Here is a 72,089-nt window from a genome sequence, read left to right on the forward strand (position 1 = left end):
AGTGCTCTCGTACACATTACCCGTGCACTACAGATGCTTATGTTTTTCATAAACAATGCCTAGTCATTGTGATCAGAATTGTTTTGAGTGTCTTCTTTATGTATCTGCACCTTTCTTGGAGGTACGTATTCCAAAAATGGCATGTGTCAATCCAGTATGTGTTCCATTTATTTTATTTTTTGTAATTAATTAAGTTGCAGCACACTAGCTTAGTTGCCCCAAGACATGTGGAATCTTCCCAGACCAGGGATGGAACCCACGCCCCCTTACAGCAACATGGGTTCTTTACAACTGGGCCACCAGTGAAGTCCTCCAGTGCATGTCTTATGTTTTTAAACACATGTATTAGTCAACAGGAGAAGGCAATGGCGACCCACTCCAGTACTCTCGCCTGGAATATCCCATGGATGGAGGAGCCTGGTAGGCTGCAGTCCATGGGGTCGCTAAGAGTCGGACAGGACTGAGCGAGTTCACTTTCACTTTTCACTTTCATGCACTGGAGAAGGAAATGGCAACCCACTCCAGTGTTCTTGCCTGGAGAATCCCAGGGACGGGGGAGCCTGGTGGGCTGCCGTCTATGGATTCGCACAGAGTCGGACACAACTGAAGCGACTTAGCAGCAGCAGCAGCATTAATCAACATTATATGAACTGCACATTATTTGATTTTAAAGTTTATATAATTTGTATTTTAAAGAGCTCTACATTCTGTGGGGTTTTTTTCTTCCTTCTCAAAATCTGTCTCCCAGATTTTGCATGTTGTTGTATTTAGATGTAGTTCATTCATTTTGAATGCTTTGCAGTATTTCTTTTTGTACTAGACTATGATATATTTTTTCACTTGTGTTTTGGACATTTTTCCTGGTTCTTCATTGTATGCAATATTACAATAACAATTCTTGTACCTTTTTGAGAGTTCTAGATTGAAGGGGAATTGCTGAGTTATATACTATGCTAATCTTCAATTTAACTACATAATAATGTAGTCAGTTTAACTGCTGGTAGTTTATAATCCCACCAGCAGTATATGAAAATTCCATTTTTCCACATGCTTCTCAAAATATTTACTGCTAGATTTTATTATTTTTGCCAATGTAGAACTAGAAATTCTTCTCTGCTTCAGTTTGCATTTTTCAGTTATGTTTACAAGAAAGATTGTGTGTTTATCTACATATTTATTAACCATTCAGATTAGCTCTTTACATTTGTTTTTTCCTTTGCCTGTTATATTTAGGTTAACTTTTTTATTCCTATGACTCTTAAAAGGTATTCAAGATGTGCATCTGTTTTAATGATGTGTTATTAATATTTTTGCCCAGTCTGTGCTTTTTTAAACTTGATTTATCCTGTTTTACATTATAGAGACTTTAATTTATTATTATTACTTTTGTTATGTGGGTTGTGATTTTCTGACTTATTTAATCACTTTTATCTGAAAATCATAAGGAAATTTTCTTTAATTTTTCTTAGAAATTCTGAAGTTGCCTTGTTCATCTAGTGTCATTAATAAATCTCAATTTTGCACATAGTATAAAGAAAGAAACTAATAGATGGAGTTATTAAAGATGGTACAGAATCAAGGGTCTAGAAATACTATAGAAACTTTTGAACCTAAACAGTTTTAGCTTCATTAGTTACTGCCAAGAAAGTCTATCTTATCCATAACAAGTATAGATATTATCTTACAATCTTTTAAAATATCACTACAACACTTAGAAATTTTCTCTCTTTTACAATTTCAAAGTTGGTAATTTGGCAATTTTTCTTGCTTTTCTTCTTGATCAAATTTGTAAGCTACTATTATGTGAGCCTTTCTAAAAAATCAGTTTGCTTTAGAGGTTTTTTTAAAAAATATTTTTGCTTTTTCTCATTTTGTGAATTTCACTTTTTACAAATTATTTCTTTCCATCTATTTCTAGGCTTGTTCTATTCTTTACCTAGCTTTTTAATTTGAATGCCAACTCAGATTTGATCTTTCTATCTTTCTGATATATTTATATACACATATATATGTTTAATGCTGCAACTTTCCCTATAATTACAGATCTATTTGCATCCTAAATATTCTAATAAACTGTTTTCCCTGTTATTCAGTTATAAAATAGTAGATAGTTGCTATTACATAGTGTAGCGTGTTTGTCACTTAGTTGTGTTCCACTAGGTTCCTCTGTCCGAAGAATTCTTCAGGCAAGAATACTGGAGTAGTTTGCTATCAATAAACCTTTTCACATTTTTCAACATGTACTTCTTTCTTTTCTTCCCTTCCTTTCTCTTCTTTTCTTTTTATTTTTGAGAAAGGCTGGTTTTATAATGGCAATTACTTATTTTATAGTTCTGTGGTCAAAAAACATAACATGGTCTATATGATATATTTAAACAAAAAAAATGGTAGATTTAGAAACAATTTCTTTAAAAATAGAAGAAATGTATTTCTAATATTAAAAATCATGGCTAGAGTAGGAAAATTATAGTATCTTACTACATTTTTCCACAGTTCCATATACTTGGTTGAAAAGGAAAGTGAAAGTCACTCAGTCATGTCTGACCCTTGGACTATACAGTCCCTGGAATTCTCCAGGCCATAACAGTGGAGTGGATAGCTGTTCCCTTCTCCAGGGGATCTTCCCAACCCAGAAATGGAACCCAGGTCTCCTGCATTGCTGGTCGATTCTTCACCAGCTGAAGCACAAGGGAAGCCCATATATTTGGATAGTATTGATAACTGAGCATGACTTTATAATGAAAACCACAGAGTGCTCAATCTCTTTCTACCTTACCCAGTCTTATTTCAAGGATGGCTCTGTCCTTGCTTTACCTTTTGTTGGTCTCCCCAGAGAACTAACTCATAGAACAAACAAAACATTTGGTATTATATTGAAATGATGCAGGTACTGCTTAAATCATTCTTGTATCATTGTTCAGTTGCTAAGCTGTGTCCGACTCTCTGCAACCCAATGGGCTGCAACACGCCAGGTTTCCCTGTCCTTCACTATCTCCCAGAGCTTCCTCAATCTCATATCCATTGAGTCAGTGATGCCATCCAACCATCTCATCCTCTGTCACCCCCTTCTTACCTTTATGTTATTTAAAATATAATACTAAAAATAGTTTCCCTTAAGAGTTTGAGACTGCCATTCAAATTCTTTCTAAATCTGGCAATTTTTCTCACTGAGAAAACTGAACCTGAGTAGACACAAATAGATGGCTGACGTCGATGGAAGCATGATGCCTATGAAGTTCCATTTTTCAGTTTTGGCCAGTGGGGAGGTCATTTAATTCATTTGGTCACTACACTTTTAAAAGGAAGTTCAGTCCCTCACTGGTCAAAAACTATATACTTCAGCTACAGAGTCAAGGGAGTAATAGCAAATTCTTCATTTTTCAAGAATGAGTTTTTCAGGGGAAAAAAAAAAGGAAATAATAAGGGACCAGTATACCTAGTTTACTAACTCAGACATCTGGTCTTCCCTGTGTTTAACTGCACTGCATGGGAGTCACATAACATCAGGATCTGTAGAGAATTCTTAACATATACAAAAGTATTACGGTAACAAGCAGCAGGTATTTCTGTTTGTTTGTTTTTGTTTTTTGTGAGGAGTTCATACAGACCAGAAAACTGACAACTCTGCAGCTTGATAAGAAAGAAAAATAAAATTTTTTTAAAAACTGGAATACACAAAAAACATGTTATCCCTTTCTCTTTCTTCACAACTTAAAGTTTATACCTATGCCATATGCTAAAATGGAAGAAAAGCTATGACAAACCTAAACAGTGCATTAAATAGCAGAGACATCACTTTGCTGAAAAAGGTCTGTATAGTCAAAGCTATGGTTTTTCCAATAGTTGTGGATAAATGTGAGAGTTGGATTACAAAGAAGGCTGAGTGCTGAAGACCTAATGCTTTTGAATTGTGGTGCCAGAGAAGACTCTTGAGAGTTCCTTGGGCAGCAAGAAGATCAAAGTAGTCAATCCTAAAGGAAATCAATCTTGAATATTCATGGGAAGGGCTGATGCTGAAGTTGAAGCTCCAATACTTTGGCCATGTGATGTGAGGAGCTGACTCATTGGAAAAGACCCTGATGCTGGCAAAGACTGAAGGCAGGACGAGAAGGGACAGCAGACAATGAGATGGTTGGATGCCATCACTGACTCAATGGACATGATTTTGAGCAAACCCAGAGACAGTGAAGGACAGGGAAGCCTGCCGTGTGCAGTCCATGAGGTCACAAAGAATCAGACACAACTTCGTGACCGAAAAACAAATTGTCCTGAGTTTTTTCTTCATTAACTGACTTATCCTGATTTCCTTCAAATCAATCAGGAAATGAATAGAGTTTTAAAAGGATTTCAGAAATAGATTTTTTGGTACAAAAAACAGTCAATAATGTTTCAATTAGGTGGGGGGATATTTTTTCAGTTTGTTCACATCTTTGGCAAGTAACAAAATAGGCTAATACCTCTCACATTATAACTTGTCTTGAACACTTTGAAGGAACAACAAAAACTGCTAAGAGTTTAGTTGAATCTGACTCACAATAAAGCAAATGGCTAGAAGAAGCAGGCCCCAAAATTTCTGTTTTACTTTTTAAATACCATCAAAAACCATCATATTGATCACTTATCAGTAAGAGTTTGTTGCTTGTATATACTATTGTGTACAGAGTTAAAACTTCCGGTTACACTTAGTAACACTTAGTAACTATTTCGTTGGTCCCTGGAAGGTCTTCAGAGGGAAGAAGATGTCTGATTTCTGAGTCAGCCTCCGAAAACCCCTGCTGCATCCAGTGCATTATTTTGAAGCCTGTAGCCCATGGACGGAGGAGCCTGGTAGGCTACAGTCCATGGGGTCGCTAAGAGTCGGACACGACTGAGCGACTTCCCTTTCACTTTTCACTTTCATGCACTGGAGAAGGAAATGGCAACCCACTCCAGTGTTCTTGCCTGGAGAATCCCAGGGACGGGGGAGCCTGGTGGGCTGCCGTCTATGGGGTCGCACAGAGTCGGACACGACTGAAGAGACTTAGCAGCAGCAGCAGCAGCAGCAGCACATAGGAACATTCTGCAAACATTAAAATAGGCAACTATATTTTAAGAGGTTCTTGTTTAGTGATTATGAACTGATGCTTTATTTCCATCGTTTTGATTCAGTCAGGCACCCACAAGCATATACTTCCTGTTTCCATCTTCCCAGCAATTATGTTACCATTCAAAGTCAAGTTCTTATTGCCTTCTAAAACTGTTCATCAACTGTTTTAATACACTGCATTTTTTAGTCTCTTCTTTCCTTCAGAATGTCCATAATTAAAAACAAAACAAAGATGCATTCATTTATTGAATAAATATTTAATAAGAATATACTATGTGCCAGCTACCATGATAAAGGCTAATTTTATTATGCTGATTAGAACAGACATGGACCCTGACCCCAGGAAGTTCACACAAATAAATATCCAATTATAAATTCCAACCATTCATGTAAAGGAAAAAGCACAGTGCACAGCAGATCGGCTTATTAAAACAGGAAAAATAAGGAAAGACGCTCATGAACAGTTAATATTTTAACTGAGATCTCAAGGCTGAGCTGTCATAGAGGCAGAGATGGGAGTCAGGCAAGGAATTCAGGGACAAAAAGAACTGAAATAGAAAAGAATTTGACTGATTGAAGGAATTGAAAGAAAGTAGTAAGATTGAAGGACGTTGGACAAAAAGGAGGGGCATACACAAAGAGTATGGAGATGATAAGGGTCAGACCACGGGAAAGTTTAGGTGTTCTCCTGTGCACCAGGGGAAGCCTTTCAGTCCTTTTAATAAAATAATGATACAATCCACTTTGGGTTTGAAACAGGCCCCTCGGATGGCTGTGATGAGGTCGGATAAGACGGTAAGAGGAGGAGGTCTGTGTTGTTCAGTCGCTAAGTTGAGTCCGACTCTTTGCAGTCCCGTGGGCTGCAGCACGCCAGGCTTCCCTGTCCTTCACATTTAGGCACGAGCCCAGTGTAAAAGAAGACTTTGATCTGCATTCAAATAGCTTACAGTATAACAGAGAAGACCATCATGTAAAAAGCTAAGAGTGGGGTACTTGTGTCTTTTTGAATCATACTTTTCTCAGGGTATATGCCCAGTAGTGGGACTGCTGGGTCATACGGTAGTTTTATTCCTAGTTTTTTAACCTCCAGGCTGTCGTCAATAGTGGCTAGATCCATTTACATCCCCAGCAACAGGGCAAGAGGATTCTGTCTACTCCATATCCTCTTCAGCATTTTTTGTTTGTAGATTGCTTTTTGATGATGGCCATTATAACCAGTGTGAAGCGATACCTCACTGTAGTTTTGATTTGCATTTCTCTCATAATGAGAGACTTTGAGCATCTTTTCATGTGATATCTAGCGGGAAGTTCTTGTGCAGCACAGGGAGCTCAGCTCAGAGCTCTGTGTGGACCCAAAAGGGTGGGATGAGGGTGAGGGGGGAGGGAAGCACAAGAGGGAAGGAACGTATGTATACTTATAGCTGATTTGTGTTGTTGTACAGCAGAAACCAAAATTAAAAGCAATTATCCTCCATTTAAAAGTAAATTAAAAAATAAACTCTTAATTTCAGCATAATGTGGGGAAAGATCTGGTAAAAGTTGGGAAATCAGAAGGTCCCACGAAGTGGAAACAGACTTTGCAAATTCTACCAGAAAGCAAGGAACTCGCAAGGGCATTGGAGATGCTGAGACAGCCTCTGGCGCTTTCTCGTTACCAACACACTTGTTTTCTGGGTCGTTCATGCTCATGGATGCTTACTCTGTGCTCATTTGTGCCTGACTGTCTGTCACACCATGGACCGTAGCCCACCAGGCTCCTCTGTTCATGGGATTTTCCAGGCAAGAGTACTGGAGTGGGTTGCCATTTCCTGCTCCAGGGGATCTTCCTGACCCAGGGGTCAAACTTGTGTCTCCCACATTGGCAGCTGGATTCTTTACCACTGAGACACCTGGGAAGCCCCAAAACACATGGACAAGGTTAAGAAATCTCATCGCACAGTTAAAGCCATCCTGGGTGGGCTTGACCCAACAACCCCTCGGGTAACAGCTGATTGCTAATTCATGGATAAGCTTTATAGAGTGCCTCGTGTATGCTAAATATGTGTCAAGTACTAGAGTCAATATTTTTATCCCACAGAAGTAATTTTCACCCAAATAGAACTCTGAATTTCTCCTTTACAAGTATCCTAAAGAGGACATCATTCCTTCATTTGAACTGGCTCTTTATACCTTATATCTGATTCTTTCAATGTTCACTGACTTATATGCACCATGTCTCTCCATGGGATCAGTGTCCTTGTAAAACGGTCACTGTGAATACAAAAGGAGGAACCTTTTAAACTGGGATCCCACTTTTATAGGTAGAACAACAACAATACCCTCATCTTATATTTGAAATCTTACTATTATAGATAATCGCAACTTTCCTTCCCACAGACAGAAGGAATAATCTACATTTATTTAAACTCATAATCACCTTTTCAAATAATGAATATTAGATATTTGGGACCTCCAAAAAAATGATGAAGGAAAACATCTTCAAGATCATATATTGTGGTGGTCTGCAGGTAATTTATGGATTACTAAATCCTTTCTCTTAGATTGTGACCCAAGGACACCTTAATTCCTAAGAGATCAATAACCTTGAGTGACTGTGGTTTAGTATAAAGCAACTCACACTAAACAATTGTATCATATTAATTCTACTCATCTATAATTCTGAATGAATTATTACAGTAAATACACATGGTAGGTACAATTTAGTTCTTTAAGTCATTTGGCAATTTTTTGTATTGCAGCATTTTGTTGGTAAAATTTAGGGTTTGTAGATTACCATAACTGTGAATTCAGGTATGAAGACCAACAGAATTTTTTTTTAAGTTGTTAGAAAGAATGACAGCCTCAAAAATCTATTGCTTTAGTTACAAAATTAAAAAAAAAGAAAAAATCATATTTGATTATCTATGCTTAGAGTCATTTTGTTGGTAAAATTTAGGGTTTGTAGATTACCATAACTGTGAATTCAGGTATGAAGACCAACAGAATTTTTTTTTAAGTTGTTAGAAAGAATGACAGCCTCAAAAATCTATTGCTTTAGTTACAAAATTAAAAAAAAAGAAAAAATCATATTTGATTATCTATGCTTAGAGTCCTTTTCATTTTTATCTCTATGGCTTAATTCTAATATTTTCCATTTGTAATTATACCAAGATAAATGTATGCACATTCTGTGGCTCAGTCATGTTTGACTGCGGCCCCATGGACTGTAGCCCACCAGGCTCTTCTGTCCATGGAATTCTCCAGGCAAGGACACTGAAGTGGGATGTCATTTCCTCCTCCAGGAGATCTTCCCAACCAAGGTATCAAACCCATGTCTCCTGTGTCTCCTACATTGGCAGGTGAATTCTTTACCTCTGAGCCACCTGGGAAGCCTTAGTGAGTGAAAATCGCTGTCATGTCTGACTCTTTGTGATCCCATGGACTAAACAGTCCATGCGGTTCTCCAGGCCAGAATACTGGAGTGGGTAACTGTTCCCTTCTCCAAGGGATCGTCTCAACTCAGGGATCGAACCCAGGTCTCCAGCACTGCATGTGGATTCTTTGCCAGCTGAGCCACAAGGGAAGCCCAAGAAAACTGGAGTGGGAAGCCTTAAACAAATTTAATTAATTAGCTTGGGTTCTGAGAAAAGGCTCTTCCTTGTCATTATCTAAAAGCTCTTTTATTCTGCTCCCACTAGTGCTTCAAAGTTATTCTGAAAAGAATTTTGAATAATTTCAGTTGTTTGTGAAAAGATCTGACTTTAAAAAAAAAGAAATCCTGAAAAAGTGAATTAAAAAAAAAATTGAATGTTCACAAATGCTTAATAAAGTAAACTCTTCCACATAGTATACCAACTTAGTTTCTTTAATTTTGCTTTATTTTAAATTGGAGGATAATCACCTTGCAATATAGTGTTAGTCTCTGCCACACATCAACGTGAATCAGCCATAGGTATACACATGTCCCCTCCCTCTTGAACCTCCCTCCCACCTCCCCCTCCATCCCACCCCCTAGGCTGTCACATGGCACTGGCTCTATATTCCGTGTCATACAACAAACTTCTATTGGCTATCTATTTTACTTATGGTAACGGGTACATTTCAATGCTACTCTCTCAATTTGTCCCACCCTCTCCTTCCTTCAACTGTGTCCAAATTTAAATTTCATTTTAAACTAAACAAAGAATGATGGTTTTATCATTAATGTTACTGCTATTGACTAATATGCTCCCCTGGTAGCTCAGACGGTAAAGCATCTGCCTACCATGCAGGAGACCTGGGTTTGATCCCTGGGTCGGGAAGATTCCCTAGAGAAGGAAATGGCAACCCACTCCAGTATTCTTGCCTGGAAAATCCCATGAATTGAGGATCCTGGTAGGCCACAGTCCATGGGGTCGCAAAAGGTTGAACACGACTGAGCAACTTCATTGATTAATATAATCACCAAAGGAAGATCTTGTTTAAGAATATTTAAAATTTATACCAATTCAATATCAGCAAAAAGTGAAGTACTTTTATTTATTTTACTAGTACACATAAGGGCCACTAAACAGAATAGTTTTTGAAGAAAATTAAGCAAGACAGCTTTAAGCTTCAGTTGTATTTATTTATTTAACTTTGCCTCCCATATTTTCTTGATATATCATGCCATTTAGATTTACAAAACACAAGTAAAAAATGTAGCCTTATGAATGTGAGGAGCATTATTAAGACATTTAATAAGCTGTTTTTCATAACAAAAGATAGATTTGAAGGCCTAAAATCTAATGCCTTAAGTTGGTCATCTTTCATATGTGTACTGTTCCCTATAGACATGTGAGCATCATTAGGAAGAGACCTCCCTCCTAAGAACATGTGAATTTCGCCAGAGACAAAAGTAGGAAAATGGAGGAAAGAAGGTGGAGAAACGGAGAATCTAGCAAAGTCCCCCCATCACGTTCATTAGTTAATTGTAGACACTTCTTCCTTAGAATCAACAAAACTTTAATCATCGCTTCTCAAACTCACATGGGATGTGTGTATGTGTGCTCAGTTATGTCTGGCTCTTTTGCAACCCTGTGGACACCCCCCAGGCTCCTCTGTCCATGGGATTTTCCAGGTAAGAAGACTGGAGTGGGTTGCCATTTCCTTCTCCAGGGATCTTCCCGACCCAGGGATCAAACCTGTGTCTCGTGTGTCTCTTGCACTAGCAGGCAGACTCTTTACCACTATCGCCACCTGGGAAGCATGTGAAGATACCTAAACTTGTATGTACTTAGAAACAAATGCATTTAGTCAAAGCTATGGTTTTTCCAGTGGTCTTTTATGGATATGAGAGTTGTACTATAAAGAAAGCTGAACACTGAAGAATTGATGCTTTTGAACTGTGGTGTTACAGAAGACTCTTTAGAGTCCCTTGGACTGCAAGGGGATCACACCAGTCAATCCTAAAGGAAATCAGTCCTGAATATACATTGGAAGGTCTGATGCTAAAGCAGAAGCTCCAATTCTTTTGCCACCTCATGTGAAGAACTGACTTACTGGAAAAGACCCTGATGCTGGGACAGATTGAAGACAGGAGGAGGAGGGGATGACAGAGACTGAGATGGTTGGATGGCATCACCGATTCAATGGACATGAGTTTGAGCAAGCTCTGGGAGTTGGACAGGGAAGCCTGGCGTCCTGCAGTCCATGGGGTCGCAAAATGTTAGACACGGCCAAGAAACTGAACTGAACTGAACTGAGAGGCAAATGAATGAATGAATGAATTGCTCTTCCATGAGGATGGCATGTAACTCTTCTTTTGCAGGGTACTTCTTAGACGATTGCAAACTTTTTCGTCTTCAATTCTTTGCTAAAATGCATGTTTCAGCATGGATTAACTCCATCTTTGCTAAATTTTTCACAATAAAATTTGGTCATCTTAACCAAGCCAAGAAAAGAAAGCCCTAACTAGTCACCCTGCCCAACTACCTGTTACCTGAATGCACCTTCCAACTGTCCTGTTTTTTCTTCACATGGCTCATCTGCTCAACCACAAATGTTTCCTTAATCCATCATAGGGTGGACGAATGATTACTAAAAGGAGAGTATTTTGAGGAGCATTTTGCAATTTTGTTTTCTTTTTTGCCTTTCCCTCATTCAAGAAGATATACAGTACATTTGAAAAAGAAAATGCTTATAAATTATTTTCTTGGACTTTGAAATGTCCTGAATGAAGATATAGATCTGAGAAAGTTGTGACAGTTTTCACAATATTATCTGATAAGCTGTCTCTGCTTTTGGTAAAGAGGCTATACATATTTACACAGATAGATAAGTGGATAAATAAAATATCACAGTGTGATTTTGTTGTGGTTCAGTCGCTAAGTCATGTTCGACTCTTTGCAACCCCATGGCCTGCAGCAAGCCAGGCTTCCGTATCCTTCACTATCCCCTAGAGTTTGCTCAAACTCATGTCCATTGAGTCAGTTATGCTACTTCAGGTATTTCACGTCTTTTTCCAAATTAACCTCAGTCCCTGACATCTAAAGTACAGCGCTCAGAACTAAGTAGCTGCTCAATACATATTTTCTGATTAATGATAAACATATGCTTCAAAAAGTAACAAGTAATATGTATATGTAAGGTTTTTTGGTTTGATTTTTTTGTCATGCCTCGTGGCAAGCAGGATCTTAATTCCCCAAACAGGGATTGAACTCACATTTTCTGCAGTGGAAGTGCAGATTCTTAACCATTGGACTGCCAGAGAAGTCCCTAAGTTGGTTTTAATGTACATTTTTATCATGACAATAGGTATGATTACAATCACAGATTTTATCAACTAGACGGGAAAACCATAATATTGCCATCTTACTAGTATAGAAGACAATCGGTATTGGTATAAATGAAATACTCATCTGTAAGCATGTTCCACTGTTTTGCTTTATCTTAAAATTAGGCATGATTAAAATAATGAGTGGTTTAATAGAAACCCTGATTCTGAAGAAAAAAATCCAGTACAAGCACAAAAAACAACATATAATTCTTCTGTAACAGCATTGGATCTCAGCAAGAGGAGGTGTTCTTACATGTTTGGACAGAAAACAGCACTTCATTTATAATGTTTTTATTTAAATAATCTTGAATTCAAATGAAACCTTTGGCCCTGCTAGTAATTAAACAGCAGTGATTTACACTAGTCTTATTCTAAACATGCAGACAGAGAAAAACACTTCACAAATAAAAGTATACACAAGCTGCAGTGTTGGAGTCCATTAGAGAGAACACCTGCAAAGTTTTTACTTCCCCACTTATGCTTTTCTTAGTGGGCTGAAGTGTGATCGTATTCCTGTCCCCATATGGGAGCGAGAGATTAGTCCCAACTAAAACACCCAGGACACTCAGCTACGTGGGACCAGTGGGACCAGTGGAGGAAGTTAGCTTAGCTGCTGGAGAGCTGGCAGGAGAGACGTTCAGCAACTTGGCCACTTGGGGCACCAAGACAGAAGGGCCCTCATGAGGCCAAAAACGCCCTGTGCTTTGGTCTCCCACAGGGTGGAAGAAAGTTCACTGCTCAGGGGCGGTCCTATTCAATCTCATGCAGCTGGTGGAACACTCTGAGTCTCTAGCTTGCAGTAAGGAGTGTTGAAGCCTTCTTAGCCTGGAGGTACAGGGCTTCCTCCAAGGCTCAGTAGTGAAGAATCTGCCTGCAATGCAGGAGACTGCAGGTGATGTGGGTTTGATCCCTGGATTGGGAAGATCCCCTGAGAAGGATATGGCAACCCACACTATATTCTTACTGGTAAAATCCCATGGACAGAGGAGCCTGGTGGTTTATTGCCCACGGGGTTGCAAAGAGTTGGACACGACTGACCACATAGGCATGTGTGTGCACACACACACACACACACACACACACACACACACACATCTATATATCTTGAGGTATAGGACATAGAGGTATGCACACTTTTGCTTTTCTCCTTGTGAGATGGGGTTTATATTTTGCACTTTCATCCTCAGAAACTTATTCTTGTCAAGGTTCAAAAGAAATGAGAGAAACAGCTGTTTGACTCTCCCCCCAATAGCGTGGATGAGCATTCTACTAATAAACGGATTGCCTAGAGCAAAAAGGCTGCTTAAAATCACATGATAACAGTGTCCTTTGACCTGGAAGTTCTTGCTTAGTGTTGACGTCATCACACCTTACATGTGATGAATACAAGGTGGAGACAGAGCCTCAGAATTTAGGTTTCTGAAGCTGGGAAACTGAAATAAGGATGTTTGTAGTGTAAAACCTTTAAGATTGTATCATTCTTAATTTTAGATGTATTTTGTGAACTAAATTCCTTTTGTCACAAAGATACTAGAATTTAGATTTAAAGCAAGCCAGGTAGCTAAACTCAGAAACATTTCCTTGCAAGTACAACCCTGGCGTCTCTCACCGGCTTTTCTCTTTATCCCCTGCAACAGTAAGTCTCCAAGTCATATTCACAGAGGACTACAGTCAGCTTCTGTCTAAGCCCAATAATTTATTCTACTTGCAGTTAGCAGAGTACTTTTCTCACTTAATCAGATTCCCCATTTCCTGTTTAAAATTTTCCAGTGGATTTTCATTTATATCATTATATAAATTGGAAAAAATATCTTTTCTCACTCTGTCCCTGTTTACGTCTATCACCTTACTTTTTGGTACTTTATCTTAATCTCCTGGTCTTTAATTAATCTTTATAGCCGTCCATGTGGAAGTGTACTGTGTGAAATTCATTTACTCAAGTTTCTTTAACATTTCTGTGTTTTTGCACATACTGAGTCCTTTAACGTATGGGCTATTTTAAATCCTGGCTGTGGAATAGAATTTTTTTTTTTTTTTAAAGGATTTACACCAGGATTTCTAATTAATTTCTTCAGGGACGAGCATAAGCACTGGAGCTTTTTTATCCTCCTGGATTCTCAGCTGCACTTACAACTGAGACTTCTTCCTTTAAATATTTACATCTCCAAGTTCACCAGGGAATCCCTGATGGCTCAGTGGTAAAGAATCTGCCTGTGATGCAGGAGACTCCAGTTCAATCCCTGAGTCAGGAAGATTCCCTGGAGGAGGAAATGGCAACCCATTTCAGTTTTCTTGTCTGGGAAATCCCGCAGACAGAGGAGCCTGGTGGGCTACAGTCCCTGGGGTCACAAAAGAGTCAGACAAAACTTAGCGAAAAACCACTGCCACCAGAAGCAGCAGGAATCACTTCTTGAAGGAAGAGGAATTTGGACTATGTTCTTTATGTGATGAGGCATCCCTGCAGGTTTTTGATCAGAAGAGACTGAGCTGGTGTTGTTCATTTGAGCTAAACTGAATGGATGAGACTCTCAAGACAGGCAAACGTGTTAAAAGGTTATTGCAATAGATCAAGCAGTAAGAATATCAATGTATCAAGGTGCACAGCAAAACAAACAGGAAAACAAAAGCATAAGAGCAAAGCCGGAATTTAATTTTATTTAGTTAAAAAATGAGTACGGAAATAAAATTGATTTTTAAAAGCCCTTCCCCATGTATTTTATTAATTTGATAATATCTGGGCTCAATAAAAGTAATTTTATTAGCTTTATTGTTTGCAAGCCCAGAATCAACTGACATTTTGCACACAGCCTGGTTCATTTGATTGATTTCAGTCTCAGTATAGATGAGCAAACATCAAGTCCTAATGACCACATGTGATTATTTCCCATTTATTCACTTTGATGGTATTTGTCAAATGCCAGAAGGGTACTTCTATTTTTTGTTACTAAGAAAATATATATGTAGGACCACATGCATAAAATTTTCCTCTTCATCCTAGGTTTGAAGAAGTATGTATCTGGCCAAAATGACATCATTTTCTAGAGATCCATAAAAATCCTGTAATTCATTAGACCAGAAGTCAGCAGTCTCCAGATTTTTAGAGCATGAGGACCCCCTGATAATACTAGTTTTTATTTTGTTATTTTTTCTCATTTAATCTTAAATATCTGAATTTTATGAGGGCAGTTCCCTCATCTTTCATTCAAAAATATTTATTGAGTATTTTTTTTATATATATCAGCATCTCTGCTGGGCTTTCAGGATATAAAAATGAATAAAATAAACAAAAATGCATGACTGGTTAGAATTTACATTCTAGTTCTCAGTTAAGGTTTGGTGGGTGTGTGAAATAAAAGAATCCCTTTCAATCAGTCTTCTTGATGAAGTCTTGATGAAAATGTTAATATAGGAGAATATTTCAGAACCATTATTTCAACTCAATTTCAATAAAACTAAGGAAAAACAGCTTAAGAAAATGACCATAACAGAAGCTGAGTGTATTTCCTTAGTCCTTCATAGTATGCTTTCTCTTCAATGTTATGTTTTACAATTACATGGATGACATCACTGAGATGAAGAGCCAATAAAAAATCCTTTTACATTTATTCTAAATCTTTTCTATATAACTCTGCGGCATGCACAAAAAAAAAAAAAAAAAACAAAAAAACTAGGCCTTGTAGTCATTGGGTCACCTCTTTATTACATGACTAAATTTTGTATTTTATTATATCACCTATTTTATTTTACATATTATAAAAATACAAATACTAGTAATTTATGTTTTATTTTGCCTTTTTTTCTTGCAGAGTGGCAGCCTGGGTAAAAGCAAAAGTATAAGTTAATCCTGAGTTATTTTTGTGTCTTATAAAAATATTCCCAGATTTGACAAAGCTTATAAAACCATATTTTCTGAGCAAAGCATTATCTGGATAGATTTTGTACCAGAAGTAAAAAGAATTAATTAATCATATGAAAAATAAAATACATAATTTTTACATCCAAAAATATGTATCTAGAATGTTTAAAGAAACATAACAACTCAATAGTCAGTATATGGCTAAAAACCCAATTAAATGTGGCAATTATTTATACATGTATTACTGCAAAGAATGTGAACAAATGGCCAGTGAGCATGGGAAAATGCTCAACAACTTTATTCTTAAGAAAAATGCAAGTTAAAGACAGTGTAATATTACACTTACTAAAATGGTTACAATTTAAAATGCTGATAATACTAAATGTTGACTAGGATATAGAGCAACTGCAATCTTCATACATCATTGCTGAAAATATAAAACTATAGATCTACTTGATAATCAGTGGACCATTTCTATTATGCTAAATATACACTTATGTTAAGGCCCAGTACCACCACTCCAGATAAAGTAAAGCATGTCTGCAACAACTTGCACAAAAATATTTAAAGCAATTTAATTCATAATATAAAAATTGAAACAACACAAATATTTGTCACTAGATAAACACATAATCTCTTTCATATAATGGAATAATACTCAGTAATAAAAAGAAATATGTTTCTGATATGTGTAGCAACATGAATGAATTTTTTTAAAAGTTACATTGAAATAAGTAGTCAGAAAAACAAAGACAAAACAAAATCTTATTGTGAAATCCTGTCTATGTGAAATTCTGTAAAAACAGATCCATAGTGATGGCCAGTTGATCAATGAGATTCTGGGTCTGAGTATGGGGGACAACTGGGGATTATCACATAGATATCTTTCATGGAGATAGAATGTTTTATATCTTCATTTTGTGGTGATGATTACATTGTGTATATTCACTTGTCAAATCTCTAAAGTCAGCTAGATAATCTCGATTTATTTAAACAATTATTTATTCAACTGTTTGAGACATCAGATAGCTATTAATACAATGAAGACAAGACACTTTCAGTGAAAGTGAAAGTCCATCAGTCATGTTCGACTCTTTGCAACCCCGTGGACCATACAGTTCATGAAATTCTCCAGGCCAGAATACTGGAGTAAGTAGCCTTTCCCTTCTCCAGGGGATCATTCCAACCCATGGATTGAACCCAGGTCTCGCACATTGCAGGCAGATTCTTTACCAGCTGAGTCACTAGGGAAGCCCAAGAATATTGGAGTGGGTAGCCTATCCCTTCTCCAGAGGATCTTCCCAACCCAAGAATCGAACTGGGGTCTTCTGCATTGCAGGCAGATTCTTTATCAACTGAACTATCAGGAAAGCCCGGAGACATTCAAATCAGGGACAAAAAATCAGTCAAACAAGTGGAGCCCAATATTTCATAATACTTCATTCTTTGATGCATTCAGTAATTTTAAAACTATGGATGTGAGATAGAAAAGCTGAGCAGGAAACAGCTTACAAGCAATTAAGTAAGTGGGGTAGGACCCTGAGCAGTTTCTAAAGAAGGAGATGAGGTTTGAATCTCAGGTCTCATCAAGCAGGAAGTAGTTGATAAACATCACAGGCTATAATATATAATCCTAAAAAAAGGAATTAGATAAATCTTGTGAGAGCATTCCTTTTAAAGATTTAAACCTTGTCACATCAACTCAATCTCAGATGAATTTTGCTAGCCATAATGTCTGATAAAATAAAAAGTATAAATATACCCTCTGTGAGGGAAGACAAAGTCATCCAGTGCCTCTAACTAGATCTATAATGTTTTATACACAATGAAAGGCATTAAAAAACAATAGCCAAGCATGCGGGGGGAAAAGTGAAGCTGCAGAAAAACATGTATAAGGCAAGTCACACTTTGGGGTAATCAGCCTCATTCTCTAAATGACTATGATGAATCAATACGTTTAAGAAACAAGACAAAAAGTTGGAGAATTTAGGGAAAATTCAAGTGGATATTCTGTATCTGAAATGAACTACAGTAGACAGAATTCTAGAGGGCTCCATGACATTTTCTATCTCTCATTATTCCTGCAATGACATTAGGTTACATGGCAAAGGGATGTAATTAAGTTACTAATTAGCTGATGTTGCAGTAAGAAGATTATCCAGGTGGGACTACTCTAACCACATGGACAGTTTAAAAACAATTTTCTTTGTCAGTAGTAGAAGAGGAAGACAGACATTCAAATCATGACATTCAGAATTTAACTTACTGTTCCTGGCTCTGAACTTGGAAGAAGCCACATGTCAAAGAATGTGGGCAACTTAGGAGCTGAAAGCCCCCATCTGCTGGCCAGAAAGGAAACCGAGACCTCTATCCTCCAACTGCAAGCAGCTGAACTCAAAACCTGAATGAATTTGGAATCAGATTCTTCTCCAGAGCCTGCAGATGAGAGCTCAGTACTGCCAACACCTTGATTTTGACCCAGTGAGACCCTAAACAGAGAATCCAATCAAAACCACCTGGAGTTTCAGCCTACAGAACTGAGAGTTCATACATGCAGGTCGAGTCAAGGATCTAAGTGTGTACATGAATAGAATGTAAATAAATTTACAATGGTATGAATCTAATGATGATTAAATATTAGCTTGATAGAACTCTAAAAATAACAAAGTCTAGATGATAAACCAGAAGATAGATACAATGAAAATTCAGACAAAATTACACAAGAAAGGAAATGACAGAAACACAGACATGAGCTGAACATGTGGGAAACATAGCTGCAATCCCAAATGAAGAGGAAGCAGAGAAACAACAACTGGTGAAGATTGAGTGCTCAAGACTTTTCCAAAACTTATGAGATGAATTATATAGCCAGAAAAATATCTTTCAAAGTGAAAATATTTTAAAATTTCAAACTATTTTCACATAAAGAAAATTTGATGATTCATCCAGGGGAGAGAGCTTGCATAGGTATACTAATTTCCAACAAATATATTTTAAGACATAGTCATACAGGATAAAATGAGATGCTTGATAACAATTAACAATAACAATAACAAAGTTTCAATACACAAGATGAACCTGTTCTAAAGTTATATATAATTAAACATATATCATCAAAGTGTTAAAAGTGAAAATTGCCAGAGTAGAAGTACAGACAAAAACCACACGATGGGTTATTTTAGCAAATCTGTCCCAGTCATGCAACAACAAAGCAGATGAAAAATTAGTAAGCAGAAATTTAAGCATTGTTAATTAACAAATGTAACCTAACTGACTATATTTAAAAATCACATCACAAGAAATACATAGTATATATCACTGTACCATTTGTTAAAATTGATCGTATGTTAAGCTCATAAAACAGCAAATGCCAGAAGAAATAAACTATGTAAACTGTGATCAGTTTACCTAAACAAGACATCGGTGACAAATAGCTATTTTATTTAAAACTCTCAATGTTTTAGAAATTAAGTAATATTCATTCATCAAATAAGAAATAAAAGTAAAAATTATAATTTGAATTACAAGAAAATATTTCATATCAATTTTGTGTTGCTATTACAATATATACAAAGCTACTTTTGAATGCATATATTAGAAAAGAACAAAGCTGAAAATCAATTATCTTATTATTTCAAGTAGTCAGAATGTACATCACAACTTAAAAGAAGGAAATAAATAATAAAATTAGAGTAAACATTAATGAAATAGAGACCATTTTCCAATAGAGTGAATAATAAAGGCTTTGAAAACACTAATAGAGTTATTAAACAGTTGGTATAGCTGATCCAGATAGAGGGAAAACATCACTAGCAATCTTCATCAGCAATGAAAAAGGTCTTATAAATTCTGTAAATATTCTGAAAGTAATTCAAAGATTCATCATTACAACATTAAGTTTGAAAACCTGAGACTCAGTTATTTTCTTATAAATTTGCATCTTGTCCAAACTGCAATTTTGGTAAAACTTAAGATTAATACTGTGTCTTTTAACTGGGGGACAGAAATAGGTAAACAAGTCACAAATCTTAATTGTCTCTGTTAGCAGAATCACAGAACAAGTTGAATGTGTATCCTTCCACGTCTTCTAGGTAGAGCTGACAATATTGATTAGGGAGGGGAGGGAAGTCCATCTGGCTGGACTCAGAAAATTCTGAAAATCTTGAACCTCTGAATTGCACTGAACTTAACTGGTGGCTCAGATAGTTAAAAAATTGCCCGCAATTCAGAAGACTCAGTTTCTATCCCTGGATTGGGAAAATCCCCTGGAGGAGGGAATGGCAACCTACTCCAGTATTCTTGCCGGCAGAACTCCATGGACAGAAGAGTTTACCTCTTTTTGGAGGTAAAGACCATATGTTCAAAAAAAAAGAGAGACCATATGTTGTTGTTGTTGCTTGGTCATTAAGTCATATACAACTCTATGATTCCATAGACGATAGTCCCCTAGGTTCCTCTGTCCATGGGATTTCCCAGGCACGAATACTGGAGTGGGTTACCATTTCCTTCTCCAGAGGATCATCCCAACCCACAGACTGAACCCAGGTCTCCTGCATTGGCAGGTGGATTCTTTATCACTGAGCCACCAGGGAAGTCCCGAAGCCTACCCTGTCCCACACCATCTCCCAGAGTTTGTTCAAACTCATGTCCATTGAGTTGGTGATGCCATCTAACCATCTTGTTCTCTGCCATCCTTTTCTCCTCTTACCTTCAATCTTTTCCAGTATCAGAATCTTTTCCAGTGAGCTGGCCCTTTGCATCAGGTGGCCAGAGTATTGGAGCTTAAGCTTCAGCATCAATCCTTCCAATGCATATTCAATATTGACTTCTTTTAGAATTGATTGGTTTGATTTTCTTGCAGTCCAAGGGACTCTCAAGAGTCTTCTCCAACATCATAGTTCAAAAGCATCAATTATTTGGTACTCAGTCATCTTTATGGTCCAACTCACACATCCAAATGTGACTACTGGAATAAACTACAGCTTTGACTATATGGATCTTTGTCGGCAAAGTAATGTCTCTGCTTTTTATGTTGTCTAGGTTTGTCATAGCTTTTCTTCCAAGGAGCAAGCATCCTTTAATTTCATGGACATAGTCACCATCTGCAGTGATTTTGGAGCCCAAGGAAAGTCTGTCACTGTTTTCGTTTTTCCCTTTTGCTTTGTCATGAAGTGATGGGACTGGATGCCATGATCGTCGTTTTTTGAATGTTGAGTTTTAAGCCAACTTTTTCACTCTTCTCTTTGACCCTTTGACCTTCATTAAGAGGCTCTATATGAATCAGTTTCTTGCAAAAGTAAGCCCATCCTCCTCAAGGTTCATAATCAGTCTCTTTTTTTGACTTCAGCTCGATAACCATAATCAGAGATATTGCCAGGTAGACACATACAAAATAATTATGAAATCTTGACAATTTAAGCTGGCTATGTAAGAGCAATGTATGGAAAGTGTTTGAAGGCTGTAAAATCCAAAACGATCGAATATAAATTAGGATCACATTACATTTGATGATAAAAATGTCCTTACTTGAGTTTCTACACTGTGTGTGCTCTAGCTAAAGAAAGAGAAACAGTGGTAGGAAAAGGAATTCACAAATACCCACTACAGGCTAATTCACAGTTCTAGAAATCAGAACAAGTCCATATTTTTCAGTATATATTTTTAGATATTAACCAATCCCTCCCTATTTTTTCTACTTCCTTTACTATTTTAACAACAATGAATAATGTTGGTGGTATTTAATTTTATAACCAGGCTTCTCTGGTGGCTGAGTGGTAAAGAATCCATCTACCAATGCAGGGATGTGGGTTTGATCCTGGGACAGGAAGATCCCCTGGAGGAGGGCATGGCAACCTATTCCAGTATTCTTGCCTGGGAAATCCCATGGACAGAGGATCCTGGTGGGCTGTAGTCCATGGGGTTGCAAAGAGTCAGACATGACTGAATTAGCAATTTTCTAATAAAATAAGAACAACTGTTTAAGTGTTATATATACATATATAAAATGTTCATGAATTTGTGTGTATATATATATATATATATATATATATATATATATATATAACACTGTATATTGTATTGCAAACACTGTATAGCATTTGTTAAACAAATACTAATTCATTAACAAATTAAAAGGTGTATCCCAATAAAGCACAGGATTATTTCACTGAATACTCTTTGAATGGACATTTACTGAATTTCCTACCTCTTATGTATTTCAACTTGCACTGCATTTTCTGTAAGAGTTTAGCCTCCTGAGACAAAGAATAGCAAGCATTCCACTCTCACATGATGTTGTCTTGATATACAATATTTAAGTTATAACTAAATTATACTACTGATGAGGATCCCTTAGGGATAATTTCAACTTTTGCTTTATCTTACTATTTCCTTCTTTATTGACAGAGTTTGAAGGCTGGGACACAACTGATTGAAAAAACCATTTTCGGTAACTTTTACTTAGATGCTTTGTTAAAACCCAGTTTAAGTCCTGTTTACGTTGCAAATCTGAACCAGAAGACTCCACCAGACTGGAACTTCCTGACGCAATAAGCATCAGGTAGCTCTCTGCCTTGTTTCCAGCACATCAGTACTCCATATGCTGTAAGAATGTCCCTGAAATCTGGCAGCAATTTTGAAAGGCTCTTGACATGCTGTTTGGTGTCGTTCTCCAGTAGGAAGTGCCTGGGGTTGTGGCTGAAAGAAGGGGGAGACTGTGGCAATGAAGAAACACAAAAGCCTAACAAAAATGACTGGAATATGTAAAAGGTTTCTAGAAAGTAACAGATGTAGATACTTTATGGCGGGGAGTGGGATGGAGAGAGAAAGAGAAGAGAGCTCATAGAACACGAGAATCCCCAAATAACTGTTGATTGGATGCTCTTTAAATTCAACTGAAAAACAAAATGCCACATTTCAGATTGGCATATTAAAATGTGAGGTTCATTCTCTTAGAAACCTTTTGAAAATTCAACTGGAAAACAGTGTAGAAAATGTGCCGGCCAAACTGATGACTTGTATATCATCTGTGACTTGAAATAGGTGGAGTGACTTGAAATGCCATTCTTCTCCATCACATGCCATGTTGGCTTATTTGCAAGGACCTCAGTTTTCTATCCCATTTAGCCATCTTCAACAGCACACGTGCCACACCCTAGTGTATTTGAATAGTAGTTACTAGCGTGTCTGTTGAGTCACTAGCCAAGCCATTGGCTCTTTTGTCACTACTAAACACAGAGGGGAAATTGTTCTTACAAATCAAGGTTAGGTGACTGCAGAGGGCCATTGGTTGAGCAATGGGATGTTTGCTAAGGGTTGAGCAATGGGATGTTTGCTAAGGATGATTACTGGTACTGGAGGTGGGGAAGGATCCAGTTAATTTACTATTCATAAGCCCTAAAAATCATGGACCCTGGTTCTCTCCCAAAATGTTCTCTAATGGTCATCAGCACTGGTGTAATGTTAATATCTACTATTTACCAATATTTTGAAAGACTGGTCTTCTGTTATGAAATCTTGTTCAAGTTTTTGCATATCAAATTCTTTTAATTATAGGATATTCTGTAAATGTCACCATTTCTACATTGTATACTCATCAATATTTGCATAATTTATGCCAGGCCATTGCCTAGATATTTATTGGTGCTTACACTTGCTTATGTTATTTTATTTTGATCATCGGTCTTGAATCTAGGCCTCTTTGTTCGGTGTTATATTGTCCCCAGGATGTCATACAGATAATATAGCACATAGCCAATATTATTTTGTTGTGGATGTTGATTTGCTCAGTTGTGTCTGATTTTTTTGCAACCCCATGGACACTAGCCCACCAGGTTCCTCTGTCCATGGGGTTTCCTAGGTAAGAATACTAGAGTCGGTTGCCATTTCCTTCTCCAGGGGATCTTCCAGATCAAGAGATTGAACCCATGTCTCCTGCACTGACAGCAGATTCTTCACCATCCGAGCCACCTCGGAAGCCCAGTCAATACTACTATTATTTGTTTGTATGGATTTGATCATCTTTGGGGAGGTGCAAACTTGATGCAAACCTTGATGCTGGGAAAGACTGAGGGCAGGAGGAGACGGAGGTGGCAGAGGAGGAGACGGTTGGATGGCATAACTGACTCAATGGACATGAGCTGAGTAGACTCAGGGAGATTGTGAAGGACAGGGAAGTGGAAGTCTGGCGTGCTGCAGTCCATGTGGTTGCAAAGATTTGGACACAACTCAGCAACTGGACAACAGCAAAGAAAGTAAGAATTTTATTTTAAACGTAGCGTACAAACAAAGTATAATGTATACAGTCTTCAAAAATGGCATTTTTTTTTCTGGTAAGTCCTAGAGTTAACTGTGAAATGAATATGTGTTTAAAATGCTGACTGATATTATTGAGAAAATTGTATTCTAAAAAAAAAAGAAAATCATATTCTAAATTGTCTTAGTGAGAAATTTGACTCAGTGCTATGAGTTAACATAAAACATCATATTCAAAAAGTATTATGATGTTGTAGCTGAGAGTTGAGGTTCCAATTGAAAGTCAAAGTGACTGATATTTTATTAAAATGACTACATATCACATGTCAGAGAAAACAGAAGAATGTAAAATGTTCCATACAAGAAGCCACTACAATATTGTAAAGCAATTAGCCTCCAATTAAAATAAATTAATTTTAAAAAAAAGAATTTGAAATTGAAGAGATACTACTAATACTGGAATGAACAAGGAATACAAATTCAATGTAACTAAATAAATTTTTAAATATCTAAAATAATAAAATTATATTTAAATTTAGAAAATGCAAATCTGAACAAGGGAATAAAGTCTTGATGGGATTGAGAAGAGTGGTTAATATTAGATAACTTATATAACTTAGATGATTTACTTATGCAATAAATTGCCTCCAAGTTTGTACTTCAGATTAGTTTTTTTGGGTTTTTTTTGGACACACCATACCACATGTGGGATCTCAGTTCCCCAAGCAAGGACTGAATCTACACTCCCTACATTGGAAATGTGGAGTTTTAGCCACTGGACTGCCAAGAAACTCCCCCCAGGTTAGTTTTGAAGGTAAAAGGATGTATAATGAATTTAACTTTTTTTATGCTTCCCTATAGAATGGACATCAATATTTCAATGGGTGACTCAATAGTCGGTCCCAAGAAACCAAGAAAATGAATTACTTAGAGCAAAGAAGGATGTTTAAAATATCGCCATGAGAGAAAGAAAACAATGATTTAAAATAGAGAAATGAACTGGTTAAAATTTACCAAAGCGATGAATAATAAAACAAAGAAAAGGAGAAAATATGTTTAACATGAAGCTAGTGATAATGAAATGAATTCCTCAAAAATTACATTATTTAGAGGAACATTAACTGATTTTTTTAAAAAAAATTGAAAATGTGAGAAATAACTGGTTAATAGAGAATACAGATTAGTAATTAATCAAGTCTAAAGTCTAGATACCTCTGAGGTATGACAGTGATTTAAGATGATGTAGGTATCTATATTTTGTTTTGTTTGTTTATTTTTTTTAAAGAATATCTACTCTCTTAAAATCTACTACAAAATAATATATTGTCTCAGGAGCTATAATCCCAAACTGAAAGTCGCTCAGTCAGGTCCGACTCTTTGCAACTCCATGGATTATACAGTCCGTGGAATTCTCCAGCCCAGAATACTGGAGCGGGTAGCCAGTTCCCTTCTCCAGGGGATCTTCCCAACCCAGGGATCAAACCCAGCTCTCCCATATTGCAGGCGGCTTCTTTACCAGGTGAGCTACCTGGAAAGCGAGGATTACCATTAAGGCGTCTTTTTCACACTCTCTGGGTTTAGCGATGTATGTATTTGTATCTCAGCATCTTCCACAATGAAGAGCATCTTGTTGTTTAGTCGTGTCTGACTTTTTTGCAACCCCAGGGACTGCAGCCCAACAGGTTCCTCTGTCCATAGGATTTTCCAGGCAAGAATACTGGAGTGGGTTGCCATTTCCTTCTCCAGGGGTTCTTCTTGATCCAGAGATCGAACCATCATCACTTGCATCTCCTGCATATTCTTTACCACTAACACCACCTAGGAAGCCCTAGTAGGTCTTAATCACAGTTTGTGGAATAAATGAATATATTTATAAATGTAGACATGGATGACTATTTTGGAGCTTCATTCTGGTAAAGAAGTATTAAAAACAACCATTTAAAACAGTTTAAGGCCCTGGGTCTTGAGCTGTAGAAGATACAAAGGAATGTCTTCTGCCAACAAAAAGCTTAAAATCTAGTCAAGAAGAGGACAGGGCTAAAAGAACGACAAAATAAGCTAACATCTTGTTAATAAAGTCAGTGAACACAAGGCAAGGACAATGAGAGAAGAGGTGGGCATTTCATGGAGCAGATAAAATTTTAAATTACCCCGCTGGTTTGATAGGATATTTATTTTAGTTATCTTGATATCTAGAGAAGAATCATATAAAATAAAAAGTGGAAGCCACAACAAAATAAAGGAAGAAGCATTAATTTAGTTTTCAATTTAGAAATTCTCACTTGAAGAGAAGTGTCTAGGTCAAACAGGTGAATACTGATAAATCAACCTGTTCAAGGATATTCAGCTATTTGTTATCAGGGTGTAGAAAGCTGAGGTGAAAGCCCTTCAGGCTCATCTATAGTGAAATGACACTCAGGAAATGAAAACACACTCAGAGCAGCCCAGGAAGAAACTGAGGTCCACAGCTTATTAATTGTTCAAGGTTCTCCCCCTTCCATGCCCCTACAGAGGCAGCTCCTGTTATCCCAAATCCAGTCTACTTCATTCCTTTTAGAGAATCTCACATTTCCTTAAAGAATTAAGGTCAATTTTCCCAAAACGTGTGTCTGAAACCATTAGTCCTACTCTTCAACCAATACATATGAGAAATGTGTTGTCAAAAGTATAGATTACTGGCACTTTCATTGTTAATTTGATATAGACCTATATGTCTCTCTACCTGAGGCTTTTATGTTGGAAATTGCATTTCAGCATCAAGATATCATAAAACATGGCTTCCCAAAAATAATAAAGCATATGTGATTAATTTTATATCAGGAACATAAGGAGTGTACAAAAAGATATAAGTTGTTTTATTTCATCCGCTTCTTAACTGTTTCAGGATGAACACATTTGTAAAGCCTTTGCCACAGAGAGTGAAAAATACTGAACATTCAATATTTGACTTCAGATATCTAGCGTGAAATCAGATGATATATAATGTCAAGATAAAATTATACTTATTTTTTACCCAGATACCATAATACTTTGAAAATGAAAAGGTTAAAAATACTGCCACATGTGGCCAGCATACCTATGAGACTTCTCAAATGTCTTATATTTGTACGAATGTTGTGCTAATATTTGATAAATGTTGCAACACACTGTAATAATTGTAGAGTAAGCATTAGCTTCATGTTCCTTTATTTCTAAGATAAATTTGAACAGGTATTTTTCTTATTTTATAGTAATGGACAAATATTGTTCAGGGGTATTTTTTCTATGCATCTTTATTCATGGAGTGTTCCTCTAAATGCTCTGGAAAGAAACATCTCAACAATATGTTTTGTTAGAAATTAAGTCGTTTCTGATGACCAATCCCTTACCACTACCAAAAAGACGGGAAAAGGGGGAGAAAAATAAAGAAGTAGAAAAACAACTGTGTGCATGTCAACAAGTTGCCTGACAATCAAGATTAATAAACAAAACCAGAAGCCTGCAGGAGAACATTCCCCGCTCTTCCAATTCATAGATGAATAGAATCAATGCTTGAGAAAATTTCCCTGGAGGGTACAGGGTGGAATTTGGAAACTGTAAAAGGAGCACTGAAAATGAGAAGAGCAGATGGAAGCTATTAAATCAGAATAACATTGCCTCTCACAAAGACTCAAATCAAATGTCATGAACTTCTATTATTGACAACACAGGCAGGCAGCACAGTTATCTTTGGACTTTAAAAATATATTGTATGCAGTATTACACTATAAATAGTCATAAATTCTGCCTCAGCAAAGTGCCACGCACCTGGGAGGTACACAGTAAAGATTTTTTTTGATGATGATGATGTTGTCTTAATTTTAATAGAGTCACGTGTTTTAATAGAGTCATTTCTAGAGTCTAGAAATGTTAAAGAATAAAGGTTACCAGAGGACTCGGGATGCTTTTGATGTAAAAATGTGAAAATCCTCAAATAAAAAACATATTAAATATTTTCAGTATAAAACGTATTTAATTCTTTAGAATTTATACCATTTTAGAGAAAGAAGATTTGGATGCTTTGAGATAATTTTCTTGTTTTTAATACAATCATCAGTGATTCCTATTTCTTTATCAGAAATGATCAAAGACTCTTGGCACATGCTTCCCACCTGGACTCCCTCCTTGACCTCTATATCCTGGATGGAGCGTTTTAACGCCTTAGGAAGGCATGAAACTACCGAGAGATTTGCAAATAAGTTTCTTCAAATGGGGCACATGAGTCTGTAGGTCATGTTGATGGACTTGTCCAGTCTCCTTCTGCAACCATGTGGTCCCTTGATCTCCCAGCAGAGCAGCTGCCAGTGCAAATGTGAGCACAGATGAAGGTCTAGCAACCCCTTGCCTGCCTCCCCCACCTACTTCACTTCCTCCAGCAGACACTTTAAGTGACTGCCCTTGATTTTCAAACTTATTTGGAACTAAATTCCATCTTAGATATTTTCTAAGAAGTCCCATATAATGATCAGTTATCTGTATCATCTTTATTTTTGCATTACTTCCTATACCAGCAACTCAGGCAACATGGACATGATCTAACAGAGCTAGCCAATTAAAGGACAAAGAAGGAGGAGGAAGAGAAGGAGAAGATGAGGAGGGAGAGAAAAACGTTATAGTCCTTGCTCAGTGTTATGTGGTAGCCTGGATGTGAGGGGAGCTGGGGGGAGAATGGATACATGTACGCATCTAAGTACATCCCATCACGGTCCACCTGAAATTATCATAGCATTGTTAATGGTGTGATACAGAATAAAAAGTTCAAAAGAAAATAATGTTGTTCCTTATTGACATCAAGTAATAAATAAAATATTAAGATTGATTTTTATTTTTTTTGTTTGTTTTTTTAAAGTTCTGATGATTCTACAAATATCTTGGGAGAACCTACACACTTATCTAAAGGAAGTACTTAATAGGGTATCTTTTAACCCTAGAATCACAAAAAGGTTTACCTTAGGGGAATCACCTGATTTTCATGATCTTCCTGATAAATTCTCTTCTCCCTGTATAAGACTGGGCTGTGTTTCATAGCTAACATACAGCTTATTATGTTTGCTCCAGGCTTGATAGGGTTTTCTAGGATCCCAAAAGCATGAATAATTCCTTGATTCAGGAAGTATTAAAATCATGGAATTAAAATGATAGTTCTGCTTAAAATGTAGAAAACAAATGCAAGTGGATCAGGTACGAAGCTATGTGACTAAAACTGCAGATTTTCTCCCTCTCTTTTTTTATTCAAGATCATTATTACCCAAGACTTCTGTAAATATGGAACGACTCCTAAGTTCTCTCAGCCCAGTGCCTTGTTGTACCTTGTGGGGACCAGTGTCAGGCAATCTCCACTGTTAACCGGAAATGAATTTGAGCAAACTAATACCATTTTTTTATCTCCTGGTGTCATCATTGTAAACTTTTTCTTCTATAGCTGGAGGGAATCAATTATTCTATAAGAGGGTTCAACTTGAGGTAATCAATATACTAATTTATTTAGAAGTATCCTTACCTACAGAATATAGACTTCATCAAAATTTATTCCAGATAAGATTGCATTTATTATTTTAAGCTTATTTTATTTGTTTGATTATATTAACTTGGCTTGATACAACAAACACAATGAATCACAAACACTTGCAAATATTACTTGTTTGCATGACTTCTAAATGCTTTACTCTCATTGTTTTAATAAGAATAATAACATTTAGAATTGATTAGTCAGAGGAAATACAGAAAACAGTATTTGTGAAGAGATAAAAGGAAGACTCTAAAATTTGGACTTGACTCACTGTTTAGCTCAGTGCTTTTACTGATTCATGAATTTAATCAATGTGTTTTCAGTACAGCCATGTGCCAAGAATTGACAGCGTTGTGATGATGGTAAGAGTGAAACCCTAGGGAGATCGTTACTGTGTTGTGGCAGAGTGGAGCCGAGGCACAGAGAAGCTAGCCCTGCTCAGGTCTTAAGACCTGGCTTCATGGCTGATTCATGTCAATGTATGACAAAAACCACTACAATTTAAAAAAAAAAAAAGACCTGGGTGTGGCTGCGGGTGGGATCAGGAAAGTCTTCAATTAACCTGGGTCTGGATGAACAAGCAGGGATCAAGCAAAATAAGCTGCCAGGGATAAAGGGTCAGCCATTGCAAGCAGAAAAATTCAAGCCTGCCATTTAGCTTGCTGTTACAGTTTAGAGAAGTTATTTCTCTGAGCCTGTTTCTTAAACATACAATGACTATAATAATGGCACTTAGCTCCTAAGATTTCTGGGAGGATTAAATGAGTTAATATATGTAAAGTGCGTGAAAGAGCATCTCAGGCATTGTAAGTGATGTATAAGTGTTCACTAATGCTATCATGTACAGGAGCCTCGTATGTCTGTGAAGAATAGTACACTTCAGTAGACAGGAATGAGGCCAGAAGAGTTAGTGGGAAACAGATCCTGGGAGAACATAAGAGGAACGCCAAGTTACAGAGTTTAGACATTTGAATCTTAGAGATGAGCTAGGCTGTAGTGATCAAGGTGTTGTTAGAACTGGAGGCAAGCAGTAAAAGCAGAAAGAAGGGTTCTATAACAGGGTCCTCAATGGTATGGAGGCACCCACAACATCAAATGATATGGGAGATGGAGATGGTGGGATAAACCATAGAGATTTTGCTCTTAATTTTAAACATAAGGTAAATATAAGTTTCCATGTCTCAGATCAAATTGCCATATCACTTTCTTTATTAACTATTAACACTAAATATTATGTGTTTACTTTTTTCTACATTATAAATTATTCTTATGGGTTTTGTTTGGAAAAATTTGACACATATGCATACATGCCATATAGGTGTCATATATGCAATGTATGAAATGTAACAATGAAGTAAACACTTCTGAAAAGCTCAATTGAATCTTATTATTACTATTGATGAACTCATAGCCTTCCCCAGATAAATCCCACAATCCTGTTTGCTCTCAAAAGGTAAAAATCCTAAATTTAATAATAATAAGTGCTTCTATTTATGGATTTATCATACCTGATGATATCCCTAAGTAATGCATTATTTTCTTCCTGAACTTAAGATATGACATTCAATTTTTACTTTGTGTAATAAAGTATATTTTGTAACTTGTTAACTTTTTTCAACATCTAAGACTCATCTTTGCTGTGGGGTGAGAGAGTGGCTCTAGTTTACTCATTTTCACTGCTATATTGCATTTCATTATGTAATTATGTTTTAGAAAAAGTAGAGAAACCAGAGATCAAATTGCCAACATCCGCTGGATCATTGAAAAAGCAAGAGAGTTTCAGAAAAACATCTATTTCTGCTCTATTGACTATGCCAAAGTCTTGAGCTGTGTGGATCACAATAAACTGTGGAAAATTCTGAAAGAGATGGGCATACCAGACCACCTGACCTGCTTCTTGAGAAACCTGTATACAGGTCAGGAAGCAACAGTTAGAACTGGACATGGAACAACAGACTGGTTCCAAACAGGAAAAGGAGCACACCAAGGTTGTATATTGTCACCCTGCTTATTTAACTTCTATGCAGAGTACATCATGAGAAACGCTGGGCTGGAGAAAGCACAAACTGGAATCAAGATTGCCAGGAGAAATATCAATAACCTCAGATATGCAGATGACACCACCCTTATGGCAGAAAGTGAAGAGGAACTAAAAAGCCTCTTGATGAAAGTGAAAGAGGAGAGTGAAAAACTTAGCTTAAAGTTCAACATTCAGAAACTAAGATCATGGCATCTGGTCCCATCACTTCATGGCAAATAGATGGGGAACAGTGGAAACAGTGTCAGACTTTATTTTGGGGGGGCTCCAAAATCACTGCAGATGGTGATTGCAGCCATGAAATTAAAAGGTGCTTACTCCTTGGAAGGAAAGAACCAACCTAGACAGCATATTAAAAAGCAGAGACATTACTTTGCCAACAAAGGTCTGTCTGGTCAAGGCTATGGTTTTTCCAGTGGTCATGTATGGATGTGAAAGTTGTACTATAAAGAAAGTTGAGCACTGAAGAATTGATGCTTTTGAGTTGTGGTGTTGGAGAAGACTCTTGAGAGTCCCTTGGATTACAAGGAGATCCAATCAGTCCATCCTAAAGGAGATCAGTCCTGGGTGTTCATAGGAAGGACTGATGCTGAAGCTGAAACTCCAGTACTTTGGACACTTGATGTGAAGAGCTGACTCATTTGAAAAGACCCTGATGTTAGGAAAGATTGAGGGCAGGAGGAGAAGGGGACAACAGAGGATGAGATGGCTGGATGGCATCACCGACTCGATGGACATGGGTTTGGATACACTCCAGGAATTGGTGATGGACAAGGAGGCCTGGTGTGCTGCAATTCATGGGGTCGCAAAGAGTCGGACACGACTGAGCGACTGAACTCAACTGAACTGATATACCCAGCGAATGAGTGAGTTGTTTTTGGTCTCACCAACAATGCTGTTATACACGTTTTCTTTCATGTTAAGTGATGAAGGTGTGGGAGTCAACTTGATAATACCAATTTGTTCCCACAGAGGTTATGTTAGTTTTCCCTCCCACTGGCAGCAGAGTTCCTGTTTTTTCCACACCTTAGGCTCAGATGGTAAAGGATCTGACTGCAATGCATGTGAGGGTGTTCGATCCCTGGTCGGGAAGATCCCCTGGAGAAGGGAATGGCAACCCACTTCAGTATTCTTGCCAGGAGAATTCCGTGGACAGAGGAGCCTGGTAGACTACAGTCTATATGGTCACAAAGAGCTGGACACGTCCAAGTGACTAACACTTTACCAATATTTGGCTTTGTTAGACTTTTTATTTTTTTCCTTGACGATCTGGTGGATGTAAATGGTATATCATTATGATATAATGTATCTGATTATTAAGGAGATCAAATATCTTTACATATGTTTATTGATTCTTCATGCTTCTGTGAAATGCCTATTGTTTCATTTGCTCACTTTTCTATAGATTTTCACATGGATTAATATATTCGGAGAATTCTTTATATATTACAAGTATTGATTGCTTATACATATGGTTATCATCCACTCTCAATTTCCTCCCTTTTCTTTTCATTTCCTTTAGTCTTTTAATGAATAAAATTTCTTGATCTTAATGTAATCGTCAATTTTTCAAGTTAGTATTTCTAGTGTTTCTTGTGCCTTGTGTGTGAACTTTCTCACACTGCATACCTAAAGATATTTCATACTTTCTTCTAGAAGTTGTAATGTTTTCCCCTTTAAAATAATTTTAAGTCATATTTAACTGATATATATCTTCATTATTTTGTAGACCTAAGATGTGCTAGAAGATTCCCAGGAAGCTCAGTGGTAAATAATCTGCCTGCCAATGCAAGAGACATAGAGACACAAGTTCAATCCCTGGGTAAGGAAAATCCCATGGGCAGAGAAGCCTGGTGGGCTACAGTTTGTGAGGTTGCAAAGAATTGGGTGTGACTGAACATGCTCACAAGTACATATATGCTATATATGTAACTGGAATTTCGAACACCAAAATAAACTTTAATAAAACAAAATGAAATGATACAAGGACTTAAGTATGTCTCACTTAAAGAAAGAACACTACCAAGGAAAATAAGTTAATGTTAATCATATCTTGAGCTTATATGGTACTTTATCTTAAGATATTTTTATAAGGACCAATTTTTAAAAGTCTTTATTGAATTTGTTAAAATATTGTTTGCTTTATGTTTTAGTTTTTGGCCATGAGGCATGTGGAATCTTAGCTCCAGGACCAGGGATTGAACCCACACCCCCTACATTGCAAGGTGAAGTCTTAACACTGGACCACCAGGGAAGTCCCTATGGTACTTTATTAATTAAATGGTTCTTCACATAACCAGAGATCCACCATATGCCATGTCTAAATGCACGTCACATAGTGCTAATCTCATTTATAACCCTCAATATTTTCTTCTATCCCTCAATATTTTCTACTATTGTCCGAAACAGAATTTAAACTCCTACTCACCAGCACGATACCTGATAATGTAGCCCTTATACTTCTCCAGATACTGCTATACCCTTTAGCCCTCTGGCCGATTTTCCAGACACACTGAATTGCCGGGAATTCAGTGTACCATGTTCTCTCTTATACTTTCTTCTACTATGAACATGATAGTTCAGTTAGGAAGTTGCTGCAATTTTAGACAATGATATTATACAATGACTTCCTAATTTAGTAGGCAAGACGTTATGATGAGAAGATTGTCTGACAATTGTGATGAAAACAGATTCTATAGAACTTATAGTAGACATATTCGAATGAATGAGAGAGAGACCGGATAAAAGTTGGTTTCATCATTTTCATAGAGCAGACTTCCTGACAGACTATGAACTATTTGTTGAATGAATGAATAAAAAGTCAGGCATAATAAAAACAGCTCTTTGATTTTGGCAATTCAGTTCCTTGGCTATCAATATTGTTGAGTTTGCTTATTCCTATGGGCATTTCTTTTTCACTGTTATTTCTTGTTAGCACTTCCTGGTAGCTCAGATGGCAAAGAATCTGCCTGAAATGCAGGAAACACAGGTTCGATCCCTGGGTCAGGAAGATCCCCTGGAGAAAGGAAGGGCAACCCACTCCAGTGTTCTTGCTGGAGAATCCTATGGACAGAGGAGCCTGGCAGGTTACAGTCCATGGGATCAAGAAGAGTTGGACATGACTGAGTGACTAACATGCACACATACATAATCATCTTCAAAAATTTAGTGTTTATAACAAAAAAATAACAGAATTTTTAACAGAATTTTCAGTAAGTTCATTCTATACTTACAATGTATATGACCAAAATGAATAATTTTTTAAAGAAAGTTCTTGATTGTAGTCTTTATCATTCAAACTGTTTATTGGATCTTAATATGCAATTAAAATATATTTAAAACTATGTTTTACTTAGTCATAGGCAACAAATGGCTTTAATGAAAGAAGAATATCAAGGTATAAGTACAATTTTAGCTCATGATTTCAATAAAGAGTCTAATTGTTGCAAACATTATCCAGTACTAACACTTGACTGAAATTCTTTAGGTGAATCATGTACTTGGAAACTTGAACTAGGGAAATGTATTCTTATTCCAAATTCCTATAAAATTATTTGTACAGAAAATCTTCCAATTTCCTTCATGCAATTTTTCTGTGCATGGGAAACTCCCTCTCAAATTATCTGTGCAGAAAGTTATTCTAGTCTCACCATTTGCAATGACATTTGCACCCCATGCTTCTTCTAACCAAGGGGAGCCCCTGACCTTCTTGCATTAGTAACTGACTGAACTTGACAGGTAACTCATTCTTGAGGCTACAGACTTTTTCTGATCAATACCAGCCCCAGGATCTGTGAGGTCAAATTCCCAATGTTTCTTGCTAAAGAGCTTTGTGTGCATGCTAAGTCGCTTCTTGCTAAGTCTGATTCTTTGCGACCCCATGAACTGTAGCCCATCAGGCTCCTCTGTCTATGCGGTTTTGGAGTGAGTTGCCATGCCCTCCCCCAGGAATCTTCCCTGCCCAGGGATCAAACCTGAGTCTCTTCGATCTTTTGCACTGGCAGGTGGAGTCTTTAAAGCTAGGGCAACCTGGGAAGCCCATTAAAGAACTGCTTCTAGGCAGTCCCTCTGCTCTGGGCTTCTGGCCCTTGCTCACTTCCTTTATTTGGGAATCATTGGATCTCTGCCATCAAGCCCCCTGAACGCTGGCCCAGCTGGGCAGCATTACCACCTTTGTCACAGTGTCTTTATTCCAGCAAAGACCCCACCACAATTTACCTCCATCCACACCACAGCCCCTGCTCAGATGCCCACTGAGAGCTGTGTGTGGCCAGGGCCTCTGTGTAAACTCATCTTTTGCCCCTTTCCCAGTTCTCAGTCTTTTCTGTACAGACCAGCTGTTCCCCTAACTTTCCAACACATCTCCTAAGTGGAAGTGCAAAATGTTAGAAATTGCATGGGCTTTGGGGGTGTACTTCCTTCTGTGACCTCCTTAGCCTCAATCTTGTCAGGACGTTATGTGAGAATTAGCATCTTACCAAGAGCAAACATGGGCTTCCCTTGTGGCTCAGTGGTCAAGAATCTGCCTGTGAGGCAGAAGACGCAGGAGATGCTGCAGGTTCCATCCCAAGGTCAGGAAGACTCCCTGGGGGAGGGGATGGAAACCCACTCCAAAATCCGATGGACAGAGGAGCCTGGCCGGCTACAGTCCATGTGCTCGCAAAGAGTCAGACACGACTGAGCGACTAACACTTTGATCACTTTTAGCAACTTATAGAATCAGCACCCTTAAATTCAGAACGTATAGTGTAAATAAACCCTTATTTTCTGCTGGTTTTTGCTTGTCTTGTTAATATTAGGGAAGATGGGGTTATTCTAGAAAGTGAGACCCAAAAGATGAATTTTTTTAACTCTACATGTATTAATTCGTGAAAGATAGAATGAGTGTCTAGACTGTTCTGAGAGCCTTAGTATTGGATCTTATCAATAGCACTTGAGAGGAGCAGACTTTTTTATCCATTTTTCTTCCTTTACTAATTTTTTAGAGTAAAAATCGTGTTATTTTCTGCTGTACATCAAATCCATAGTATTGAGTAGAGTTCCCTAGCTATGCAGTAGGCCCTAATTAGTTACCTATTTTATATATGGTGGTGTGTGCTCAGTTGCTTCAGCTGTGCCCCGCTCTGTGTGACCCTATGAACTGTAACCTTCCAGGTTCTTCTGGCCATGGGATTCTCCAAGGCAAGAATACTGGAGTGGGTTGCCATGGCCTCCTCCAGGGGATCTTCCTGAACCAGGGATCGAACCCATGGTGTCTCCTACATCTTCTGCATCACAGGTGGATTCTTTACCGCTGAACCACTTGGGAAGCCCCATATATAATGGTGTGTATATGTTAATCTCAATCTCCCAATTTATCCCTCCCTTCTTCTGCATAACCTCATAACCATGCTTGTTTTCTACATCTGTGACTGTATTTCTGTTTTGTAAATAAATTCATTTGCATCTTTATTTTTCAGATTCCACAGATAAGCAATATGATAGGATATTTGTCTTTCTCTCCCTGACTTACTTCACTCAGTATGACAATTTCTAGGTTCATCTATATTGCTGCAAATGGCGTTATTTAGTTTACTCATTTTTCAATTGGGGTAATACACACTTAGAGAAAGTTTGCAGCTTGTCTGAGTTCATGTCCCCCATGAGTGGTGGAGCTGGAATTTCCATTTCAACAGCCCAATTCCAAAGTTGAGATCAGTGCTAACATGTGGCACTGGCTCCAGGTTAAAGACAGAATCTTTGTCCTAAGGCAGTTGATAGTCTTGACTATAAAGACAAAGTTGTCAGTTGGGTCTGACCTGTGATGTGGGAGGTGGTGGAGAGATTTGAGTGCATAGAGTCAGGGTAGACATAGACTGGGAAAGTGATGAGAAGTAACTCAACCAGGAAAACACACATTTGAGGATAGCACCGAAGGAGGGAACAAAGAGAGAAAATATGGGTTATTCCCAAGATATTTTCTTCAACTATGTGGAATGTACATATTTTTCCCCCATAGATTGAGGGTGCCAGGAATGAGGGTTATAAACTGAGGGGGAAAAGTTTTTCTGGAACAAAAATAGGACATATTTTTTCTTTCTTCCAAAATAACTTCTATTCATTTCCTATTTTTTTTTCCCTTTTTTAAAATCTAATGTTCTGACACTTTCTAAACTATTAATGTCTGGTCTAGAAATGCAATGCACTCCATCATTTCCCCCCCACTGCAGGCTGGAAGCAAAGGGTAATGTTTATAGAAAGTGATAAAATCCTGCAAATGAGGATTCAGCTTCAAATTACCATCTTGCCCTTAACTCTCATGCTGCTTCTGTTATTCTAAAGCAGGTAAACGTTGGCTGCAGATGCAAGCTCAAAGTCATCACTTCAAATCACACTGTTAGCGCGTGGATTTCATTTGCAAAAAGTTGTCGTGTCCCTTCATGCTTGGAAACCTAGAACATGCTCTGCATTCACTCTGTGGCAGTTGCCTTTACATTTTAACAGCACGCCGTACACCGAGGAGGTGCGTCCTGCGCACACGCTTACACATATGAATAAATAATGTTAAAACTAATAAGATCTCAGAGAGAAAATGATGATTGTCTTTAATCACTAACCTTAAGCAGCAGCGAACCATATTATCAAACACCTTCATTTCTCATAAAACTATCTATCACACACAATATAGACCTGATGAAAAAGAAGGTGGAAGTAATCAGGACAGAATGCCAATTACCTCATTACTTGTCATAGCACATTGTAACTGGAAATTGCTTCTTTCAGGTTCTGTTTGCTCAGGCAATTACAATAAACTCTCTGCTTGACATGTTGTTTGCACAGATGTAGTGCATTAATAAACATGAGGGCTAATCTGAATTATTGAACCAGCCACAATAATTCCAACAAAGGATTTATAATAAGTCCAAGAAAGCTGAGGTATCACTGGAATTCCCTGTAAGCAACACTGACATACTTTATCACATGTAAAATCCTCAAATTTAATGTACGGTACTGAAATAAGTCCCATAGGTATTTTGTATTTTCTGGGGCTCTAAGTCCTAAACAACTGCCATCATGAAGGCGCCTCCAGACTGCCAAGGTAAGTGGCAACATCCCAGACTTAGAGGGAATTACTTTATTTGTTATATAGTGTGCACATCTTAAGCCCCTTTAACCTAATTTTTCTAAAATCTGATTTGATTTAAAAGAAAAACGTGCTCCAGTAGTAGTAAAACATGAAATGTTTCAGAGCATCATGGAAAATGTACGACGGTCCAAGGGATGGGGTGAGGGACAGTGGGCCGTCTCTCCTGCTCCTGGTGCTAGAAGAGCATCTTGCAATGGGAGGGAAGCCTCCTTGAGAACAAGTGATCAATTGTGGTCAAAATGCTGAATCATCTTTTAGCACAGAGCTCAAGTAAAGATGGCTTCAGCTAAATTGAGCTTTGTTTTTTAATGAAAGTGAAAGTTGCTCAGTCATGAACAACTCTTTGCAACCCATGAAATTCTCCAGGCCAGAATACTGGAGTGACGAGCCGTTCTCTTCTCCAGGGATCGAACCCAAGTCTCCCTCATTGCAGGCAGATTCTTTACCAGCTGAGCCATGAGAGAAGCACCCCCCCCCCTTTTTTCATACAAGTTTCTTACTCAGTGAAATCTTGTTAAGGTCAAAAATATATTCACTGGGGGAAAAAATGCGCCTCATAAGTTTCTACTGTATAGAAGCTGGATTCTAAAAATAACTTTGCTTTTAGCCAGGTGAGTAATGAATAGAATGAGAATTAGAAATGTCTTCAGAAGAGAATCTGGTGCATTGAGCATAATGATTTCACTTGGTTAGTAATGCTCCCCGCTGTGACTGAGAGCAGGTTCCTAGACTTTGCAGGTTAGGGCAGGACAGAGCTGGAAAGCTTCCTCCAAATCTTCTTCTTGGAGTTGTAGAAGGTTCAAGATCCTGTCTGCAAATAACCGCAGCAATTCTCAATTCCTAAGCAAAGTCATACTCACAAAGGAGAGTTCCATCGTGTTTCTTCATCTCCCCCTACATTAAGCAAGACTTCCAACTTTCTTTTTTCTCAATTTCCTCTTGTGTTCAGTCTCTTTAGGAAATGGCAACCCACTCCAGTATTCTTGTCTGTGGAATCCCGTGGACAGAGGAATCTACTGGGCTACAGTCCTTTGGGTCACAGAGTCATACACGACTTACAGACTATGCAATGCAGTCAGTTTCTTTGGGATACCATGTCACTGATTGCATTCTAATATTGACATAGAAGGCTGAGTGTAAACCTAAATTATAGTACCAGCAAATAGTCACTCAATTTCAGTGTATATATTTAAAAACAGGAAACAAGGCTGCCAACCCAAACTCATTTTTCTAGTGAAGAACAGACTACTTACAGTGTTGTTCCAACTCTAAACACTGCTCAGATATAAGATATAATAGCCAATACTATTTGAGATTATCAATTAATCTCAGAAAATTATTTGGGAATAGTTTTTGTATCTTTTCCTTGAAATTTACCTTTTATTGAAAACTTGAAATTTTTTGAAATTTCTTAAAACCTGGGAATTACAAAGTAAAAGAAGTGTGGTTCTTTTCCTTAAAGTTGGCTTTTTAAGCTTTGTTCAATAGTTAAATGTAAATTCAACTTTTGCATGTAGGGCTTCTCTTAATTCCAGTCCAAAGATTCATACAAAAAGTAAGAAACTCACTTTATTTTCCTCAGTGCCAAGTTCACGTCTTTCTCTCTCCTCACACCCACCCTCTCTGCAACTTGACTCACTCTACCCCGCCCCCATTCTCAGGAAATGCCGCTTGGCTGGGACAGAAAGTACCCTTTAGATGGCTTAAAAAGAAAATGTGAATCAAGATATCTCAAAGACTAATGGGATATATTAAAGCAATTCAATTATTTTAATCACTTTCATATATCATGAAATTATGTAGAACAATTTCATTCAAGTGTTATGATCACTGTTGAGACCACAATTGTGAATTGTTACACCAGCAAATATTGAGGAACATGAGTGCTGGTGAAGTTCTATTGCAGAGTATGCAAGTGAGGACCAGAATGACACCAGGAGGGAAATTTCCATCATAATCAACTTATTCATTCTGTAATAACCTCCTTAGGAATCAAGCTTCAGGATTATAATGTTCTATGATTAGTTTCAGTCCAAAGTTAATGTTGTTCTTTGACTTAGTGTTTGCTTTACTCAAGTTATAACACTCTCACATAGAGCGAGAATACTTTTAATTATAAAATAATTATAGAAATAAATTGAATAAAATAAATGAACAATAGGTTAAAGGAAGATGAATTAGACCATTTACATACTACACAGAATAAATCTTATTTCAAAGACAAGATACATATGAAGGTTAAAAGTAAGGAAGGTCATAGTCTATAAAACAAAAATTATTTTTTAGTTAATTTTAACTATATAATTCCCAGTTCCATAAAGAAGAATTTTCTGTGTTACTTTTAACTTACTGAAAGGAATGGGTATATTCATACATACATGGTGGGGATGGTGGAGGTCCTCTGATTATTTATCAATGATTATAGATTGCTCAAGTTATTATTCAAAAGCAAAAGTATAAACTATATAATTTTTAAATGTATTAATATCAACAGCACAACTTAAATTAGAGAAAATTAAAGCTCAGAAAAGCCTGTTTTTACTCCACTGTTAACTAATGCAACATATAATTTGAGCATATATATAATTGTGTTGATAAGGTTATAAATAACAAAATTCCATACAATATGTACAATTTTGAAAATGAGAGCATATATCTGATATCAGAAACAGTATTTATCCATATCTGGATTAAAATTGTATAATCATATTAATCTATATATAAATATTTTAATTTTTGTGCTGTGTAAAAATATAAGCCTAAATTAATAGTAATAAATATATAGCTGAGTAATTTGTAAAAGTAGGCTATGACTGAAACCCATGAGAAGTTACACACAAGTAGCAAAATAAAAAACACAGCACTTTCTCATTCATGCTAGTTTAATTTTAATCTCAATGGTAATAATGGGATATGAGAGGATTCATTCATTTCCTACAAAATAAATCAAATATTGATTTGGTCTGGATCATTTACTTTGTACTTAATCATTATGAAAACCTTAGGACTTCTGTATGTGAATTTTCAGAGACACCAATGTTAGCAAATTCATATTATCATACACATGAATGCATACAATATAATGGTTATGTATACTGTATTAAAATATTTTGTATACTCACATATTAATACATGTGCTCTTATAACATGTTAGTCAACTAAGTAATATTTCTTCCTGCCCTTTAAGTTCTAGCTTAAGATAATTAAAAAAAAAAACATGAATTTTATAACAGATGTTTTGAGCTGAAAGAATATTTTGGAAATCAAGTTTTATTATCTTAGGTCAACTATCTATTAAAACAGTCAAAACTTGAATCCTTAGTCAAAAAAAGTAAAGTGATCAAAACTGGTGAAATATTACAAAACTAGAGGGTGTGCAGTGAGCTGGTACCAGGAATTAATCATGCATAAGACTTTTAGTGCATGTTGTGGATTATACTCAGGGCAGCACCACAGCCTTCGTGTTATTTTTATTTCCACTAATTTTTAATATTTTTTCTTTCTATAAACTAATGAACTATCCAAATGAAATGTAAAATTGACATTTTGTTAGCCTAATTCCTTCCTCAACCCTTTCCACTCTGGCTTCAATTAACCCCAACATATAAACTTACAAAACTTACAAAATCACAATGGAGCATTGTATGAAAAGGCATGGAAGAGGAAATATAAATTATGTTCCTAAAATTGAAAGAATCTATTAGTTAAATTCCAAAGTCATTTATGTTTGAGAAAATTATGTACTTTAGAGAGTTACAAACTCTTTGCTTAAATTCTTTTCATAATACTATTTTGAAATGGTACTTTATATCACTATCTGATATTATTGGAAGCTATGAGAGAAATAAAAACCACAGGGAGTAATTTATCAAAGGTTTTTTGTTTTTGTTTTTCTAAGATACTATTTTAAGTGTATTTTTCTTCTCAGGAAAAAGGGAACTTCAGATTTCTAAATTAGCAATCATTAGAAAAGCTACTAAAGAGGGTACCAGGGAAGTCCTTGGGTTTCTGATTCCTCATTGAGAAATCACAAATTATGTTACAAACTTTCCTTCCTGTTGCTTGTGCACAATCAAGCACCAGAAAAGTCTCCAATCTTATGAAATTCATTAATGACATATATTTATGATACAGTTGTGAATATCCCATCAATTCTTCCCAAACAATTATGAGTTTTATTTACTTTTATATTCTGCAGTCTAAAAGAGTGTTGATGCACCATAATACAGCAAAATAAGTTCAAAACATGACCTCAGCAAGTCATCAGGCTTTATACTTTAACATGAATCTACATCTTTTCTGGGAGAGATTAGCAAACAAAATTTGAAGGCAATGATTTTGTTTTTTTCTGAGCCTATCAACAAGCTAATGCTGAATGTGATACTTGAATTATTCTCCCCCCAAAGGGGATGAAGTTAGTCATATGGGTACCACTTTTCTTCGGGATGTTTAGGCGCTGCTACTTGTAACTATTTCTCTCTTCCATATCAGTTTTCACAGGCTATATCCTCCCAGGAAAGCAAAGTAGCTAGCTACAAAATAGCATCTCACAGCTTCTATTTTCCCAAGATTTAAAAAAAAATAAAAAAATTCATTTTTCCTGATATGGAAAGACTCCAAGCGGTCTTCCAAATGTGTCTCATAAACTCTGGTTCTATTTTTGTTGTTGCCATTCATCTAAAAGGATAGATGTGTGGCGCCCCTATAAAGGTGAAGAATTTTGAATGTGAGAATTTCTTCATTTAAAAACTCCTTTGTGAGAAGGTAGAAGACACGAAGAGCACAGGAGAAATCAATGAGGTTTTGCATTTCCTGGAGACGGTAAAAGATGACTGCATCAGGATGCTGTGTTGATAGACACCTGCTGAGAAAACGGAGGCTGGAGCTCAGTGAGGGACAGTGTGAGGGGCTGTCAAGATCTCGTAGGGAGCAGCGCTCAAGTATTGACTGGGAGCTTTTAGAAAGTGTTTTAGAGACAGTTGCTCTGACTGTACTTCAGCAAGAACACTCAATACTAGAGAATTTGGAAGGCTGAAACTAGAGAACTTGCTGTGTGGAGAGAAAAGTAAAAAGATTCAACAGTTCATTAGACCCTCTTTCAAGGATTCGATTCTGGGAAAGGCAATTACCCAGTGTCATAAAAGTCAGCCATCCACCCTAAGAAGACTGAGCAGCTTTCACCAAAAAAAAAGAGAAAATCAACCTCTGTGAAGTTGAGTTGTCTGGGGAGGGCATTCTAAAGTAAAATGTTTAAAATACCCATTTATGAGTGCTATTTCCATCATAACAAAAACAACAAAATTTGAAGCAAAGAAGAATCAAGGAATATTTACACAATTGGCAGCTCTTCTGATTTCATACCAAACTTAGTTAGGCTGTGCTTATATTTTTCCATGAACAAATTACATAAGTGTTTCATCTTCAAAAACAAATGTACTAGGAACTATTCAAAAATAAATTCTGAAACTAGGAAATTCAGTAAGTTGTGATTTTCTTTGAGGAGACACCCCGTACCTCTGACAATTCTGTCAGTGTAGTCTATATTTAATTGCAAATCCGTGGCTTTTTCTTTTGTTTCATAAGTGGAGTGGCATCATTTTTTTTTCTTTTTGCCCTTCTATACTTTAGCCTCTAAAATCAACAACAAGCATAATGTAATTTACTTGACTCAGGATGGATATTAAAACTTTTCTCACCAAGAAAACTCAAAACTTTGCCAGCAAAGAAACAGATACTCAAAAATACTTCAAAGAAGCAAGCTTACCTTTTACGGGTTCTGTTCATCTTAATATTTCACGTGCTAAAGTGGAAGTGTCTTGTGTCGCTTCCCCCCCTCGTAGAACTTGCATGAACTGATACAGATTCAAAGAAAGCAAATAGGAGCTTTAGCAATGAAAATGTGGAAAATCCAAAGAATTAAAGTGCCCTTATTTCAATTTGAGGAGAGTACAGTCTATTTCTTAGAATATGTGACTCAGGGCATATTTCTTTGTCATTGTTTTGAGGTTCACTTAACCAGAAAGAGGAAACATGACAACAAAAGTGGAAGGGAGTTCAGTGAAGCATGGCTGGCTTGACAATAGCTTTCTTGCAGGTTAGCCAAATTTAACTGGCAAAAGCTCGCCCAAACTCTTTTGTCTGCTCCATTTGCACCATAATGTCGGTCTCTCTTTGTGCCTATTTCACAGCTCAAGTTGGGCTCTTTATCCCAGAAGATGGAAAAAGTCATTTTTTGGTTCTATCCATAAATGTTACTTTATACAGTACTGCGCGATCGTCCTCTAAAAGATACGAAAGGGGAAAGTGCACTTCACATGGCCACAATTAAGCCTTCTGTTTCCGCTCTCCTGCCCTTGTCAAAGCTTTGATTTAGTTTCCTAGGTTTTGTCCAAGGGTCATTACAGATGTCTGCAGACAATTAGCCTCTCCCCACAGCCCTTTGCCAACTGGGGTGATTAGCAAATTAAAACTTTGCATTCTTCTCTGTCTAGTGAGACGTCTTGGGAAAGATTAGCAAATGTGGCTAATTTGTAGAGACCTGAGGGGAGCTTCAGGTGTTTGCCTCAAAATTTCAGTATCCAAATATTAAGTTGGCAATTGAGCATGCCCTTAAGTCACGTGCTCCAGCATTTAATGAAACCCTCAGCTTTGAAACTTAGAAACAATTGCATCCTTGATGGGGGCCTTCAGGAACTTTTTGCATCCACACCATATTCAAACAGTGCCAACCTAACCCTCATAAACCATATTTGTGTATACCATGCTCATGTCTTGAGCATATTTGCAGCTTCTGCTTCTGAAACTGAAACCCCTACCCTATGTAAGAATTTAGTATACTTTTCAAAGCATTCAAAACCTATGCATTAGGGTAAATGCCAACAATAAATGAGGTATTCAAATGATCCAGGGGATATTGTCTCTTGGATTTCAAGTGGCAATTGAGATTAAAGAGAAACTTTCCTGGCGCCATTTTTGTTTTAACAGAGCAAATGTTTGATGAAGTTAGCAGACGGAGGAAGGAAAGCCTTTGGCAGAATTACCCCCAACCATATATAGGATTTAGAATCTACAGACGGGTAGGGTGAATAAGGCCCAAATGTCAGACTTACATGCAAAATATGCATTCTGTAAAAAAATATTTCTAAACTGTATTCTACAAGACAACGTAACACTTTTTTAAAATGTGTTCTGTCTCTTCATGTTTCTTGCAATTTGGTGGTGAATCAAACAAGTAGGTGTGAGCTTTCCAGGTGGCTCAGTGGTAAAGAAGCTGCCTACCAATTCAAGAGACACAGGCTTGATTCTAGGATCAGGAAGATCCCTTGGAGAAGGAAATGGCAACCCACTCCAGAATTATTGCCTAAGAAATCTCATGGAAAGAGGGGCCTGGTGGTTTACACTCCACAGTGTTCCAGAAGATTCAGACACATCTTAGCAACTGCTGCTGCTGCTAAATCACTTCAGTCACATCTGACTCTTTGTGACCCCGTGGGCTGTATGCCTCCAGGCTCCTCTATCCGTGGGGATTCTCCAGGCAAGATTACTGGAGTGGGTTGCCATGCCCTCTTCCAGGGGCTCTTCCTGACCCAGGAATTGAACAGCGTATTCTTTACCACTGAGCCTCCAGGAGAGCCCTGACATAGCAACTAAACAAAAACAACAAATAGGTACAACTATCCCGCCAAGTATAGAAATGAGTGGAGAATGTAAAGCTCGATGGTCACATTCAGCACACATTGACTTAAATGTGAAGTTAAGAGTCACAGGCACACTCTTCTGATTTTCACCCCTGGTGGCTCAGACAGTAAAGCATCTGCCTACAATGTGGGAGATCAAGGTTCAATCCCTGGGTTGGGAAGATCCCCTGGAGAAGGAAATGGTAACCCACTCCAGTACTCTTGCCTGGAAAATCCCATGGATGGAGGAACCTGGTAGGCTATAGTCCATGGGGTCACTAAGAGTCAGACACAACTGAGCGACTTCACTTCACTTTCTCGATATATCCATCTGTTCAGGAGGGAAAACACTGGTGGTCAAACACCTCATTGACCAAACCCCTGTTTCACTGACATTGCTTACTGGATTTGCATAGCACCCTGATCACGTAGGAACAAAGTGGGTTACCAATGCAATATGACTTACTCCATCTCTCCACCAGGGAAGTCCTTCCCTCACTGCTAAAAATGTCACCTGTTGATAAGTTCTGCAAATGCATTTTGATGTCTGAGGTCATCTGTGGTTTTCAGTTTGTGAGAAAAACAATGTTAATACTAGCATGTCTCAGACCCATTGCTGATGAACAACAGAACATACAAAGATATGAACGTGAATCAGTGATCTCTAGACAATCCCTTCACATCTCATAAACCAGCAGTTACCATATACATACATTGACTTAGGGATAACTGGTACGCCCGGCCAAGGGGGAGCTAACCCAAATTGTTTAGCGCTAAGATATTCTGGGGCCACATAACAATGCATGAAACCAAGTTTGCTAAATCATCCAGCAAAAATGAGTTACAGGCCAGGATGTTATGCTAATAAATAGAATTTCACTTTTATTGTGCTATGCCCTTTCTTGGGCTTCCCTGGTGGCTCAGTTGGTAAAGAATCCGTCTGCAATGCAGGAGACCTGGGTTCAATCCCTGGGTTGGAACGATGCCCTGGAGGAAGGCATGGCAGCACACTCCAGTATTATTGCCTGGAGAATCCCCATGGACAGAGGAGCCTGGCAGGCTGCAGTCCATGGGGTCTCAAAGAGACAAACGGGACTGAGCGACTAAGCACAGCACACACATGCCGTTTATTGCAAAGTTCAAAATTCCACAGTAATTCATAGAGGAGTTTTAGTTGAGTAGTAAGGAAACATCATTAGTGGTGTAATGTGAGAATGCAAACAATAATTGCTAACTGAATAAAAGCAAACATCACTAGGGCTTCCCTGGTGGCTCAGTGGTAAAGAATCTGCCTGCCAATATAGAAGAAGCAGGTTCAATCCCTGGGTGGGGAAGATTCCCTGGAGAAGGAAATGGCAATACACTCCAGTATTCTTGCCTGAAAACTCCCATGCAGGAGCCTGGTGGGCTACAGTCCATGGGGTTGCAAAGAGTCAGACACGACTGAGCGACTGAACAATTCAGAGGTTCCATAGTTTTCCCTACAATAACTCCATAGTTATCCAGTAGTTTACAAACACACACACACACACACACACACACAGTGACACATGCAGATCACGAGCAATTGGCAAGTCCAAAGTGATGTCATAAAAAAGGAAGCAGATCTGAAAGACTATTATGGATTAAATATCTGTGTATCCCAATCAAATTAATATGTTGAATCTCTAAGTCTCAATGTGATAGTGTTTGGAGGTGATTAAATTTAGATGTGGTCATGAGGAAGGGCATCTCATGATGGGGTTAGTATTCTTACAAGAGGAGAAGAGATTTCAGAACATTCTGTGTCTCCACCATGTGAGGACACAATGAGAAAGAGGCCTTTGCATATCATGAAGGGCCAAGAACTGAATCCCCCAGCACTTTTAATTTGATCATCCCAGCTTCCAGAAATTGTAAGAAAATTATTTTGTTTAAGCCATCAGTCTAAGGTACTATATTACGGCATTCTGAGCATACAAATACAGATACCCTCTGATTCTCAAATTAAGTATTATCCTTCAGATCACTGGGCCATGTGGCCAGTCTTCATGGATCACATCTTTCTTCCTTTGGGCTGGGTTTACTCTATCTTCTAACTTCTTACAGTGAATAGATTTTTTTTGGTGGGGCATGGGGATGGAGAAGTCTTTTATCTATTAATTGTATTAATTACTTTCCAGGTTTTATTGGAAGATAACTGGCATATAACATTGCATTAGTTTAAGGTGTACTATGTAATGACTTGCTATATGTATTCAATATATGTTTCAAAATGATTACATGTTTAGCTAACAACTCTATCACCTGAGTCTGTGTGATGATAGTTTTTAAGATGTAGTCTCTTAGTAATTTTCAAATATATAATACAGTATTGTTAGTTGGGATCAAAACTCCCTTTTGCCAGAAAAGTTAACATATTCACGAATTCTAGTTCCTTAGCTCTGTATATCTTTGGAGGTTATTGTTCAGCCTCCCACAGGTCATAGTTGTTGGTTTTCAGTGGCTAAGTCGTGTCTGACCCTTTGTGACCCCATGCACTGTGGCACACCAGACTTCCCTGTCCTTCACAATCTTCTGAAACGTGCTCAAATTCATGTCCACAGGACCTAAATAGATAGTAAGTTATTTGGAACTACCTCTTAAAAAACAGAACTAGAGGTTGTAGAGATAACAACTGAGGTTCTAAACGTACAGAAAACTGAACATTTCATAACCTTTGACCTAGAAAGTAATATAGTAGAGACCAAAAGATTTCCAAACACTGAGTTCCAAAGAATTCCAACATTTAGATTTTGGAAAGATATAAAAGATCCAGCAAAGGAGAGCAAGAAAGAAGAGCCTGGAGTGTAGGAAAAAAACAAGGGAAGTGTGGGATCTCAGAAGACAAGGGAAAAAGTTTTCAAGATGGAGGAAACAAATGTGTTTAATACCACGTGCCATGTGAGACAGAGTGTGAGATCCAATATTTGTGTTTAGACACAACCAGTCTCTCTAATGGGCTTCCCTGGTGGCTCAATGGCAAAAAATCTGCCTGCAATGTAGAAGCCGCAAGAGACATAGGTTCTACATTGACACGAATCAGCCATTGAGTTACACGTATTCCCCATCCCGATCCCCCCTCCCACCTCACTCTCCACCCGACTCGTGTCAATGTATGACAAAACCCACTGAAATGTTGTGAAGTAATTGGCCTCCAACTAATAAAATAAAATTAAAAAAAAAAAAAAAGAGAGAGACATAGGTTCAATCCCTGGGTTGGTAGGATCCCCTCGAGGAGGGCATGGCAACCCACTCCAGTATTATTGCTTGGAGAATCCCATGGACAGAGGAGCCTGATGGCTACAGTCCACGGGGTTGTAAAGAGTCAGATATGACTGAAGCTACTTAGCACACATGCACTGGCCCCCTAGTGCAATATAAACATATTTTATTAATTAACTGCCCTATTATTGTCTAGTGAACAATCACCTTAAACTAGCCTTCAGGAAAATGATTGTGACCTCGAATAGTGTATTTACAGCAAAAAATTATCTATGAAATATGAAATTTGAGGGAGCATTCTATATTCATTTGCTAAATCTGACAATCCTATTCTAGAGGTCAGTAGCCTCTAGACTACTGTCTCTAGTAGTAGTAGCCTCTAGGCTATCGACCTCTTAGATAGATAGGTTTGTAGTACATTATCAAAATGGTCAAGAGGCCAGGATTTGCTATATATCTTTTCAGAAAGCCAGGAAGGTTGCCAACTATAAAAATAGCTGTTCATCAAGAAATTTCCTGGAGGTTCCACCCTGCACCGCCATCATGGACTCAGAGGTGAGTAGCTATAGGAAAACCATCACTAATCAATTGCTCTGGTAATGCTGATAGTTCAGGTCTGGACATTACAGGACAGTTCACCCACAACCCAGATTACACATGCAAGTGTTCTTGTTGTCTATTTAGTTGCTTTTTAACTTGTCTGGAGTTAGTCTGGAAAACATTGCCAGGACTGGCAAAGGAGCACAGTCAGTATATAATTGATTTAATTAATAATTCATGTATTCATTCATTCAACAAACACTTATACCTAGCTGCTAGCAATTCAGGCATCGTGCTGGGGACTGAAGTGTCAGGCACAAAACCCAAGACTGGTCACATTCTGGCTGATGGGCCAGAACAAGAAGCAGAAAGAGTAGATCACAAAGCATGGGTGGTGTAGCAAAATTACATAGTCTCATTTATGCAGTTTCAACCCTACCTATTTTTAAAATGGGATTTTTTTGATTGAATTACATTTACTTATAAAAATATATACCCACATTATGCTATCAGGAGCTTCATCAGAAAGATTTGAAGTGGCTTTCCCCTTAATTACCTCTACCAATTTCTAGCAGAATATCAGATGAGCAGAGTAAAATAGACTTTGCATACCACCCACTACACTGACCTCAATAAATCGTTTATTTCAGTGTCTAGATTGAACAATTGAAATGTCTGCATTATTAAGCAGTGGTCAGGTAAAATTCAAATGAAGCACCTCTTCTTTTTCAAATAGATTCTTTTATTTATTTATTTTTTTGCTGCATTTGCTGTCATTTAAATTTCTGATATTTTAGAGAGCAGATATTCAGATATTCAGTAATGGTTATAAATACTTATTTTGCCTAATTCAGCTGAATGGGTTGTCTTTCTTTAGTATATGCTAAAGTTAGCTCTATTTTTCATAATGACAGAAGCACAATGTAATATTCCCTACCAGTCTGTATCTTTGGAGAGTATACTGTATTTACATTTTGCAGTTTAAACTGGGGGGGGGGGCGGGTAACAAAAGGAAAATAATTTGCTTTGAACTTTGGTGAATAAACTGACTGTGATGTCCACAGTGTATAGCTAAGTCACTATTATGAATTAATTCAATTTTATTTTTATCATTAGTATCAGCCTGTTGAGTAAACCCTTCCCTGGTGGCTCAGTGGTCAAGAACCCTTTGGCCAAGGCAGGAGATGCAGGTTTAAGCCCTGGGTCAGGAAGATCCCCTGGAGGAAGAAATGGCAACCCACTCAGGTGTTCCCATCCGGGAAATCCCATGGACAGAGGAGCCTGACAGGCTACAGTCTGGGCGGTCGCAGAAGAATTGGACAAGACTGAAGCGACTGAGCACGTAAGCATGTATGAAATTTGTGTGTGCTAAGTCGTGCGGTCGTGTCCAACTCTTTGTGACCCCATGGACTATAGCCTGCCAGGCTCCTTTGTCCATGGGGATTCTCCAGGCATGAATGTGGCTTTCCACGCCCTCCTCCAGGGGATTTTTCCAACCCAGGGATCGAACGTGGGTCTCCTGCATTTCAGGTGGATACTTTACCGCTTGAGTCACAAGGGAAGCCCCACTAATCAGTTAAGTTTTATATCAAAATTGTGTGAAGATCTAGAATATATGTTTTTTAATTGCCTAGGATGTTATTCTTGAAGTATTTAAATTTTCCTCTCTTTCAACACTCTTCTTTCTCCCTGTCTCTCATCTTCCCAAATGTGAGCAAAATTACGTAAGAAAAAGATTACCATGAAAGTCTCAAAAAAATGCCAACACATTATTTCCATTCAGAACTTAAGTTGCAAAGGCCAGGCCTGTGTCATACAGTAGAGATTGAGAGCTTGCACTGAAAGGAGGAGGTCTGAATCTTGGTTCTCCAGTGTCTGTGTGGTCATCGGCAAGTTATCCAGCTTTTCTGAATCTCAGGCTGCTGATCTGAGATAAGGATGATATGTCCTGCAGAGATCCATTGGGATAATTTATGAAATTATCCATTTGAGAACAGCTAGCATTCATCTTGTGCTCAATAAATAAAGTTTCCTTTCCTCATTTCCTCATTCATTCTTAATATAATCTCATGCTTTGACACAAAATCTATCCTTATATTAATAGTTATGATTTCAGAAAGGTTTGTTTAAAATAACTTGTAAGCTTATTTAAAATGAGCTAGTATACTATTAAACAGTAAATTTTAAATAATTTTAACATAATATTGCTTGCATTTCAAATAAATCTTTTAGATAAATACAATTTAAGTAATTGTAAAAGCATGCTTCTTTTCTAATATTGATACAAAAAAGGTCTCTCAATTCACTTGCTCCATCCCTTCAATGATCTCATTCACTGTTATCTTTTATTAATTTTCTTATTATTTAAAAAGGGGGGATTGAAAACTCCCCACAAGTTTTACGTGTTTAAGAAAGAAGGAAATTATAAAGAGTACCCTCAATTTCCTCTTACATGTTTTAACTTAAAGTTAAAAATGTGACCGCCTTAACTCTCCAATTCTACCACTTACCTCCTTAGTGCAAGTTAATCACTTACTGAATTTTGGGTTCTTTTCACAGTTTTAGTAATACACATGCCTGAAATAAATTGTCAGTTTGGCTGCTTATTTGAACTTCACAAAATCCTTCTTTTTACTCTCACTAATATCCAAGAATCAACCATTCTCATACATGTAGATGCTGTTCGTTCAGTTCTAGTTCATGTCATTTACAGTCCTAGACCGTGGTCTAGAATTATCCCATGAGAACAAATCCTAGTTTAATTATCTGATTGACGGTTGATGATCCTATGGGTTGTTCCCACTTGTGTGTGGTTATGAACCACATCCTCCTACATGTCCCCTGGTCCATGTGCAGAGTGGGTTCCTGGCCTAGATCTCTGGGAGTAGACCTGATGGATCACAGGTGAGCTGGTGGATCCCTTTTATAGGTAGTGTCAAACTCTTCCAAAGTACACACTAAATATAACTTGTGATTGTAAACCAGCAGGTGGATTTTCAACTCCCCATTCACAATTTGTATTTAGAAATGAATTTCAGAATCTGGGGCCAGAAGATCTGCTTGGGTTTCCTAGGAAAATTATTGAACTCTATCGGTCACTGTTCTGATATTAAAATAGATCACAGGCCATTGTGTGGATTAAAGGAGAGAGAGGGATAGGAAGGAGATTGTTTGAATCTATGCAAAGTTTTACTTATCATATTCTATTATGATTTGGGGATCATGAAGAGTCTGACACAACTGAGCGCATGCACACACGCACACACACACACACACACAGGTAGTCTGTGCCTCTGCCTGCTCCACACCTGCACACTCTTCACAGGACACACCTGTCTAGACCTCATCAGGCTTTGGCTTTAGGATGAGCTTCTTAAACAAAAAAAAAAAAGGGGGGGGGGAATTTAAACTAAGAACTCAACTCCCAACAAAACTTTCCAAAATGCTTCTCTCTTCCTCCCTTTCTTTTAGGTCCTCATTGCCTCTCATTTTTGTGACCTTTTGTGTTCCATTATGGCGACAGGCTTTCTAATCTCTTTTCAACAGCTTCTACTCAGCAGGGGCCCAAAAAAGGACCAGGTTATAGCTGGTAACACAGTGGTGGGCCCTCCGAATGGTGGAGTGTTCTGTGTGCTCTGGCTCCTGTCGAGATGGCTTCTCGCTCCTCATGAGTCTCTGCATCAGCGACGTGGACACATCACCAACAGAAGCATCTGCAAGTATCCAATTATGGGCTAGACATTCTCCAAGGAAATTGCATTCACCCAGCACCTGCCCAAAAGCAAAGTCTTGTCTCAGCACTTCTCACACGAGTGGAGGGCAGTTCCCTCCATGGCGTGTAGCCAGTTGGGGTGATGGGCAATTCTCCCCTCAAAGAGCCTCCAAGACAGCTGGTGACTTGGGTGGTGATGGCACTGTCTCAGTGTGCAGGCCATAAAAATGCGCAATGGAGTTACATGTCTAGGGCAGGGCTCACCAGATTTGTCTCCTTTTGCCTCTGTTGGGAGACTCTCAAGGGAGTGCTTCATCTCCACTCCCCTTCTTTAACAGTTCTTCCAACAGAGAAGCTAAACATGCTTCACCCAGCTGCTCCATCATTTTCTTTTTCTCCCCAGTTTTAGAATAACTTCTTCTTCTTGTTCGATTGCTAAGTCGTGTCCGACTCATTGTAACCCTACAGACCACAGCATGCCGGGCTATTATTCTTTACAGCATGGGACTTTACTTTGGCATCATTTCTGCTTTGGCCCAGCTGCTTCATTCTTTCCAGAGCTATTAGCAATTGCCCTTCACTCTTCCCCACCAGGCTTCCCTGGTGGTTCAGTGGTAAAGAATTCACTTGCCAGTGTGGAGATGTGGGTTCAATCCCTAGGTTAGAAAGATGCCATGGAGAATGGAATGGCAACCCACTCCTGTATTCTTGCCTGGAGAATTCCATGAACGGAGGAGTCTGGCAGACTACAGTCCATGGGGTCACAAAGAGTTGGACATGACTGAACCAATAACACTTTCACTTTTACTTTTCTTTTAAAAAAAATCCTAGCTAATTTAATGGGTAAAATTATTTTATTAACTTGATTTGAACTTCTGAGATGTTAAGAAGTCATCTTAACATCTTGTTGCTCAGTTGCTATTAAGCATGTTACCAAGTCTTTATTTGTTGGCTGTAATACTTTGGCATTATCTCACAGTCAGCTTGGTCATGGACCTCCTGAGGAACATACAGGAGCTATATTAGGAAAATTAAAGTATCACTGACCCTTTGAGGTTCTTAAACTCTTGCGGGGGTGGCGAATAAGGTAAATTAAGTCATTAAATTATGATAAAATCTGTTATTTTCAAGATGTGTGGCAATGACTTTCCAGAACCTCCCATTTCTCATGTGAAGGCCAAAGCCCTTGGGGACTTGCCCAGGGGTCCAGTGCTTAAGACTGTGTGCTTCCAGGTCAGGGAACAGGGGTTTGATCCCTGGTAGGGAAACTGGGTTCCCACATGTGACACTGCCAAAAGAAAGCAAAGTCCTTGGAAAGGTTTGAAAGACCTGAGCTGGCAGAGTTTCCGATACCCAAAACCTCATCTGCTATCATACTTCCCTTTCTTCACTCCTTGGCCAAGGTCACTCCTGTGTGCTTATTTATGCCTACCATGCACTCTGCCCTCATCCTCCAGGGTTCTCCCTCAATTCCCTGGGGATGCTACTCACTCAAAGTTATCAGCAGAAGATCCCTTATCGCCCCTAGGAAACAGCATTTCTCCATCTAGCCTACCCTCATCTTCTGATACCTTCCCTCTGCTTAATTTTTCTCCAGGTTCTTCTCAACTGACCTATTATACAGTTGTTTACTTGTGGTGTGTTTATGTTGCTTCCACTGGAAAATAAGAATTATATCTTGTTGAGCAATTGCTGCCTGCCCAGTGTTTGAAATAGTGCATGATGCATATTAGACAATAAATATATGCTTGCAAGTAGGAAGAACAGTAAAAGTCAGTGAAGAGTAGTATCCCATTGTATGTATTCACACATACTACATCATATATTTTTAATTTTTGAAAATCTTTACAGCAGGTCCTTGTTGGTTGTCTATTTAAATATAGCAGTGAGTACATGTCAATCCCAAACTCCCAATTTACCCCATTTTGCTGTACAACTGAAATTAGCACAATATTTTAAATCACATATACTTCAATGAAATATACATATTTTTAAAGTTAGTGAACAGACATCAAGAACTAGGATTAATCCTCCACTGAGTCCTTGAAAGGAGTTTCTCTTGGAATTGGAACAGTATCTTCCAGCTCTGGGCAGAGCAATAAGCAGAAAAATTAACACAACAACTGAGGAACAAGAGCTAATGCAGGGAAACAGAAAGAGACAGAACAAATAGGACAAGTGGAATTTGCTAATGGAAAACCACAGATGCCAAGCTGCAGAGTTTCAGGGCCTCTTTCAAAATCATAAACTATGAGTGCTGATGCTAAATAAGCAATGGTTTCAAAATCCTCAAAGAGCAACTTGTTCAAATTCAAATTATTCTTCTTTAGAGGCCAAAGGATTTTCCAGCATAAATGCTTTCCTGGTGTTGCAAACTTCTTCAACGCATCTAATAAATGATTATTAGACTCCAACAATCACAAGGTTTCACAAGTTTTTGTTCTGTGAGCGAAGTCATCCTTTCCGCTTTCTGCCTGCTTCCTGGGATTCTATGGGTGATGACACCATGTCTTAGGTCTCTAAGATGTCAGCACAATTTTTCCAGTATGTTCCTCTGCATAGCATAGTTGTCTGTTTTCCCAACAGGCATATTTTAATTCAAAAATCCATTTCTTGACACCAATGCTTGCTCTTTGCATTATGTTATTAATATCTAGTTAAGCAAAGGAATCTTTGCTAGTCATTGCTAGCACAAGCAAGATAGGTGGGGTGTTTCACTGCATGGTTCTAATTATGTGTATCTGCCTTGTTTTATGAACACTTTGGGGAATTAGTTTCCTTATAATGTTTCAGGGTTTTAAGGATGTTTTATTGACCGAAACCATTTTTCATTTTTTATAACCCTCTCTCCCTTTGAAAACACGATTCAAACACACACACACACAAAGTGTTACTTCTCCCTTGCTAAAATGCTGTCAAGAAAGAGATGAGTATTCATAATAAATGAAGATTTTATTGGAGAAAACAGCCATATAAAAATTAGACTTCTATATTTTTGACTCAGGGATTATTAAAGGGAAGCTTGCAGCTATTTAATTTAATTTGTGAAAGCACGGGCATTCTGAGTCAGCATCTAAAGCAGTTATCTTAGTCTAACCTCTTCATAAATGCCTAGTTACTCATACTGATCACAGCTAAATCCCTGCTTCACAGACCACATGTGCCACAATGAAAGTGAATAATGTAAAGATGTATTTTCATTGTCATTTCTAAGTTGGGGTATAGTCGCTTTACAATATTTTGCTAGTTTCTGCTGTACAATGAAGTGAATCAGCCATGTGTATACATACATCCCCTCCCTCTTGGAGCTCCACCCACCCCTTCCCCTGCCCCACAGAGCACAGAGCTGAGCGATACAGACATTTCTCCAAGGAAGACACACAGGGGGCCAAGAGGTGCGTGAAAAGAAGCTGAACATCACTAATTATGAGAGAAATGCAAATCAAAACTACGAGTTATCACCACGCACCAGTCAGAACGGCCGTCACTAAAAAGTCTACAAGCAATAAAGGCTGGCTAGAGTGTGGAGAAAAGAGATTCCTCTTGTACTGCTCCCTTTTGGTGGCCATGTAAATTGACACATTTACTATGGAGAAGATTATAGAGGGTCCTTAAAAAGCTAAAAATAGAACTGTCATATGACCCAGAAATTCCACTACTTGGCATATACCCTGAGAAAACCATAATTCAAAAACACACATGTACCTCAATGCTCATTGCACTTTTATAAGATTTATTCATAAAAGCTTAGAGATATTTGCATTTGAATGACATTTATAAATAGATGAATCTCAGTTAATTGAATACATTTTCTGTTTATCTCTGGTCTTCAATCATGAAGTAGTGTACTTATTTTCGTATTTCTAAGAAATAAGTTGCAACATTTACTTTTCTTCCTAAAATGAACATATAAAAATGCAACACACTAGTTTTACAGGTCTTTTGCTTGGTTTGTGAGCTATCATCTTTTATTAATTATAATAATCTATATATTATTTGGGCTTATCTTTGTAGAGAAGATGTGAGCACTGAATGTTTTTTTTTCCTATCCCTTACAATCACTGTATCTTATTTCTTTTCATTTCTCATTCTGCTATCTAGGATGTACAATTCAATGTTAACTAGAAGTTCATTTTTAAAGAGAATTTTAAAGAAAATGCTTCAAATGTTTCCACATTTATAGTCACACTTGCATATGATCTTATTTACTTGTTTTTATAAGATTTTTTATAAGGTTAAGAAGTTTTCTTTGGTTCATTCTTGATAAATGTTCATACCATGAATGCATGTTGACTTTTATTAAATGACTTGGTTATGACTATTATGAAGATGATAACTTTTCCTGTTTTAATCCATTAATATTGAAATCTATCCTGTACTTTAAAATATTAATACAAACTTGCATCCTGAGGTAATCTTAAACTCATAACTCAAAAGGAAGACTTGCCTGTAGTTTTCTTTTATTTTTTATGTCAAGTTTATTGAGGCATAATTTATAAACGATAAAATTCAGTCTTTTTAGCTGTTTGGTTTTATGAGGTTTGACAAATGCATACAGTCATGTAGCCACAATCAAAATAGAGAATATTTACATAATCACCCAAGAAGTTTCCCATAATCTTTTGTAGTGAATACCCTCCCCAAACCCCAGCCCCTGGCAGTACTGATTAATTTTGTTTCACTGAAATTTTGTCTTTTCTGTATTTTCATGAGGAATTGTTCTATGAATTCTTGCAATGAGTAGCCTCTTTGGGGAAATGTCTTTCACTTAACATAATGATTTTCAAGTTCATCCATGTTAGTGAGTTATAAATTATTATTTGTTTTATATAACTGAGTAGTACTGCATTAGACAGATGTACCCATTTTTTATCCTTGTACCAACTGATAAGCATCTTTGTTCTTTCCAGTTTAGGAAGATTTTTTGTGCAGCTGCTCTGCACATTTTGTACATGACTTTGTGTGAACATAAGTGAGAAATAAATTAAGGGACTAGATCTGATAGACAGAGTGCCTGATGAACTATGGACGGAGGTTCATGACATTGTATAGGAGACAGGGAGCAAGACCATCCCCAAGAAAAAGAAATGCAAAACAGCAAAATGGCTGTCTGAGGAGGCCTTGCAAATAGCTGTGAAAAGAAGGGAAGTGAAAAGGAAAAATATTCCCATTTGAATGCAGAGTTCCAAAGAATAGCAAGCAGAGATAAGAAAGCCTTCCTCAGTGATCAATGCAAAGAAATAGAGGAAAACAAAAGAATGGGAAAGACTAGAGATCTCTTCAAGAAAAAAGGGAACAAATCATGCAAAGATGGGCTCGATAAAGGACAGAAATGGTATGGACCTAACAGAACCAGAAGATATAAAGAAGAGGTGGCAAGAATACACAGAAGAAATGTACAAAAACAATCTTCACAACCCAGATAATCATGATGGTGTGATCACTCACACTCACCTAGAACCAGACATCCTGGAATGTGAAGCCAAGTGAGCCTTAGGAAGCATTACCACAAACAATGCTGGTGGAAGTGATGGAATGCCAGTTGAGCTATTTCAAATCCTGAAAGATGATGCTGTGAAAGTGCTGCACTCAATATGCCAGCGAATTTGGAAAACTCAGCAGTGGCCACAGGACTGGAAAAGGTCTGTTTTCATTCCAATCCCAAAGAAAGGCCATGCCAAAGAAAGCTCAAACTACCGCACAGTTACACTTATCTCACACGCTAGCAAAGTAATGGTCAAAATTCTCCAAGCCAGGCTTCAGCAATACATGAACCATGAACTTCCAGATGTTCAAGCTGATTTTAGAAAAGGCATCAAATTGCCAACATCCGCTGGCACGAGAGTTCCAGAAAAACATCTACTTCTGCTTTATTGACTATGCCAAAGCCTTTGACTGTGTGGATCACAATAAACTTTCAAAAATTCTGAAAGAGATGGGAATACCAGACTACCTGACCTGCTTCTTGAGAAACCTGTATGCAGGTTGCGAAGCAACAGTTAGAACTGGATATGGACCAACAGACTGGTTCCAAATAGGAAAAGGAGTACATCAAGGCTGTATATTGCCACCCTGCTTATTTAACTGATATGCAGAGTACATCATGAGAAATGCTGGGCTGGAGGAAGCACAAGCTGGAATCAAGATTGCCGGTAGAAACATCAATAACCTCAGATATGCAGATGACACCACCCTTATGGCAGAAAGTGAAGAAGAACTAAAAAGCCTCTTGATGAAAGTGAAAGAGGAGAGTGAAAAAGTTGGCTTAAAGCTCAACATTCAGAAAACTAAGATCATGGCATCTGGTCCCATCACTTCACGGCAAATAGATGGAGAAACAGTGGAAACAGTGGCAAACTTTATTTTGGGGGGCTCCAAAGTCACCGCAGATGGTGATTGCAGCCATGAAATTAAAAGACGCTTACTCCTTGGAAGGAAAGGTATGACCAACCTAGATAGCATGTTAAAAAGCAGAGACATTACTTTGCCAACAATGGTCCATGTAGTCAAGGCTATAGTTTTTCCAGTAGTCATGTATGAATGTTAGAGTTGGACTCTAAAGAAAGCTGAGTGCAGAAGAATTGATGCTTTTGAACTGTGGTGTTGGAGAAGACTCTTGAGAGTCCCTTGGACTACAAGGAGATCCAACCAGTCCATCCTAAAGGAGATCAGTCCTGGGTGTTCATTGGAAGGACTGATGCTGAAGCTGAAACTCCAATACTTTGGCCACCTGATGTGAAGAGCTGACTCATTTGAAAAGACCCTGATGCTGGGAAAGTTTGAAGGCAGGAGGAGAAGGGGACAACAGAGGATGAGATGGCTGGATGGCATCACCGACTCAATGGACATGAGTATAGGTAAACTCCAGGAGTTGGTGATGGACAGGGAGGCCTGGCGTGCTGTGGTCTATGGGATCGCAAAGAGTCAGACACGACTGAGCAACTGAATGGAACTGAACTGAAGTTTTCATATCTTCAGAGTAAAGCATGAAGAGTGGCATGGTTTGATGATAGAATGAATCTTCAGCACCTCCAAGGATGTGCCCTGGGTTTAGTCTATACATCTGAGTGCCTACCTGTAGTTTCCCCAAGAAACATCACCCTGACAATCACCTTTACCTCATTTTTTTTGCTTCTCCTGACTTCTATTCCCTTCCTCCTTCTCCCTCTCACTTCTCGTACTATTTCTACTTCTCTTTCTCTTCCCCCTTTTAATTTTTTCCTGGTCTTTGGAGATTCTTCATGACTCTGCAATCAATAATTCAACTTCCATAGATGTGCTTCTTTCTACCAGTAAACATGGGCAATAATGTTCAAAGCAATTTTAGCCATCTTAGGAAAAGTTCAGAACATACAGATGCCCATTGACACAGAATAGTGAAATTAACAATGGTATATATATATAATATACATATATATAACATATATATATATATATATATATATGTGTGTGTGTGTGTATATATATATATATTCCTAGAATGGAATACTACACAGCAAGAAAAAATAATAAACTACTGACACAGGAATCTCAGAGACATATGCTGATTGACAGAAGTCAGACACAAAAGAGGATATATCATTTCATGTATAGCAGGTGTCACATAAGGCAAATCTAATCCATGATGATAGTAGAAAGAATTCCTGTTATTCTTAGGGGTTAAAAAATAAAGGACCTTCAGTGCTACAAGAAATAGTTTCTGTGTCAATCTGGTAGGTGGTTATGCATGTATAGAAATACATTACAATTCATTAAGCAGTAACAAGATTCACCTACTTGGTTCTTATAGGTTGTATTTTGATTCATTAAATAAAAGCTACAACCAAAGAGAAAAAGCTTTATAGCACATGGGTATGTTTCTAAAATATCAAATATTTAATTAAGAAAATTAAAGAATAATGTAAAACAAAAATCTAGATAATTGCAAATAAAATCCTATTTGAAATACCCAATGACAGAATTCTCTGAATCTCACATATTTGCATTGTTTTCATGTGAATTTTCTTCCTGTAACATTCTATTCTGTTTTCACAATGGAGAATCTTTTAAAATAGAGTTATTGTGCCTATTTCAGCTGTACAGAAAGTGAGTAATACATTCTCAATGGATTCAGAAATGTGGAAGTATCCTTTAATTGAAAATTCGAGCCTTTCAGCCTTATGGAGGCTAATGGTAAGTTTCGATTTCACAGGCTTACTTAGTTTTCTTAAAATGGTTTTGAGTCAGAGTGGGAGGAACTGTTAAACCAACGAAAAGGTACTCAGAATACCACCTGTGAGGGGCTGCACAGGTGAGGCAACGTCTTTGTTTTACTTCCAGGAGGAAACTTGCAAAGTTGCATGTGTTCTTCCCTGTGAAAACCACTTTTATATTTCACTGGGTATTGATCATGAACTAAATCAGAGAATATTTTTAAATTTGTCATGAAGTACACTGAAATACAATAAACAGAGGTAAAAAACTGAAAAGAAAAACTCCATCATCAATCATTAAGTGAAGCATTGTGATCATTTTGTTCATTAGTAGGTCACCAATGGCATGGATCATCATATAGGTCACTAATACAAGTCGCCAGTAGGTAATGAAAATATAATTAATAACCAACAGATGCAGTGTGATTTATCCTAAGCAGAAAGATCAACAAAGATTGAACCTGATTTGCTGTAATTTGTTCTTTGTTTTTCTTCTCAAGGTTTTTTCATGTCACCTTAGGAATGTTACAGATAAGAAATATTTTTTCTATTTTCTCCTGAGACTTGTAGTAGTCCATTTGCTCCTTATATTTTTTTCTCACCTGAGAATCAAATGTTCCTCTTCTAAGTCAAAAAGATAAAAAGTTTCATATGATAAATGGGGTATATTTAACAAACGTACTATTCTGTGATAGTTTTGCTTGCTAGTGTTTTAGTGTGTAATATGTATATTGAACATTAATGGGAGACTTAGCACCATATAAACTAAACTTAGTTCATTTGCAATCCTGTACAAGCACTGCCAAAATTTAATAAAAATGATTAAAAAAAAAAAACTTTCAGGGGAAGAAGAGGGTGGGAAATATTGAGAGAGTAGCATTGCAATATATACATTAGCAAGTGTAAAATAGACAGCTGGTGGAAAGTTGCTGTCCTGCCCAGGGAGCTCAGCCTGGCCCTCTGTAATGACCTAAGGGGGTGGAAGGGGTGGGAGGGAAGCTCAAGAGGGAGGGAGATATGTACTTGTTGTTGAGTTACTAAGTTTTGTCTAACTCTTCTGCAACCCCATGAACTGTAGCTTGCCAGGCTTCTCTGTCCATGGGATTTCCCAGGCAAGAATACTGCAGTGGCTTGCCATTTATTTTCTCCAGGGAATCTTCCTGACCCAGGGATTGAACCCGCAGCTCCTGCCATGTCTCCTGCATTGCAGGAGGATTCTTTACCACTGACTTAAGGTGTATTTACGTTACGGTACAGCAGAGACAAACAGTTTAAATCAATTATACTCCAATTAAAAATTAACAAAAATAAATCCAAAAAAATAAAAAGTAAAATAAAAACTTTAGAGTCTTTCAAGACAAAACTGACTAATGAACTCTTCAATGTAAGAAGCAATAGACATTGTCACTCTGAACAACCCCCAGGAGGACAAGGCCTGGAGACTCATCCCTGTCCAGTTAATTTATTCACTTTCTCTATCAAGTTGTTACTCCTTCTATCTTTTTTTTAATGAAGAAAACATTAAAGAATTGCTGCTTCTGGTGAAACTTGGTATCTATAGCTTATACCTTGTGATGTTAATTAAAAACATAATTTTTATGTACTTATCACAAAGGAAATATCATTTCATTAAAATCCAATTAGATTCAGACAATATCTGTAAGGACTATGGAATCACTGCTGTTTGAACACAAACAGCTTTGTTCTGTTTTCATTACTTGAATAAAGGCAACCACAACAAACAATCAAAGGAAAAAAATTATTAATCTCTGAGGTTACAGACATACTTGCATTTTGAGTAGTATTTTATAAAGAGAAAAGCAATGTGTATGATTTCATGTTTCATAGACCACAGTTTGGTTGACTTTATTTCTAATGAGCTTTATTTGTCTCTCTCCAAGGTAAATAACTTCAATCAAACAAGAAAAAAGATGAAACCTACTTCAAAAGTTGCATTAGGGTCATTTCAAGAGAAAAAATTATAAGATGGCAACATTCATTAAAATTATGAAAAACACAAGTTAAAAGCAGCTACAATATATTACAGTAATTGTGAATTTTTATTTCACTCTATCTAGTAAGTTAATTCAATCCCTGGGCCAAGAAGAAGATCCTCCGGACAAGGACAAAGCAACTCTCTCCAGTATTCTTGCCTTGGAAATTCCAAGGACAGAGGAGGTTGGCAGGCTACAGCCCATGGGGTCACAAAAGAGTCGGATACGACTGAGCACAGCACGAACAGACACAGAGTGAGCTAATGAAAAGATTCAGAGAATAAAAACAAGAGATCCTGGGAGCTGAACCTTTGTCTGAGGATCCAACAAGCTGTCTAGAGCAAGCAGAATTTAGCTCACCACTCTTGGTGAAGCTGGATGGAAGGGCTGGATGGGTTTTTGTGACTGGCTTAGTTTTGAGCTGGCCACACAGAAGGAATTTCATAGATAGGTCTTTCGCTGAGACATGTTGTAAACAGGAGGATGCTGGAAATATTTTGGACAGCTAGTACAACAGAGTCTGAAGTGCTGTTTCCAGTTGACAAAGGTTGAGGTTCTGTTTGAACACAGCTTAACCATGAACTAGATATGTTACATTAGACAAGCTAACTAAAATGCTTATGTCAATTTTTTTTCATGTGTGCGTATGTGCTAAGTTGCTTCAGATGTGTCTGACTCTTTGTGACCCTGTGGATCATAGCCCACCAGGTTCCTCAGTTCATGAGATTCTCCCGGTGAGAATACTGGAGTGGGTATTGCCATGCCCTGCTCCAGGGGATCTTCTTCACCCAGGGATGGAACCCTTGTCTCTTAAGTCTCCTGCACTGGCAGGAGGGTTCTCTACCCCTAGGATAACCCAGGAAATTTTTTTTCATGTGTAAATAGTCATAATTATGAAACCTCCTTCAAAGAAGACTTGAGTATTAAATGAATCTAAATATGAAAAAATCCTGGAACACTGGCACATCACATTTGCTAATTTCTACTATTACTACAATTATTTAAATCCTCTGGAGATTATGAAATTGTCTGTATTTGTGAAGGGAAGTGAGACAAAGTAATTATCCCATGTGATTTTATAGAAAAATGTATCAATAATTACACTAGTTTAGGAATTTTTCCCCTTGAGTTTGTCAAATAATTTAAGAAATGAACATTTTTATTAATATTCTATATTAAAGCTGTAATAGTCTTAAATTTGTTTCTAACATACTAAGTTTAGTATGAAAAATGGTGCTTTGTACATATAGCAAACATTTTATGATGTTTGGGGAATGAATGATGAAGAAATGGTCAAATAAATGTCAATCAATGAAAAAATTTTCTTTGATTATGTTGGTGAAATAGGGTCAACATCAAAAATGACAAATTTCCTTAAAAATTCTGCCCTAAAAACATAAATCTAACTGCCATATTAAAATGCATTTGTGATATATTTTAATTAAACAGTTTTAAAGAATTGGGCTTTTTCATATTCATTTTAAATAATTGCCAATTCTGAGCCAAAGGTTAATTCCCTAGACTCTAATAAAATGGAAACTTGCATTATAAGGAGATTTTTAGGAACTAAATCATAAATGAGAACTTTTTACTATATTTCTTTTATTCTTTCTTCCTTTACTGAAGTACAGTTGATTAATAATATTATATTATTTTCAGGTATTCAACATAGTATTTAAACAATTTTATAGCTTATATTCCATTTTATTACAAAATAATTGCTGTATTTTCCAGTGCAGTACAATATATCCTTTTTGCTTATTTATTTTATATAGTATTTTGTATCTCTTACTCCTATACCCCTGTCTTGCCCCTCCCACCTTCCCTCTTCCCACCATTTTTTATAATTAAGAGTCTGTATTGGTTTCATCATATACATTTATTTTATTTTTATATTCCACATTTAAGTGAAAAAATAGACTACTTGTATTAGTCTGAGTTGTTTCACTAAGTTTAATATCCTCCTGAGTTCGCCTACAGTGTTGCAAATGGTAGAATTCATCTTTTATTATGGCTGAGTAATATTCTCTGGATGTGTGTGTATATGTGTGTTTATGTTGTATCTTTTTCATACATCTACTCATCTGTTGGTCAAGTATATAGTTTTCTTATTTTGGCTATTGTAAATAATGCTGCTATGAACACTGGGACGTATATGTCATTTTACATTAATGTTTTTTTTTGTTTCTTCAAATATACCCAGGAACAGAATTGCTGGAACATACAATCTGCCTGCAATTCAGGAGACGCAGCCTCCATCCCTGAATCAGGAAGAACTCCTAGAGAAAGAGATGGCAAACCACTCCAGTATTCTCACCTGTAAAATCCCACAGACAGCAGAGTCCAGCCCAGCTACAGTCCATGGGGTTCAGCAAGTGGGACATGACTGAAGTGACTGAGCACAGCATATGGTAGTTCGATTTTTAGTTTTTTAAGGAAGCATCGTACTGTGGCACATAATGCTGATCTAGTTTGCATTCCCACCAACAGTGTAAAAGACTCCCTTTTCCCCACATCCTTGTGAGCACTTGTGGTCTTTCTGATGAAAGCCATTCAATAGGTATGATGGGCTATCTCATCATCATTTTGGGAAAGATGAGTATTAGCTCTTTTTTCATTTGCTTGGTAGAATTTGCCTGTGAAGCCATCTGGTCCTGGACTTTTGCTTGCTGGGAGTTTTTATTATTACAAATTCAATTTCACTTCTAGTGATTGGTCTGTTCTGATTGTCTCTTTCTTCCCAATTCAGTCTTGGTAAGTTGTATATTTCTAGAAATTTCTTCATTTCTTCTAGGTTGTCCAGGTTGTTAATATTATAGCTATTGTATTTTCCTATGATTCTTCGTGTCTATGTGATATTGGTGGTAATTTGTCCTATTTCATCTCTTATTTTGTTTATTTGGGTCCTCCCTCTTTTTAAATTTTTTCGATGAGCTTAGCTGAAGTTTATCCTTTTTTAATCTTTTCATAATATAGAGTGCATTTAAATATCATAAGTTCTTTGGACTCCCGGTGGTTACTGTACCCAGGTACTCATCATGGTACATAGAGCATGTATCACATGTAGTATGATCATGTTCACAAAGTTATTTCTTCTAGGAGTCTATGAACTTCCTGAGTTGTTGTTTTCTGATGGTAGTTTTTGTTTATAATTTTAATTTAGATATTTATCACTCTTTTCTTCCTGGCACTTATACAGCGCTCAATAATTGCTTATTTCATTAATTTGGCAAGAGAGGCTGCACTAACCAGTGCTATTCAATTACCCCTCCCCCATTTGCTTTTCCACTAACACAAAACTGAGAGACAGAACAGGCTGCATTCAGTAGAACTATAGGAAGCCATGCCCGGTGGAGTGGTGTATCAATAGAAATAGAGAGGTAGTGTGAATGTCAACTATGAAAATATTTCTTATTCCTTTTCCTTATGCTGCTGGCATCTGGGCCCCTGATGAAATGAACTGCTTCTCATTTGTGCCCTTATCTGCCTGATACTTTCATCTCTAGCCAGTCTAACTGGACCATCAGTCTTCTAATCAAGTTTCCTTTGGTTTTGACAAGATTACTGCCTCTCTCTCTTTTTTTTTTTTTTGGCAGCACCTTGATAGCTTTAAGACTTTAGTTCCTGGATCAGGGGTGGAACTGGGGCCCTCTGCTGTGAAAACTCAGAGTCCTAACCACTGGACCACCAGGAAATCACTTATTTGTTCTGCTTTTAAAGTCACTTACTCCTTCTTAACTATTTTATAATCTCCCTGCTCTTCAAAGCACATCACAAACACAAACACCTCTTTATGTAATTCCTTATAATGTCAGCAGAAAGTAACAGCACCATCTTTGAACTCTTAGAATACCTTGCATGTCTTTTAACAGATTTGACTTTTCACTATAAAAGCTTGAAATTATTGTGCTCATAGACTTTTATTCCTTCCTCAACGATAAAACCTGAAGATACAGTGAAATTCATTGGTGAATGGAAATGTTTATTGACTATGCTGCTGCTGCTAAGTCACTTCAGTCGTGTCCGACTCTGTGCGACCCCATAGACAGCAGCCCACCAGGCTCCCCCGTCCCTGGGATTCTCCAGGCAAGAACACTGGAGTGGGTTGCCATTTCCTTCTCCAATGCATGAAAGTGAAAAATGAAAGTGAAGTTGCTCAGTCATGTCTGACTCTTAGCGACCCCAAGGACTGCAGCCTACCAGGCTCCTTTGTCCGTGGGATTTTCCAGGCAAGAGTACTGGAGTGGGTTGCCATTATTGACTATACTCAACATGAAAAAGAATTCACAAACTTAATATAATTTATCTGTGCTTCCCAAATGAATAATTCACTTCAAGTTTTCAATTTCTTTAAATCTATTTAGAATTAGGGAACTGTTAAAATATTAACTACTGGACCCACTTACTTTGGAATGTAGACCACTGGAAAAGTAAAATGTGCAATTACTAATCATGAGAAATGGCAGGGAAGAGAAGAGGCAACCAAGAGAGTGGCACACAAGGCTAATTCAGATTTGAATAGAACAAAGTCTTCTCTGGGGAAAGAAGAAACATTCCAGCTGAGATCCAAAGGCTGATTACAAGTCAAATAGGTAAAGAATTTGCTTGCCAAGCAGGAGAGCTGACAGAGATCCCTGGGTCAGGAAGATCCCCTAGAGAAGGAAATGGCAACTCAATCCAGTATTCTTGCCTGGAAAATCCCATGGACAGAGGAGCCTGGTGGACTACAGCCCATGGGGTCACAAGAGTGAGATGGAACTTAGCAGCTAAACAACTACAAGAAGAAGTCACAGGGTGAAAGACAATCCATTTTTTTTTGGTTACATAGCAATGAATAATTAAATAAGAGCCTATACTATGAGAAGTTATTCTTTCTTATTAAGACAGAACATAGTCCAACACATTTTGACAGATTTTCCCCAGTGCCATAGCAATATTCATAGCAGATTAGCAATATAGAGTGGTTTTCAATAAAATGTCAACACTTCTCATTACGGTGTGTTTAACAATGAAATCTCACTCAAGGAAAATATTGTGACTTAGCTCTCTAAGGTAAATATTATGAAATGAGATCTAATGGTGGTTGCTGAATGAAAGTACGTCGGCGTCATATTTTTATTCTGCTAGGAAGCTTCCTTGGAACTGCATTTAACTATCAATTTTCAATCTTAAGAATTGATGTGTAACTGATAGTTTTCATTAGTGTTCTTACATGATAATTTGATTACAATGACATCATTATTTGACATCTCTGTGAACATTGTGAAATCTTCCTAATAATAATGAATAAAAAGGAAATGACTATGAATTTCCAAGAATTTAATCTGTTGAAATTCCTCTATGAGAAGGAGGAGGAGAAGGAAATTCATTTTGGAAAAATAGGTGCATTTGAATAATTTTTACAAGTACTTAATATGGCACATGATTAAACAAAAAGAATATGATTTAGACTCAAGGTTTCTTTTTATGCAAACTTAATCAAAGCAATTCTGCAAAACTCATAAAAATAATAAAGTAACATAAAGTAAAACTGAGCATTGTAAATGACATTCTTTGGGAACTAAAATCTATAACTTAAAAGTGAGCAATTACAAGGGATGAAATTTAAAAGACAATAAGAGCTCCCAATATCCCGTAGGACTAGGTGTGGTGGTGTGAGGTGTTAGCTGCTCATACGTTTTTAACTGTTTGCAATCCCCTGGACTGTAGCCTGCCAGGCTCCTCTGTCCATGGAATACTCCAGGCAAGAATACTGGAGTGTGTTGCTATCCCTTCTCCAGGGATCTTCTCTGGGGAAGACCAGAGACTGAACCCTGGTCCCCAGTCCTGCAGGCAGACTCTTTACCATCTGAGCCACCAGGGAAGCCCCAGGAGCAGGTGTACTACAGTCATTTCTCCAGGTCTGGGGTTGCTGGGTCACAGGATTGTGTGTGTTCAGCTGTACAACAAACACATTTTTCAAAGTGGTGGTGCCAAAGGGCTTTCCCTCTAGCTGTGGGAAAAGTTTCTTTCTCTCCATATTCTTTCCAAAACCTGATAATGTCCAGTTTTGTAATTTTTGCTAATCTGGTTGGTAGGAAATTGCATCTTAATCTATATTTAATATGCATTAACTAGATTACTCATAAGACTAAGCTTGTTTTTATATATTTGTTGGCTACTTGTGTTTCTTCTCTGAAACAATTATTCTTTTTTTTAAAAAAAGTTTTTATTTTGTATTGATACATAGCCGATTAACAATGTTGTGATACTCTCAGGTGAACAACAAAGGGACTCAGGCATACATATACATGTATCCATTCTCCCCAAAACTCCCCTCCCATCCAGGCTGCCACATGACATTGAACAGAGTTCCCTGTGCTATATAGTAGGACCTTCTTGGTTATCCATTTTATTTACAGCAGTGTGCATATCCATCCCAAACTCCCTCTCTTCCATCCATTTTCCCCCCAACAACCATAATAAGTACATTCTCTGTGAGTCTGGAAATGACTTTTCTTGAACAACCTATTTAATATAAGGAATTTTTCTTCATGCTTTGTAGCACTTTTTGTTTTTTACTCTATTCTGATTACTAATCTTATGAAACCTCTATATATACTATATTTATACTTATGAAACCTCTATACATTCTATGTGTTACAAATACTGTCTCAGGGCCTATCTTGTTTTATTACTTTTGGTGTATTTGATGATAAAAAACCATTTTATTTACTTTGGATATGATTAACTTATTCAATCTTTTACATATTTCAACTTTGCTTTTATGTGTCTTATTGAAAAGATTCTTCCCTACCAAGCTATTTTCTGACATATTTTTCTGAAATTTAACAGCTTAATGTTTATTTTAATCATCTTTAATTTATTTTTGTATATAGAATGAGGTAGGAATCTATTTGTATTTTATTTATTTATACATTATATTTGTATTTTATTTATTTGTACATTGTATTTGTATTTTATTTAACATAGGTAGCCAATTATCTCAGTTTATTGAAAGCCCATTTTTCCCCCCAAAGGATTATATCTGGCTCATTTAAATATATATGTGGTCTGTTATTCCCCTCTCCCGACCCTATTTTACCCACTAAAGACATCACTCTTTCTCTTCAATGCGATGGGGAGACAGACTTTTCCTCTGTAACCGTCACCATGTAGGGCTTTCAATTCTGTCTTCTGACCCAGCATATTCAATCCAGCCCTTCAGATTTTAGTTTCCTGGGATCAGTGGGTATTCTCAGAATATTATCCCCTTTATTGACAGTTTAATCTTCAATTCATGTTCTCTACTTCCAAGCAGAATTTTTTTATTCTTAAGTTTTGAAAAATTGATGTTTTAAAATACCTTAAGTTTTCTTGGAGAATATTTTCCTGTAAAGAATACAAATTGTCAGAAACATTGAACACATCCTTCAATGTTGACTTTATATAAAACATTGATTGTTTAGTTGTTTTTTATGAAATGGATTATCATAGGGTATTAAATTAAAATCATATCTTATTTGAGTAAAACTTTGTGGTTAATCATTATATGGGAATTACATAAAATAAGAACTAATGTTAATTACTAAAGTATTTAGCCTGTTTCTTAGGATATAATTTTAGGACTTTGCTGAAGGATGATCACTGTGACACATATATCCATTATTACTAATAACAACATAATTAAAAAATTATTTTCCAAGATTCTAGGAGCCTTAGAAAAATATGCAAAATATCTCCTGAGTTATATTTTATAAGCTTTTGAAACAGCCATTGATAACCATAAATAAGGTATTTTGCAATAAACAAGAGAATGACTTTTGGCATTTTTAAAGATAATGTAAAATAAGTCTTAATTTTCCATTCTAGGGTTGTATAGTGTGTCAAATGTCCTGAATATTTATGCAAACACATAAATGTCCTCATTCAAGTCATCTGAGAAAGACTAAGAACAGTTTGATGACAAGAAAAAACAATGATCCCCAATCCAGCATATTGTCCAGGCCTCAAACTTATATCTGCAGGGCAAACAGGAGTCACAACTTAACATTATTCTATGAAGTAAATAAATAGCTTTTTTAAAAAGCAA

Source organism: Muntiacus reevesi, chromosome 3 (genome assembly GCF_963930625.1).
Source record: "Muntiacus reevesi chromosome 3, mMunRee1.1, whole genome shotgun sequence".
NCBI lineage: Eukaryota > Metazoa > Chordata > Mammalia > Artiodactyla > Cervidae > Muntiacus > Muntiacus reevesi.